At 29.5% G+C, this 71685-nt stretch overlaps 6 protein-coding genes across 6 annotated transcripts; 4 read left to right on the forward strand and 2 right to left on the reverse strand.

Annotated features, from left to right (window-relative positions):
• Positions 1 to 16288: 16288 nt before the first annotated feature.
• On the reverse strand, positions 16289 to 16746 carry LOC135956216 (uncharacterized). Its single transcript, XM_065506624.1, has 2 exons — positions 16680 to 16746; positions 16289 to 16599 (listed from the first exon to the last, which is right to left on the reverse strand). Exons 1-2 carry the CDS (start codon positions 16687 to 16689, stop codon positions 16331 to 16333), a joined length of 279 nt encoding a protein of 92 aa, XP_065362696.1. The 5' UTR covers positions 16690 to 16746; the 3' UTR covers positions 16289 to 16330.
• Positions 16747 to 18715: 1969 nt separating this feature from the next.
• On the forward strand, positions 18716 to 19160 carry LOC135956221 (uncharacterized). Its single transcript, XM_065506637.1, has 2 exons — positions 18716 to 18764; positions 18827 to 19160. Exons 1-2 carry the CDS (start codon positions 18755 to 18757, stop codon positions 19108 to 19110), a joined length of 294 nt encoding a protein of 97 aa, XP_065362709.1. The 5' UTR covers positions 18716 to 18754; the 3' UTR covers positions 19111 to 19160.
• Positions 19161 to 27448: 8288 nt separating this feature from the next.
• Positions 27449 to 27955, forward strand: LOC135956231 (uncharacterized). The gene is made up of 2 exons (XM_065506648.1): positions 27449 to 27541; positions 27625 to 27955. Exons 1-2 carry the CDS (start codon positions 27532 to 27534, stop codon positions 27906 to 27908), a joined length of 294 nt encoding a protein of 97 aa, XP_065362720.1. The 5' UTR covers positions 27449 to 27531; the 3' UTR covers positions 27909 to 27955.
• A 6194-nt stretch (positions 27956 to 34149) lies between these two features.
• Positions 34150 to 34662, forward strand: LOC135956242 (uncharacterized). Its single transcript, XM_065506658.1, has 2 exons — positions 34150 to 34260; positions 34337 to 34662. The coding sequence occupies exons 1-2, from the start codon at positions 34251 to 34253 to the stop codon at positions 34603 to 34605; spliced, it is 279 nt and encodes a 92-aa protein (XP_065362730.1). The 5' UTR covers positions 34150 to 34250; the 3' UTR covers positions 34606 to 34662.
• Positions 34663 to 37210: 2548 nt separating this feature from the next.
• On the reverse strand, positions 37211 to 39070 carry Ir62a (Ionotropic receptor 62a). The gene has a single exon (XM_065502365.1). The coding sequence runs from the start codon at positions 39068 to 39070 to the stop codon at positions 37211 to 37213; it is 1860 nt and encodes a 619-aa protein (XP_065358437.1).
• Positions 39071 to 55483: 16413 nt separating this feature from the next.
• Positions 55484 to 58253, forward strand: Muc91C (Mucin 91C). Its single transcript, XM_065502379.1, has 2 exons — positions 55484 to 55510; positions 55614 to 58253. Exons 1-2 carry the CDS (start codon positions 55484 to 55486, stop codon positions 58251 to 58253), a joined length of 2667 nt encoding a protein of 888 aa, XP_065358451.1.
• The last annotated feature ends 13432 nt before the right edge of the window (positions 58254 to 71685 follow it).

The raw sequence follows: 71685 nt of genomic DNA on the forward strand, positions 1-71685 counted from the left end.
GGATCATAAATGGATTTTTGGCGATTTTTTTAAAAAATTTGAAACCCGAGGGACAACTTTTTTTAAGTACATACAAAAATTACAAAACTCAATTCGTACATATGTATATGTAATCAGACTAAAGATGCCAAACGGGGAATCCCGTTTGGCACGGAAAAAACGGGATTTTCCAAATCCCGTTTTTCATAAATAAATAGGGGAAATTGTCATTTTTGTGTGCCTTTTTCATTAATTTTGACATTCTACATGCCCGAATATCGCAAAGTGATGTTCAACAAAGTTGTTAAGCTCAACTCATGCTACAATATAGTTAATAAAGGAAAACGGTGTTTTCGGTTTTCCTTGAGCGGTGCTCTAGAAAATCAATTCTTCACTTTTTTATAAGTTATCTAAAAAAACTCAATTTAAATCCTCTTCAAATGAAATTGATTTTATCTCAGATGAGGAGCTCGAACAAAATGAAAATATTTCGATTGCTAAAAGGCTAAAAGATATTATTAATAAATGTAAAAAAACCCAAATAACAATAACGAATCCAAATTATAATGTAGATTTGCAACTTGCAAAAGAAATACATAATTTTATTTCTGAAGGAACAAGAGGAAAATACGTGCAGATTTGTTTTAAGTATTTGCAAACGGTTTTGCCAATGTGAAAGATGGAATGTCGGAATTTTTTACTAAGGTACTGTTTTTTACCAGTATGTGTACGGATAGATTTTTTTCACGAAAAATCGTATAGCAGAAACGCATTCTAAGGAAAATTATAAGAAATTTTCCCCAAGAAACCATAAGTCTAAAATCAAATCCTATCTTGCGCATTTCGTCTTTTATCAAATGATATTTCAATACATATTTTTTTAATAGTTTTTTTATTGGATAAAAGACGAAATGCGCAAGATAGGATTTGATTTTAGACCTATGGTTTCTTGAGATTTCCCGAAAATCCAAATCCCGAACCCCGGGATTTTTAAAAATCAGTCCCGATTAGCATCTCTAAATCAGACTGAGGTAATTTATGTGAATTTAGTTCTGAAGACACTTTAAATATTTTCAAATCAATATCCCCATTTAGTAAATGAATTTGTTGACTATCATTTTGAAATTAACGGTTCAACTTATGGATATCATAAATTTACAAATTTTCTAAAAACTTTTTTTTTTAAAAAATAAAGCTTTTTGCATCTCAAAAACCTTGCAAAAAAGGTAAAAATTTACATATGGTAACACTGGTTATATAGATAGATATTTGCCCAACATTATATTACATTACTAATTTCCTCATTTCTACTTCACATTGCCCATTAATGAGCCATGCTATCATAATTTAAAGAAAAAAATTTAGTAAAATCACCATGATACAGATTTTATTCTGAATGCTATTTAATATCAAAAATTTTATTTTTTATCTATTATACTACATATATAATTTGCTAAAATAAGACAAAATCTTGAAAGAAATGGAAACATAACATAAAAATCATATTTTGCATCTCATTTATATCACATACACATACTTTTAGAAAATATTGGAAAGTATTCTGAATATTGTAAATCAGCTCATAAACAAGTACTTATGTATCTGATTGTATATCAGTCATTACTAAATCTCTGTAATGCAGGTGGTATGAAGTAGTCAGTGAAAAGTAAGCTGTTAAGTAATTGCAAGTTATTACCAAGTTTTTGCTGGGCAGTGCTGTTAGTTTTTTTGGGAAAAAATCGTCAAATTCGTCACAAAAATTTTACAAAATTGTCATAAAATCATCACGGCTTAAAATCATGTTGTATTCATTCAATTCAATTTGTTATTTATAGAAATATTATTTATTTAAAGGGAAAGAAAATAACAATTAAATAAAACATTTAAAACATCGAATTTAATAAAGATAAATTAACAGTATTCATGTAAGAATTTTAATATAATTCCGTACAGTTTTTTTCGTTACTAATTATTTAATAATATTCACATTAAAGCAATCTGATACCCCATAGTGGGGAGGGTATATTGGACTGATGTTTGAAACGCGCACAAATATTGTTAAATACAGATTGCAATTTAAGAACTAATACGACAAAATTTGGCACAAACTTTTATATTGCCCCATGTTGTATTCTATTTAATTTGGTTAGAATCAGTTCATTATTTCTCCTAACTCCTATACGACTGCCATATCTTTTTTGCATCAGGATTACCCCATATCATCATGTTTGTGACTTGTCAAACACAAATCCAGTACATTTGTATGGGGGCTAGATTAAATCATTGACATATATTAAAGTATTTGTGGATAATTTCAGACAGCTAGCTCATTTCGTTTGGGCCCTATCGTGTTTTCAACAGACGGAAGCAGACGCTTGGACATAATCTAGCTGTCCGTCCGTTTTAGAATTTAGAAATATATACTTTTGTGGGTCTGCGATCATGTTTTGTGTTACAAAAGGAATAACAAAATCAATACGTCATTCCGTTTGTAACATCTTCTTAATGATGATTTTTAGTAATACCCTGCCCTTGTCCAATTGTGGCGAAATGTTAAATGTGCACAACCAATAATAACAACCAAAAATAACAAAAATGTAGGGTATTAAGAGATTAAAGTTAATTTTAGTTCAACATGTTCAATGTTCAAAATTTTCCACTTGTAAAAATATTTCGTTTAACTTTTTTTCTAAGAAAACCTCAAAGTTATACTCACACATAAATAAATTAATGAATTACTTTCCATATCAGGCAGTATAAGTGATACATAAAAATAATTTGATTTTTTTTTTTGGTGATTTTCCATACTTTAAGAAACTTTTTCCATCTAACTAAAAGAAAATTCGTTAAGGTTTATAAACCCAAATTTATTAAATCAAGCTAAGATTTTAAAACTGTATGAAAATTCCAAGATGTTATAACACCAAATTTAGTTTCAGTAATTTTTTAACGATTATTTATTTTTTTTATTTTTGTTTTCATTTTCTTACCCTTACCACCTCACGGTCGTAAAAACGTTGAACTTTTAGAAATGTCTAAATTTTGCAGAATTTTACCATTCATTTTCGTGTTGTTGTATTAGTTTGTCGGTTATTTTTATTGGCCAAATTTATATAATTTGTGTTTTGGTTACCTTTTAAGCAAAAGTGTTTTTTAACGTCGTTTCAATCGCCTCGCTTGGGAAAACTTACTTGAGCGGAAATATGCAAATATTTGCCAAAAACCTAAATAAACAATATACCTACATATGTATAATTATAGACTGACGATTATTTATGAACTTTATTATGGTTTATACGTAGTTATTTTCATTATTATTTAATGAATTTCAATGGAATAGAAATGAATCCATTATAATTGTTTATTTATAGTTTTTATATCCTGATAAGTAGTAGTTTGTAAATAAAGGCAAATTCCGTTATAACGAACGATATATTGTCAGGACAATTCATTATATAGAGATTTCGTTTTTTAAATAAGTTTTAAGCGGTCTGTCATTATCGTCCAAATTTGTCCATATTTTGTAGTTTTTACTTATTGTTCTTCGGCAGGGTGATTTGGAGTGGAATTTTGGGATCTAAGAATTATTCAACTTTCTGGTAGCAGTTTCCAGTTTCGTCCGCATTGAAATTAACATCATGTGCTAGGTTGGGCTCAACTATAATGTGTTGCATTTCTTTTTTTAGTGGCTCAACTAATTCAGCTCGCGATGATAACTTCTCTGCTAATTCTTAAAGAGGTCTTACATGTTATCTTTTTTTGAATATATATAACCAACCATAACTTGAATGGAATCTACAATTATAAAATCTTATTTTTATTTCTATGACTTTGGTTTTTAAAGCAGTTTCATTAACTGAAATGTGTTTTTTTCCTCTGGCCGAAAAACCTACAATAAAGATATCGAAATTTTTGTTTGATTCATTCTTGAAAACGTTCGTTATTTTGAAAAAAGTATACATTACATCTACGAAACGTCGGGAATATTGTAATAAAAATATGATTTTTTATTTACATTGAGGAAGTTCAGGCCCTACTAGCTTAAGAAACTCAACAACTTTAAAATAATTAAAATTTGGCCATATATAAACACTAAATAAGGTAGATAATGTTAAAAATTTGGATGTTTATTATAATGCTTAAAATGAGATTCGTTATACCGGGTTTTTACTGTATTATTATTAAAGAAAAATTAAAATTATTATTATTTCCCAGCAAACACTTGGTAATAAGTTGGAATTATGTTCAATAACCTGCTGATCAATGACTAACGTACAATACATAACGTATGCATTACTTAGAAGTAGTCGAATAATGACTGACTATGATTTAATATACGTCGTCCCGAAGTTATCTTCACGTATATCACAAAATCAAAAAAAAATGAGTTAAGACCATTTTCTGGGGTAAAATTCTTATATCTATCGATCTGTTCAATGGACAGGTTTACATCTCTTACAATTTCAGAGATATTGTGGATCAACTTTGTTGTATATCCATTTTTGCTAAAAATTTAATGTGTGATTGGAGATGCTAATCGGGACTGATTTTTGAAAATCCCGAAACCCCGGGTCGGGGTTCTATCTATAATCCCGATAATTATAAGAAAGAAATATACATAATTATGTCTTTACAATTGAAAGTAAATTTTTTATTTAGCAATTAATTTTTATTAGACACTAAAAAGCATACTATTGCATCTATGGTTTCTCTGCCATTCTGGAACGAATTTTGTTTCCGACATATGCTGCTGCCGAAAAACATATTTCATATTGGAAAAACCGTTTAAAAATACTTATAACAAATCTGCAAGCATTTTCCTCTTGTTCCTTCAGAAATAAAGTGATCTATTTCTTTTGCAAGTTGCAAATCTACATTATAACTTGGTTTCATTATTGTTATTTGGGTTTTTTTTACATTTATTAATAATATCTTTTAGCCTTTAACCAATCAAAATATTTTCATTTTGTTCGAGCTCCTCATCTGAGATAAAATCAATTTAGTTTGAAGAGGATTTAAATTGAGTTTTGTTAGATAACTTACAAACAAATGTGAAGAATTGATTTTCCAGAGCCCCACTCTAGGAAAACCAAAAATACCGCTTTCCTTTATTAACTATGTTGTAGCAGGAGTTGCGTTAACAACTTTGCTGAACATCACTTTACGATATTCGGGCATGTAGAATGTCAAAATGCATTAAAAAGGCACACAAAAATGACAATTTCCCCTATTTTTTTATAAAAAACGGGATTTGGAAAAATCCCGGGATTTAAAATTAAAAAATACCTCCGGGATTTTCGGGAACGGGATTCCCCGTTTGGCATCTCTAGTTATGATACCGTATGTGACATTTTTGTGGATATACAATAAAATTTGTATGAAATTTTATAAATATAAAAATCTTGTGTTATCTTCACGTATGTGATACAAATATTTAACAAGTTTTTAAAAAAGAAAAAATATTTTATTTTAATTATAATAGGCATTTCGAATTCGGTCTATTGCACTATGTACAATGTAAATCTCTTGAATTTGAGAAAGTCCCGGCTATGAACATTTTTTAACAATTGTTTTCAAGTTACTTCTTTTATACAAAATGTCAAGGAAAGTAGACAATACTATTTTTTCTGTTTTGTGGCACACTGGAGTCGCTCCAAAGAATCATATGTTCAATATTATAAAATCTTGCAATAAATTTTCCAAAATTTTAACAATAAAAGGTGGTTTTTGGCAAATCATTATAAATATATTGATACTTGAACAACGCTACCAAATTATCCAAATATACTTTGAAAATCAGTTATTGTTTCACGCAACTTATTGTCGACTGTTTTATCGCAAAATTACATTTAGCGATGAGGCTCAATTTTGGCTAACGGGTTTGTTAATAAACAAAATTGACGCATATGGAGTAAAACCAATCAACAACAAACTCTACAAACTTCATCACATCCAGAAAAATTCACCGTTTGGTGCGGTTTACATGCTGGTGGCATCATCGGATCTTATTTCTTCAGAAATGAAACCGGAGCTCGCGTTGCGGTCAATGGAGATCGTTACAGAACCGTGGTCAATGAGTTTTTTTTGGAAAATATGGATTACATGTAGCCGGGCGATATGTGATTTCAACAGGAGGTGCTACGTGCCATATGGATACCGCAACCATCGATTTATTGAAATGGACCTGTCTATTGCCTCTAGGTCCACATGAAGTCACTGGTTTATTCTGATAAACCAGCAACAATTGACGCCTTGCAGGCCAACATTGTTCGTGTTATTTGTGACATACCATCGATTCAATTCCAAAATGTTCAAAAAATGGACGTCCATAATGCGCTTCATTAAAAATAGCCATAGTGGCATATTACACTATTCGATGTATAATTTCAAGCACTACATTACAGAAATATCGAACCACTTTTTTGACTCATTTTTTTATATAAATCGCTAAAACTTTAAATTCAATTTCCCAAAAAAAAATTTTGGACTTAGAGTAACTTCGGGTAATGTGGACTACCGTTTTGTTTTTTCTAAATTTTGGCCACAATATATATGGACATTAAAAAAGTTGTGAAGCAATAAATTAGCTAATGTATTCTCTAATTGTTTTTGCAGTTGAAAATTTGTTCCGTTAAAGGATAATAAATGTATGTGAAAATATTGTAAGGAACCCAAAAACCAGCATTAAAAAAATTGGAGGGTAATATGGACCACTATATGAGGGTAATGTGGACTAGTATTTAATACATAAAATTCATGAACCAGCTAATCACGAATGATTAAAAAATTTAATTTCAATATATTTTTATTAATACAAACTAAAAAGTCGAGTTCTTGGCTTAGATAGATTGCTTACAAAGTACATAGTTATTGTCGGGTAATATGGACCACTAGTACATAATCAAGTAATTTAAGTGGTCCACATTACACGAACTTGGGTTACAGTGGTAAAAAATTATTTTTACCTAATAATCTAAATGTGCTTAAATTCTTACCAAATATATGCAAAACTACGTGTCCACTTTAACTATATAAAACCACCAAACATTAAATTCTACCAAGTAACTGTACCAAATTTTGTTTCTTACTTGGCCCGAAAAAAATGTTGAGCACCCGCATTTATTTCAATACAAGAATAAAAAGCCAACATATCAATTACTCATGAAAGCAAATCTGCAATTGTTCTTTCAAACAAATTGTAAAATGTACGACAAATCAGTTTTATCATACCTTCAATAGTTTCTGAAAAAAGACACTGGTCCACATTAGACGCATAGTTCACAATACCCGAAGTTACTCTACGTGAATATAACTTCGGGAAAACGATATACCAGCTTATTTACCATTTATTTGCATTAGAACATATTAAGTCCCACGAAATAAAAAATTACTTTTAATTGAAGAAAAAATTGGGATTGGGAAAGACCTACACAGAGAAAACAGATTCGTGATAGCAACCGAATTTGTTGCCAATCGAATGATTCTACCTTAGTGACCGAATTTTACAGTTGTGGCTACAAAAATTTAGAAGTGGTAACAAAATTTTGGTTGCTTTAACCGAAATTCTTCTTTAACAACTGTCTTTCTGTTGACAGAACCGAAAAATTCTATGTGTGCAACCGAACCATTCGATTGGCAACAAATTCGGTTGCTACTATGAATCTGTATTATCTGTGTAGAATTTAACCTAATGCACAGTAAAGCATATCCGATTAGTATGAAATTTCACATAACCGAAGCAGATGGACGCCAAGCCTAGGAGCGACCCTGTAGGGTTTCGAAATGGGGCACAACAAACGCACAAAAATTATAAATGCTTGCGAAATTTGTTTGGTTTCGTTCAAAATTAAAGAATTTTATATACTCAATTAGGGCTATAAAAACATGCCTTATAGTTAGCATTTGAAAATTAAAATTTCACCACAATTTGTTATAAGTATAAACAACTTATGGAAACAAGTTTCAAAGTCATATCCCAGCAAAAACTTTACTTACTTAGTAAGCCAGCAAGTAATATTGGAGCAACTGAAAACTACACGCAGAGAAAAAATATAGTTGTGCATGTTTACTGTAACCATTTAAATAGTGTTACAAGTTTTTTAACAATATTATAGTCACAGTAACTATTTACATGATTTTGGTAACCATAATATGTTTCATTTACGATTCACATGATTGTATCAACAGTAACAATAACAGTAAACAAATATATGTTTGTGACAACCATATTTATGATGAATAATTTTATCATAATATGTTGTTCTCAGATTATGATACCCATAAGCCGAGAGCAACATAATATGGTAAGTTCTTCATCATATAAATGGTTATCACAAACATATACTTGTTTACTGTAACCATATATACTGTTGATACAATCATTGCAATGTACAATAAACAAATATCAATAAACTAATTTATATAAAAAACAATTTAAAATTCACTTATCTTAGTTTTGGTTAATCAGAAATGCTTATTAATCGATTGATTGATTAATCAGAATGTTTGATTATTCGATTAATCGCACATACCTAGTTTTAACATTTATCAAAAGGTTTAAAGAAAAAACAAGTAAAATAAGATATTTATCACCCAAAATGTATTTAATGTTATTAATTTAATAGTCGAAAAAACATTTCGCAATATATTTTAAATATTTAAGTACATATGGGAAATGGGTAAAATTCATAAACAAGATTATATAAAAACGTATACGACAACAACTTGTTAAACTTATTACAACAGTTATAAGTTCAATGTCAATATATTTATTTTATGGGATTATTTTTTATCCAAAAAGAGAATAATTGCTGGTCATGTGCAAGTGAATCAGATTAAAATGCTTTTTGGGGAAAAACATTTCTCTAGAATTACGTATTTTGTAAAACAATAACTATTATTGCTGTCTTAAATAAATAAAATTGGTATCATTATTTTGATGTTGATACGGTCTATAATGTTTTCGATTACATGTCGAATTACCAAACAACATACAGGCGGACGACAAAACAACCTCAACATCACGATGTGTGTAATTTTACAGACTTTTTAAACTCATCAGAAATGCATGGCAACACCTTCAAAACATAAACATCAATTTATTTGGCATATATTTTTCAGAAATGTCTTGTAATAAAATCTTACAAGCATATGTGGAGCAAATATTCGAATACTCAATGTATCTCATATTAACGTTTGTTACATAAGTACGAGTATGTTGTATTTTTGATTTTGTTGTTGAATTTTTTTAATGATATTCAGTTTTTTTTACTTTATTTATTTAGTGCAATTTAATGTTATTTAAAAGTTTGCTGAATTCTATCTCATTTTTTAATTATTTTCATTTTAATATTTGTAACGCTTGCACAAACATTTTGCGGTCTAAAGTAGGTTTTGTAACAGCAGGAGCAAGTTGATAGTTGTATAGAAATTTATGTGTCTGGAAAAGTTTTCACTAAGTTGACCACAATGAATTACTTATATATTATTGATTTTGGAATTTGTAGTTTATTTTGTTACAAAACTTTTCTAATGATCATAGGATTGGTAAACACAAAGCACTTTATTCACATAATGGTGCATAATGACCCACGATTGAAGCCAAAAATCGAATGACTGGAACCCTAACTGAATTACTTTATAAATATAAAAATTCTCAAGTATACGTAAATTTATTCAAATATTGTACAGATTCATTAGACAAATATTGGCATATTACTCGGTGTTTATAAATCTATCCCCTTTTTTAGGAAATCCTCACTTTAAAGCTTTTTTAAATGCTTCTTTTACCTTTTTGGACGAGGTGGTCCACTTCCGCTTAAAATAGATCAAGTCCTGGGATACCTTTCATGTGTTCTTTAATTCTTTTTTTTACAAGAGCCTTACAATACCACTCCACAGGCCGAAGTTCTGGCCAGTTGGGCGGATTTGCCTCCCGCGGTACAAAATTGACATAATTGTTTGAATACCATTCAAAGACCTTTTTTCATAGTGACATGATGCCAAATCGGGCCAGAAATATAAAGGCACTCGTACTGTTTTAAGAAAGGTACTAAGAAAATGAGACAAAAATGTTTCTTTTAAATATCAATAATTTATATTCGTGAGTGATTTTCGAAAGTGGAGGTTATATGGGAACTACGACCAATACTGGACCGATCACCATGAAATATATGAAAGTTATTTATTTTAAGATCATGGCCTTCATCTATTTCAATGTAATCATTATAAATGTCATCCTCAATATCACTTTCGACGACCGTTTCAAAATCACATTCTCCATCACATTCAGCTCCACTTTAATCTAAGTTAAAATTTTGATTATTAATTTCGATTATTCTAATATTTCGCCAGCTAAATAACAAATATTTTATTCCGTACCTTTTATTTTCATTGGTTCAAGCCCTAAGTTAAAAATTTTGAAAGATTTGATTTTAGAATTGTAACTTCTTGCAGTAATATTTATATATTTATAGAAGGAGCTATCGGAACACTAATCTACAGTGATCGAAAGTCCCTTTGTCTTTAGTTATTTGTCGAATTTCAGAAACAATACAATTTTTGTGAGTCATTATTACTTATTTAAATTTGAAATTATGAAAAATTTTAAGCAATTTAATAAATTTAAATATATTTGAACATTTATTCGTTTTATTCGATTATTCTACATAAAATTGTTCGAATTATTCGTTATTCGAAAATGGACATTTTGAAATTGTTCGAATAATTATTCGATTAATCGAACGATCATTAGTCGAATGAATACCCTAGTATTTATCAAAATACATAGGAGGGAATATCCATGTGAAAGCGGACAGCTGTCGGATTTACCATCTCCGATTTTAATGATATTTACAACACACATAATATATTCAATATATTTCTCATATCGTGACTATTTCAATGAAAACTCATTCCGATATAAAAATATCGCGATTTGAAAATTGGAAATTTTTTTTAAATTTGTCCATAAATTGGTGTGAATAAAATTGTTTAATTCCAAAATTTTAAAGGTCAATAGTCGGAGTATATATTTCAATGTAAAAAATATCAATGATCGCGGTGTTAAAAATTCAAAATTTTTCTTTATAACTCCTGAACTAATCGTGTCTCCATCGAAATTATTGTGAACGAATATAGTAGAGAGTTTAGGTGTCCTCATACCATGTTCAATTTAATGCACACCTTTGCCTTTAAAATGGAATCAAAAATTATCTTGGACTTTGAGTAGTTTCAATGTTATGGGTAATTATGTGTATACAATTTTTGAGAATTTTAAAAAAATTTTCAATTTTCAAATCGCGATATTTTTGAAATAGAAAGGGCTTCCGATGAAAATGTTTTTGATTTAAGGAACTCTTTGGAACCGTAATATGTGTGGTAAATTTCATTAAAATCGAAGATGTCAAATCAGAAAATATCAGTTTTCTATCCGTTTTGATATGCATTCTCCCAGGATTGAAGTTAAAATTGAGTTTAAAAAAGACCCTGATTAAAACCAAAATTGTTTAAGTATGTATATTAATTAATAAAACAAATTACGTTTACTATACATATATGTTTACTATATGTTTATAATAAAATAATTACTATATATCCGGTATTTAATAAATTTACACAATATTTAAAACATGCTTTTTTAATTCTATATTTTAGCTACATCCACAACGTTTAAATTTTAATGTTTTAAAATTACAATTATTTGCTTTAAAATCTCAAAATAAATTCAAAAATATGTTCAAATGGCCTCTAACTTTCAGCTGAAAAACAAACTGGAAAAAATTAAAAACTTAAAAAGGCGCCATTTAAAAAATCAATGCAAGTTAGATACTTGAACTTGAAATAGACAATTATATTGCAAATTTGTTGATTTAGATTTGTTTTTTTTTTGCTTCTGTTGTTATTTCAAAAGTGCATCATCTTCAAAACATTATGATTGCATTGACATTATTACAGATTTCTACTCATACTGGCATAATTATATCAAAAACAATATTAAACACATTAATACATACCACAAAAGTTTACAGTGTAGAAATGTTACAAAATTATGATGCTTTCAATTATACACGCTTCAATATCAATAGATGTTGCACCGCAAAATCCATTGAATGCAGTGTCAAGCTTATTTCGTTCTTTTATGAGTATTTTGTAGTGCAGTCTTTGCAGTATCCATTAACTTTGAATGGTTGCTGTGACTTGGAGCCCACCATTCACTTCACAATTTTATTATTTTTATGTGAAACCAGAACAGCAATAGCAATAACATCTACGTTAATTTGGTAGATTTTTATAATGGCAGATTGTTGTTTCTCTTTATTTTAGTTGAAAGGTTTGTGAAACTATAAAAATACAACAATAATTGTTAAAAATAATCAATATTGATGTACTAACTAAATAGGAATTAAATATTTTATTCTTAATGATAATTGCTTAAGAAAATGATGGAATTTGAATGTATTATTAAATATTAAGTATTGCTTGAATTATATACTCATAATAAATATTAATTAATATACATAAGTACTTGTTTTATAGCATTTTAAGTACTATTTTACAAATAAATATCAGAAATTGTATGTTGATGTGCCAGAATTAGGGATGTCAATCCTGGAAAGCCCCGGATTTTATGGGGATTAACTAATCTCGAAATTTTTTTATAAATCACGGATAATTCTAGTATTTTTGATAGTTTGATATACCTAGAAAGCTAAAATTCGGTATACTTATAATAGAATTAGTGAAAAAGGGTTGCATTGCACATAGGACAATACTAAAATGATCAACTGTGTGCAGTAAAGTTGGCTGCAATTCGTATGTCATTGACATCATGGTGCATAAAAATATGGCGAATATCCTCATTTTTGCCTTTGATCGAGCTGACGAAAAAGTGATCCGCAAAAATCGGGATTAAAATAATAGGAAAACAATATAAAGAATTTGAAATTTTACCAGTTTTTTTCTTTGTTCCTAAAGTGTCTGAAGCGAAATTATTGACATACATATATGCGAATGAGACGGCAGACACACTTTTAGTAGACACAAAATATCATGCCCTTCATACACCCGAACCCTTCTATAATCCCATCTGCGATCCCGGAGAATATCTATGTCAAAACACCACCTACATTTCATAAATCATCATCATCAATATTTTACACCGACCTCAATACCTCAATATAATCGACAATAGTTAACATCAATTTCATCGATATCAACAACAATCTTTTACGTCAATATCATCAACAATTTTACATCAGCACAATAATCATCCAATCATCATTAAATCCATATTCAAATAGTCATCAATAGATCAGCAACTAAATCGAAATAGTGGAGGCACAGATAAGTACCCTGTATACTTTTATATTGTTTTTTAAAATTTTTTTTTGACTAAGAAACAAAAAAAACCAAGCATATTCGATTTTACCAAGAACGTTTTGGGCATTCACTGCTGATGGTGAGTCTGCTGTGGACCCACACCAACGGTTGTTTCTGAAAGGATCGGAAACAAACGTTTGGGTATTGAAGCAGCCTTGGCATTATAAGCGAAAGCTCGCTCGTTTTGGAGCAATAATTTACCCGGACTTACTTTTCAAGCAAATTTATACCTTGTGATTTAAAATATAAATTTTTCGGAAACCAATTTCATTCCAAATTCTGAATTAAATTTTCCGCTATAAGATTTATTAAACAATAAAAATTTTTGATATACACATTGAATATACATTTTAATAAAGATAACTACTTAATTCTAACAAGGAAAAGTTTTTGTAATTTTGATATAATATTCCAAATAATTAAACCTAGAATTCCTTTTTCTAGTTAGACAGCAATATCTATTCCAAATTTTACAGTGATTGACACCAAAACAAATACCAGTGTTTTACCAATGAATTTTTTTAACACCATTTGTATTCACTTTAAATTCTAAGCAATTTTGAAAAAAATTGTTTATGAACATTTTTATGGAAATCTAATATTTTTCCCAAGTATATTTGGATTATTAAGATAAGTTGCTTTGGCGAATACAAGAGCTTACAATTGTGTAATCTAAAACATTTGTTTTTCTTTGGTGACAATTATATTAAGTCAATTTTTAATTAATTATGTCAAATTGAACAATAACAAAGAATATTTTTCCTATTTTATAATATCTTGAAATGAATTACGAATATAACATAAGAAATATGTAAAGAAACATTAGGAGAATATTGTAACTGTTCGAACATAGGGAATTTATTCTAGCCATTGGCATAAGCTCTTGAATGTTATCCAAAATGCTAAATACAAAGTTTTTATTAAATTGTGAAAATAAAATTTTAATGCGTAACTAAAGTTTTAAGACAATATGATCTGAGAGGTGAGTAAAAGTGGTGATGAGAATAGGGGTGGCCTTAAGATACAAACCAAGGTTACCAAGATTAAGGGGAGGGCAAAAATTTAGTTTAGGCAAAAAAAGGCTTAACAGCTCTTGAAGTTAAATTAAATTTTATAAACAAAAATTCACCTGTTGTTTGATAAATGCTGAAACTTATGTACTGGCAGGCTTATCGCAACTTCCTGGTGCAGATTTTTATGTAGCTGAAAAACAAACAAAATTCCCTCCCTAAGAAGTTTCTTGTGTGGAAAGCCATTTGCAGTTGTGGCAAAAGAAGCCAATCATTTGTGACACCAGGTACACAGAAATGTATATTACGGAGTATCTACAAAAACGGCTTTTACCTTTCTTAAAACAATGCCTTCATATTTCTGACCCGATCATGCCACTTTGGAAAAAAGACCCTTGAGTGGTATTCAAACAATAATGTCAATTTTGTACCACGGGATGCAAATCCACTCAGCTGTCCAGAACTTAGGCCTGTGGAAAGATATTGTGCTCTTGTAAAAAAGAATTAAAGACCACATGACAGGTATCCCAGGACATGTCCGATTTTAAGTGTAAGTGGGCCACCTTGTCCAAAAAGGTAACGGAAGCAACTATAAAATCTTTAATGGGGGGATTTCCGGAAAAAGTGGATAACATTTTTAAATACCAAGCAATGTGCCAATTTGTACAATATTTGAATAAATTTACGTATTTTTGAGAATTTTTTGAATGGTTTAAGTATTACTTAACTTAATACAAGTATAAGTTTTTTTTGGCTCAATCTTTACTTTCATTTATTCATTAACCAAATACAAAACCTATTTAGTGTAGGGTTCAACCCAATACCATTCTCCCCACACAACGCATTTTTGTAAATGTTCCACATAAGTATTTTTCCATTTATTTACCTTTTTGCATTTTTGAAAACTAACCTTTAAAATATGGACCGATATTGATATGGTGGTTACAAATTTGGCCAGATTTCATATTAATTTTATTTGTGCAAAATCAAACAAAACATAATTAAACAATTAGAAGTCATAGATCATAGAAACTCAAGTTTCATTTAGAGGTTATTAAAACCGATTACATGTCGGGTTAAATCCATTGGGACAAAGATATTGCCACAAACATATCACTTAAGTATTACTGGGAATCCTTTAACCAAAATACTGAAGGTATTCGGTTATTTTAGGTTGGTCACTGGTAGTGAACTATATTCCATAAAAAATATATTTTGTAACAGAGATTATTTTACTTTTTTTGTTTACTATTGTACAATATATTAGTTGTATTTTTACTAACGTTTTATTAACTTTATTTTGTCAATTAGCTGTTTGCGTGGCATATAAAAACACATTTGTGTTTTGTTTTGAAAGAAAAAAACATATACATAATATATATATATAGTAATATATAGTGTATATATGTATAAACATATATTTTAAAGACCACTTTAATCACCAACCAAGTCATTGCCACATGACAAGTAGACTTGATTTGAAGATCCTCGATAGTTGAGGGACAATTATGTCGCCTCATTTTTGTAGAAAGCATTGAAAAATTCCATCATTTAATGGGCCAAATTTAGATAGCGCCCACATTACCCGCTCTAAACCAAACCGGCTTTTGGATATTGAGGGAACTCACATTTCGGTGATTTAGCCGAATAGCATCCGGGAGATTATCAATATTCTCGCAATAGCTACGTCACGTTGATATTTTTGATCTCCTGATTTAACTATTATATTCGGCAAGAGCCGTTTTGTATGTGATCCAGTCACCTGTATGTTTAGGTCTGTTGAATAATCTTCTTGCCTCCGCCCTTGATTTCTCATTTCCATTGTACCACAACCAGGGTACATTCCTCTTCTGCCATATATTAAATTCCTATTAAAATCCAAGGAGTGTTACACATATAAATGTAAACTAATTACACCATTTTTAAATATATTTTTTTACTTTTTATTCATGATATTAAAATTAAGCAACAGTAGGGGGATTCTCAGGTTTCTTCCAGACATAATTTGGCCAAGGGATACACGCCTTCAACAAATGCATATAGGCCTCACCCTTAGGACAGTCCAGCTCCAAAGCAACTTCATTTAATTTTTCACAATACCAGTATTTGGAGGGATCCCAATGATGGGGATAGGTGTGACCAACCTCAGAGGGATCACGGCAAGCAGATTGACCAGCAATAGCCAAAACACTGGTAACAGCCAAGGAGGCCAAGAATCCCAAGCAAATTACTAAAAAGTGATAACAAAAATATAAACAAATAATTAAAAAAAATCTTGAAATGTGTATACTTAGGTATATGAAAACTTACAGTATTTCATATTATATTTTACTAGTATTGAAAGATGCCAAGAAAGCTCTGTGCTGAAATAACAGCAAAGGCATGTTTTTATAGACGATTTTATTTAGGAAATTGAAAATACCTTTTTTATATAACATTGTTTTATAGCCATATCTGTAATAACAAAATGAAGTTTCGAGAAATACTTTTTTATTACCCAACCCAAAATGTATATGATTAGATAAGAGCCAATAAATAATTTCAGAGTGCCGAAACAAGCCTGCATTGCGCTTGAAATATATATGCGGTTACTAAATCAAAATATGTACATATGAACAATCCAAAATGAAATGTCTAAGAACAAAATAAAAAATTTCTAGTTTTAATGCACCAAATATTTCGAAAACAATATATAAAATTCAAGTGCTAAATCATTAGTTTGACGTTAAAAGGGTAAATATTAAAAATTCTCCATAATGTTTCCTACCAACTTATATATTATTGCACCATGTAGTACAATAAGTAAAATAAGAGAAAAATAATAAAGATTCTCAAAAATATAAACGAAATCCAAGCAAATTTTGTTTTATTGACAATATGGAATTCCATATGTATCGAATACATGTCCCAAAACATATTAAATTCATACCGTGTGACCACCATTTTACAAACTACCCAAAATCAACACTTTTGTTTGCATACTATTTTTACTATTTTCCAATATTTTGTTTACTTTTTGTATTGAAATTTTCAAAACATAGTAAACTAAGTAGTAAAATCTAGCAAGCAAATCAACAGGCCAAATGATTCGTCCTCTGATATATTGAAATTCCATATAATTCAAGATGTTTAGGTTAAATCTTACTAATAATTCACTTAAATCTTAGTAATGATTTTACCAAACATTTGAAATAAATTTTATGTATGAATTTTACTTACAAAATAAGCTGAACAATTATGAGAACTTGACGAAAAGAGTACTTATTACTCTACTAGAAAAAGTACTTAATATAACCCCCATATTTTTGATGATAGTGGGTATTCACCAGTGAGTTGATCTACAAAATAATGTATTTCTTAATACATTATTATACCCTTCACCTTCGTGAGAAGGGTATAAATAAGTATGTCATTCCGTTTGTAATTTCCACAATATAATTTTCTTATTGATAGCGGAGTCGATTAAGCCATGTCCGTCCGTGGATATCTTCGGGATTCAAATCTTCAATAATACTGTCAGACATGCGAGAAGTTTCCTATTTAAAATCAGCAAAATCGGTTCACAAATGGCTGAGATATGAGGAAAAAACCAGGACAACCTTGATTTTTGACCTATATCTGGATTACTAAGTCATTAATATAGACAATATGGATATCCAATGATAGATATTTCAAAGACCTTTGCAACGACGTATATAAGACCATAGTAAGTTGGACCTACAATGGTTCAAAATCTGAAAAAATATATTTTAAGCCGAATTTTTTAAAAAAAAATTTTAAAATTTAAAAAAATTAAAATAACAATTCGAAAAACAAAAAATTTCCAAAAAAAATGAAAAAAAACAACTTTGGAAAAATAAATATTTTTACCTAAAAATATTTAAAATTTGTCTTTTGAAGTATAATTTGGTGAAGGGTATATAAGATTCGGCACAGCCGAATATAGCTCTATTACTAGTTTTTTAATTACATTTATTTGTTGTAAGTGTAGTTTCTGCTGGGATGTTTAATCATTCCTGACTACTACAAAACGACAAATTATAAAGCTACGTAGTATACTTTTTGGGTATTTAATGTTTTCTACATATGAAATTTCCGGATTTATCGAACTAGGTTAACTGAAAAAACGGGTTTCGAAAAAAGGAAAATATTCGGTTAACCAATAAACCAGTTTTTGAAAAAGTCGTATTTTTATAAACACTACTAGTTAATCTTATCAATATTTTGTTGTACTCTTTTAATTGTTAAATTATGTTTTGTCTGAATTTGAAAAAATAAAAAAAAGTAATGCAATTGTTTTCATGTCTGGGAATTACTATAAAACATAGTCAAATTTGTCACACCATATCAATATCACTTCATATTTTAAAAGTTATTTTTCAAAAATGCAAAAAGGTAAATAAATGGAAATATACTTACATACATAAAATTTACAAAATGGTTTTATGACTTTACAGTATCATTGGTTGTCCTGTTGGCTGTAGTCGCCTTCGCTTCGGCTACATACATTCAGCCCCACTTTGAACCCCAAGATATTTATGCTGAGCCCAACTGCGCCGTTGTCAATGATCATAGCCGCATGTTCCGTGATATTTCCGATCCCACTCACTACTGGGTATGCCCAGAGGCTCAAGCCAAAGCTGATTACATTCAATGTCCTCCCAATGAGGCCTTCATGGAACATTTACAAAAATGTGTTGTATGGGAAGAATGGAAGTGGGTTGAACCTTACACTAAATAAGTTCTGTGTTTATCTGATGAATAAATAAATGATTATTTTTGTATAGTAAATGTATTGTGTTTGAATCGCTGTGAAAATTTAAGATAGCTTTAAGTCATTATAAACCTCTCTAATCAAATGTTTAAGGTAAGTTTTTTCATTTCTAAAATCATAACTTTTGAACTAAATGAGATAATCAAAAAATTTAGAAGGCAAATGATAGATCAACCTATGAAATGAGTGTTTGAAAAGGGTAGGTGGTTACTTATGGGTTAGCAATGTTGAAATTTTTGGAAAAAACTATTTTATGGGAAGTAAAATAAAATATTTTTTTAAAATTTTTGATTTTTTATGTTTCTTAAAATTTAAAATATTTCCAGAAAAGATTTAAAAAAATTGCATTAGGTAAAGGAATAATCAGAGAACTTACTTTGAAAATATGGCAAATATAGAAATTTATATTTTTTTATTTTCCACCATCAAATATGAGAAATATTGTAAAAATGGACAAACACAAAGCACCACTGTGCGACGGCCATTTCAAAAAATCAAAGCGTATATCGAAAACGCATATCAAACAAATTGAAAAATAATATTTAATTTTACAAAACATTAAAACCTACTTCTACAAAGGGTAAAATAGCAATTGCAAATTTTTCAAAAATTAAATAAACTTAAGGTGATCTTGACAAGTACTTAAATGTACCCACATATGAATGGATATTTATTTAATAAAAAACACCACAAACATATTTAATACATTTAAGTGTAACAACAAATCATCTTACAACAATGAAAAATGACGATGAAATATTATTCAATATCATTTCATTTAATTTAGCAACTTTAAATCACTTCATCATGCACAATACTACTCGTAATATTAAATAATATTTAATTTCTTCTTCAAACTACATACATATTTATGTTCGTTAAAATCGTTTATTGTATTCAAACTTAAAGGCAACAAATATTATATTGATTTCTTCACAAATCATTAGCAAGCGGACAGATACATATACATACTTCAAAATTTCACTTTCAATATTTCGAAGTGGCTTCTTATAACAGTTTTTTGAAAAAAAACAACCTTTATTTTGTTAAAATGTTTTCATTTATTTAAGTCTATAAATTTTTATCATTTAACTGTATTTAAGTTTTTTACTTTATTTTCTTTAATTTCATAAATAAAAGATGCTGAGTAATTTTATTTTAAGCGGGCACCTGAGCTAGGTTATAGATTCATTGTTAATCATAGTTACCTACAAATTATTGTGCCTCATTTAGTGAACATTAATTTGTTGTTTTTGTTTTTTTTATTGTGTTTTCTATATTTTCAAAAGTTCAAGTGCACCATTTTTACAATCAATAAATATGATTGTAGACACGTTTTACAAGTATGTACTTGTGTATGTGGCGTGTGTGTAAATTACATTTGTAAGAGTATCTATCCGATTTATTACATAAATTTCATTGCACGGTTACGAATACGTTTTGGTGTTATTGCGACACATTGATAAAACACTTGTAAATATTGGTACTTTGAGAAAATTATGTAATATTTCTTAGTGTGGTTAAATATCTAAGACATATTTTGAGGCAATGCTTGAAGAGATACAAATGACATCAAAATCAAAAATAACTATGTATAAGTAAAAATACAGTGGTATTCAGATGTTTAGGCAGCAATATTAAAATCGATGTCTTCCGATCGGGATGAAATTTGCACCGAGGTTAGACCTATTGGATAGTAATTCAGACACAATTTTTCAACAAAATCGGTTAAGAACTCTCGGAGTTAGTTTGATTTTTCTCATCCATGTAACTAATTACCTATAGCTCTTTAAACAAATTTAAAAAAAAAATTTTAATATTTTTTTTCCGAAATCCAAAAACTTTTTTGACTTTTTTTTCCAAAATGGGCCCTCTTTTTTTTCTTAAAAAATAAATTAGATATTTTCCTTGAGGACCTATTTGGTCGCGTAGTGGGATGCAACTTCGATATCTATCAAAAAAAATTTGTTGTAATTCTTTTTGAATTTTGACTTTTTTTGCAAAATCAAAAACTTTGTTGACTTTTTTTCAAAATGGTCCCTCTTTTTAATTTTTTGCTCAACAGAAAGCTCAGATATTTTCCTTGAAGACCTATTTAGTAGCTTAGTGGGATGCAAGTGGGATATCTATCAAAATAAATGTTTTGCAACTCAAAATATGGAATTTTTGACTTTTTTTGCAAAATCTATTTTTTTTAAAATGGGCCCTTTTATTAATTTTTTTTCGCACAAAAGAAAGCTTGGGTCTATTCCTTGTAAGTGGCCAAAAAACCGGTTTCCGGTTTAACCGAAAAGGTGTGTTTTTGAAAAAACCGGTTTTGATTTTTATCTTTTAAAAAAAACCGATTATCCGGTTTCGGTTTTTGTCTTCAAAAAACCGGTTAACCGGTTTATATTAAATTTTTATTCTATATAAAAAATACGCAAATTTAAAATTTTTGAATTCTTTAGGCAATTATTTTATATATTTTACGAATTATTGTCAAATGCTATAATTTTCTATAAAATTAAAATATGCTTAAATGAGCTTTTGAAAATATATTTCATTAAAACCGATTAACCGTCTTACAAAAACCGGCTTTTCAAAAAATCGAAATGTTAAAGAAAACCGAAACCGGTCGAGTTTATAAAGATGAAAAAACCGGTTGACCGGTTTTCGATTTCGGTTTTGAATACTCTAATGCCCACATTTTAAAAATAACTTAGGGCCTAATTTTGTAAATCACGTCAATGCGCAATATGATATTTTTGTTGGTACTATTTCAAGTTGCATCAAAAAGGCACCATGTATCGAATCTTCTTAGTCTTGTTTAGCCAGGGTAAATTAATGGAAATAGTTTGGTAATATTCCTACAAAATGGTTATTTGAATGTAGTTAAAGATCCATTTTCAACATGTTTGAAAAACTGCATCTTGATTTACATACATATAAAGACTGATTGAATTTTTTAATATATTGTACATAGAGATGCCAAACGGGGAATCCCGTTCCCGAAAATCCCGGGATTTTCGGAATTTCCTCAATCTCGAAGCCCGGCAGTTTTTAATTTTAAATCCCGGCAGTTTAAATTTAAAATAGGGGAAATTGGCATTTTTGTGTGCCTTTTTCATTCATTTTGACATTCTACATGCCCGAATATCGCAAAGTGATGTTCAGCAAAGTTGTTAAGCTCAACTTCTGCTACAATATAGTTAATAAAGGAAAACGGTATTTTTGGTTTTCCTTGAGTGGAGCTCTAGAAAATCAATTCTTCACCTTTTTTTGTAAGTTATCTAACAAAACTCAATTTAAATCCTCTTCAAATGAAATTGATTTGATCTCAGATGGGGAGCTCGAACAAAATGAAAATATTGCGATTGCTAAAAGGCTTAATATCTTAAATGTAAAAAACCCAAATAACAATAACGAAACCAAATTATAATGTAGATTTGCAACTTGCAAAAGAAATAGATAATTTTATTTCTGAAGGAACAAGAGGAAAATACTTGCAAATTTGTTATAAGTATAAGTTTTTATAGTATAAGTTTTTTTTACTAAGGTACTGTTTTTTACCAGTATGTACATTAGGCTAGGTCGATTTTTTTCATAAAAATCGTATAGCAGAAACGCATTCTACGGAAAATTCTAAGAAATTTTCCCCAAGAAACCATAGGTCTAAAATCAAATCCTATCTTGCGCATTTCGACTTTTATTTTCGGGATTCTTTACCAAATTCCGAACCCCGGGATTTTTAAAAATCAGTCCCGATTAGCATCTCTAATTGTACATGATGAGTTTCTATGATTTTTATTTAAAAATGTTAACTTCAAATATATGCATATAAAATAAACCACATTTTACCAATATTACACACAAGCCTATCTGCATTTTGTAAAAAATATAGTTCAAGATCAAATTTTCTTTAATGATCCCATTTCAAAAAAAAACTTCCACTTATATAGTTTATCTGTTAACCATAAACTTAACGAATTTTGTGGTCAAAACATAATTTAGTTTGTGATGTATTTATGATTTATCATCTAATTTAATAATTTATTTATATGTTTTTTCTTCTCTTATCTCTTTTTAGGTAAGTCATTATTGATTCATACCATCGTGTTACAAAATTACAAATACTTGTTAATGCTTTGCGCCATAACCATTAATCAGTAATACTTGTAAGTACTTTAATGGATTTTTTTAATGTACTTATTCATATCATAATCATAGAAAAACTTATTGTAAATAAAAGAATTTGTTGTAAAAGAAAAAAGTAAAAATCAAATGTCATGCATTAAAAATTAGAGCTTACTTTTTTTGTTTCTTTTAATGATGCATTTATATATATATAGAAAAAAACACCTTGGGTCATCCGATATTGACCATATTCAGTAAATACATAACCTTTGGAGTTCTTTGGATATTTTAATTTTTATTGTTTGAAATTTTTAAAAAAAAATCCAAAAATTTTTTTTGGGCTTTAACTTTAAATATCCTAATCTTATGTAGCTCATATTGGATTTTATTGATTTAAGATAAATTTAAAAGATAATTATAGACTACATAACAAAATAATGTCGCGATACATTCCTGATGCTGGACTATATAATAAATAGTTTTATTTAAATTACAAAAAGATGGCTGAAAATAATCTCTGTTTAAGGTTTGTTTGGTATTGAAAATGGGCAATATCAGTCCACGATTTCATCTAGACCGCAAACAAATGTCCCCCCGGAATACTTTTTGACCGGTCATAAATATGTTGATTATGCTGCAATTCCGACAAAATTTTCCATAAATTAGTTCTAAGCAATTAGCTCTGCAATTATACTGTAAATGTAAAGTTTGTCGAAAATCGGGCAACAATTGTTCCTAGTCCCCACACAAGATAATTTTATAAAATTAAAAGGTAACACTCGCTTTCTAAAGACTGAGACAGCTATACGATTGCAGTAATATGCCAAGACTGGCACTTAACGTTTCTTTAAAATAAATACAAATATTAATATTATGTATTAACATTAAAGTTACACTATCTCTATATAAAACATATTAATTATACGTTTGATATTTGATCCATAGTGTTGTAACTTTAACAAAACTCTTACAATAATTATGACAAGTCCGGCGGCGCTTGTTGAACAATTTAAAACACATTTAATGATGTTTGATTTGTTAAAATAACGGAGTTTGACTTTAAAATATTTAAGAGAAATATAAATAAATTTAAATATTTATAATTACTCTTATATGATTAGTTGAATAATTAATATGACCGCAAATGGGAAGTTTTGAATAAAACTACTAAGAGTGCTATATACCTTAAAATTTTTTTAGTTTTTATACCCTACACCACCATAGTGGGGAGGGTATAATGCGTTTGTGCAGATGTTTGTAACGCCCAAAAATATTAGTCTAACACCCACCTTAAAGTATACCGATCGACTTAGAATCACTTTCTGAGTCGATTAAACAATAGCCTCCATAAATGTTTAATTTATATATGTATCTACACAAATTTCGCTCCAAATAAGTTGTATATGTACAAAATTCATGTCACCAAATTTTGTTACGATCGGTCCATAATTAGTCATAGCTCCCATATAGACCCGCTTCCGAAAATCACTTTAACGTGCTTAAATCACTTAAAAATGTTGGTATACACACAAAATTCAACATAAATAACTTTCATATAGATATAAATCACACGACCTAATTTCATGGTGATCGGTTCATAATTGGTCATAGCTCCCATATAAGGCCCACTTCCGAAAATCACTCACGAATATATATTATTGATATTTTAAAAGACAAATATTTTTACACATTTTTTTGGGAAAAAGCTATCTTTTTGGGACGCACAGTAGGGAAGAACAAACCTTTTTGAAATAAATCTGGCATTTCTAAACGGCTGCACATAGGCCTGGCGAGCCACTTTTTTTGGCCAAAACTAAAATATTCACTAATATACATGAATTCAAACCAAAGATACAATTAATAACGAAAAAAACATAAATTTTATTAAGTTTTTAATAATTTTTTTTTCTTGTTTTATTAGTATAATAAATTTAACTTTCCTAACAATTAATTTCAATGAATATATCAATAATGTTTTAATTAGGAATTTAGTATCTTAAATTTAAAACCTATTAAAATAAAATTTTGTATTTCCAAAAATTAATTTAAATAATAATATGATTTCATTGGATCATAATATGATTTAATTGGGTCATAATTATGATTACTTTGGGTCATATTATGATTGATTTATATCATAATATGATTATTTCAGAACATATTATGATTTATTTGTATCATATGATTAAATCCAATTTCGGGAAAACATTTGTATGGGGCTATGTGAAATAATGGACCGATTTCAGACACTTTAAACAGTCTTCGTCATTTGGCTGAAAAAATTGTATATACCCAATTTTATCGAAATATCTTCAAAATTTCGACCAGGACTTTGAGCACAAAGACGGTAGGACGGACGTGGTTTAATCGACTCAAAAAGTGATTCTTAGTCGATCGGTATATTTTAAGGTGGATGTTGGCCTAATATTTTTGGACTTTACAAACATCAGCACGAACGCATTTTACCCTCCCCGCTATTTTGGTGTAGGGTATAAAAATGTAAAAATATTCCACATTTTTCGAAAAATTACCGACAAAGAAACTAGGATACATACATAGAACTAATGCTAGACATCAAACAAAAAAAAATATTGTTTAAACTTTACAATATACCTGTACCCTTTACATTGGAATACGGGAAACGAGTTTTTTGGTGGATGAGAATATATTTTATATTTGGTCAAGGACAGGAGTTTGCACGTCTTACCAATTCATAGAAATAAGGTTTGGTGATGTTTCTGCTTTGGTGTTAATCCGCTGGAACAAATCAATGGTATTAAGACCTCCTGACTTAAAATATGGGCAATTCCACGAGAAGGACTACCACGTGTGAAAAAAAAACCATTCAAACTTTTTTCAAGACGATTTGAATAGGAGAAAACACTAAAATGTTTTTATGTGAAAGTATTTAGAGCTTATTACAACATTTTAAGGGCAAACATTATAGATTAAACTGACTATATTTAATTTTTTAATGTTTTAGGTATGTTTTAGTCTAAAATAGCGACGAAAACTAAGCTCCCAACAAATACTTATTTAATCAATGCACAAGGTCTCCTATCATGTCATATTGTCAAAATGTCCTAATATTTCACAATGGTTTCAAAATGTTGTTATTGCCTTTCAAGCAAAAAAAATATACTCTTTATGCTATGTTTATTGTGTTATCGTGAATTATTAGGATATTATGACAATATGACATGATAGGAGACCTTGTGAATTGACCATTTATATTATAAAATAACAAATTGTTAAGGAATATTTCTTCATTCAGTTATGAATATTTTGTATTGTACCCCTTTAATTCTCTGATCTGTATCTCAGTTACTATTACTTGTTTCAAAACATAAAAATATGTCTTTATAAAATTTTATTTTCTCTGTTAATTAAATGCTATAGTACAGTTAAAGGAAAGGTCTAAAATCGTCATATTCAGAGTAAAATCTGTTTTTCCTATCCGAATAGGTGGAAATTAACATGTAATATATAATACATAGTTTGTTTTCCACTTCACCATTTTGAATTTTTCTGCTAAAAATAGTTTAAAAAAATCAAGTCAGACTCTTATATTCGTCTGTGCATAATATTGTATACCCACCATCAAGTGGTTATTTATTTTTATTTATTATCAAAAAAAATAATTTTCTGATATAGGGGTTATATTGGACCGATCCTCACATAAGGTATTAGAAAGATTAATTTTTCTCATAAATATATCTGATATATACATATATTGGCACAATATTGGGTCTGTAGAATACAGACGGTCATCACAAAGTATATTCTTTATGTAATCAAACAATAATATAATTGCAATTACAATTACTTAGAATTCCCCTTTATTGGTTTACTGTTTAATTCCAATTAAAAATTATATACTTATAAGTATATAATAGATTGATCTATAAGGTTTTGTGTTTGCGACCTGATATAATCTAAATAAACATAATACATTTTATTTATCATGTTTTCAATGCTACTAATTCTAATATGATTATTTTTCCATTCAATGATTGTATAATTGCAAACAAATGTTAGTTAAGTAAGAATTTAACTTGTTTATTATTTGTTTACCATTAAAAACAAAATATGGGTTGGGATTGGCACTCTTTACTCTTATCAATATGTTTTCATATGTTGTCCTCTAATTGTTTGAAGATGTTAGAAAGCAATACAATTTGCGATAAGAAATTATTCGCCAACTATAAAATCAAGACAAATTTGTCACTTCATATCAATATCTAAAGGTCTTTCAGAAGTTGTTTTTCAAAAATGCAAAAAGGTAAAATAAGAAAATAATATTTTTCTTGCATATAAATTCTAACATTCCTTCCCCTATTAACATAATATTGTTGTGATTTATAGTTTGTTTTGTTGTCCTTTTGGCTGTAGTGGCCTTTGCTTCGGCTGACTACGTTCAGCCTCACTTTGAGCCCCAAGAGATTTATGCCGAACCCAACTGTGCCGTTGTCAATGATCATAGCCGCATGTTCCGTGATATTTCCGATCCCACTCACTACTGGGTATGCCCTGAGGGTCAAGCCAAAGCTGATTACATTCAATGTCCTGCCAACGAAGCCTTCATGGAACATTTACAAAAATGTGTTGTATGGGAAGAGTGGAAGTGGGTTGAACCTTACACTAAATAAGTTTTCTGTTTATTTAGTAAATAAATGATTGATATGTAAACTTGAAATATGACATTTGCTGTTCTATTTATAAATAAGATAGAAAATTATTCGAAATCTCAATTTTTGTTTTCGTTTTTCATGTTAATAGACAGGAGACATACATTCATACATACTTGCTCTGACATGGACATCATTCCAATGTGGGTTTTGCACAGAATAATAATAGTCAAAAAGAATATAAATTTTGTGGAAAATTTTAATATTCGTTAGAATTAAAGTCCATGATAGGTAGGTGTAAGCATTAGGGTGATACTAAAATGGCATTTTTTACAATTTCTTAGAAAGCATGCTGAGAAAGATTACCTTCATTATTATCTAATAACATACAACAGTCACACTACCCCGCAGCTTAACAAGCAGTCAGTGTATCTCTTATAGACAGTAATTGTCTCTAATGTCTGATCACATGGCTGAAGTTTTTGCTTTTTGTAGTGCAGAGAGAAGTCAATTGGTTACTTTATATATCACAGGTAATCTAGCTTGATGTCAATTGTCACTTTAGTGTCTCTAAGTAAACTGATGTGTAATAACTTTAAACATTTAGTTTGTACTGCATTTTAGAATTATTCTATTGGAGACTTGTGGGAGGAAAGTTTGTTTACAAGAAATCGGTTATTGGACTCTCTATAAGATAATTTTAACTGACTATTTAAAATCAATTAGTAGCCGTATATTTCAAAATAACTAGTTAACTAACTCTATATAAACGGTATGTGAATCCAAAGCGTTGACTACTTTGGAGCAGCTATCAGCAGCTATCTCATTGTAATCAAAAAAGGACCAATTAGGGCATGCAAGTAGTCACGTAACTAGTTGCTAAGTGATAGATAAAAACACTAGTTCAGACCAGTCACCAAGAACTGTGTATCTAAAGTTATCAAGCTGCAACAAATTAATAACCTATTTAAACTGATATGCGGTTTCTTAACCAAAGTATGCAAAGTTTTAACTTATATGCACAATATTATTACGGAAACAGAACTAGTCATATAACATACAACAAGCTTATTTAAAAAATTATTTCTCAATTAGTCTTTAGAAGTTGTGAAAAGTACTCGTACTTTCCAAATGACGACAAAACATGCACTTGCTTTTGCTTCAAATGGGATTCGCTTGGAATTACTTAAATTGTTTTGAGGGTAGCGTTTTTAATTAAGTGTTTACATGAAAAAGAATTGCTGCTTTTTCTAGTTTTGTAATTCATTTTGGTTGTAATTTGGAGTGACCCTATTAAAAAATATTCTTATTTATTATATGTACCCACTTGTTTCCAATCAAATACTTTTCATATGATTGATAGCCAATTAATACTCTTTATAAAAAAAAATTAACTCGAATAATAAAAATATTGTGAACTTTTATGCGATTAAAATTAAACTCGAATAATTGACAAACCTAGCTACAGAGGATATACTTCTTCGACAATTAAACGGGCTAATCTGAACAAAGCAACAATCATCGGAAAACTGACTTCGAACTATGGAAGAGCAAAACGATATTATGATTCGTGTACCTAGGCAGGAGGGAAATAACACAAGAGATGTGGCGAAAAAAGTTAATTACTCGAAACTTTGAGCACAATTCAGCAATTGTGAAGACAATTTGAACCAAATTTTATGAATTCGACCAAAGTCGAATGAATGCATTCTTACGGTGACACGAAATAACACTCAATGAAATTGAAAAATGGAAAAATTCTAAATTGGGTTTTATTTAATTTTTATGTGGGGTTACATATTTCATTTTAAATTGTGAATTCTTTCATTATGAAATAAATGAAGTAAAATTAAAAAAGAAAAAATAATTGGAGTTTATTTCATATAAAATATTTTTGGGCCTTATTTCATTTTCATAAAAATGATTTGTTGACAAATTTTAAGAGTTTTGAAGATTTTGTTACAACTAAAAACCATTAGGATCGACTTAAAATATTGTTGATGTAACTTAATAGCGTTAGAATTGGACTACAATTACACTGTGCTATATAAAAAACTGTCAACTGAATCTAGTAGAGCTAACCGTTTTTTTAGGTTAGCTCTTGTTTTCGAGATATACCGTTCTTTCGAAAATGGAGGAAGTTGCACAACATATAATCGCGGAACTCAAAAACGGTTTAGCTTATTGAATAACCCAAAATAACCGACATTCTTATCTTTAAATAAGACTGAAACTTTTTTATAATCTTATGAAAGTCATTTCTCAAATTTTAGTGAAAATGTTTTCATAAATTTCAGTTTGCATTTGGTTTAATCAACAAAAAATCCTGCAAAATTTACATCCACCTATTTAAATTCACAGATGAGCATTAGGGCTATAACCAAATTTTGGCCCTAACACCACGTGATGGCAAATGTTGGATTATTTACGATAACATTTTTTCGGGTCATTTTGGAATAAAAGCTCACCCACAAAAACGATTTTTTAAAGTCAAAATTTTCTCAAAATTTTATTACTATTTTTGTTTTTCTAGTAAACCAGCGGATTTTTCCAGTTACCTCAAATTTTAAATATAGATTCGAGCCAGGATGATATATTTATAAAAAAAACTATCTGGGTTTTTTGGATAAAAAAATCATAAAAAATTATCTCATATAATTATTTGTGGGTGAACTTTTTTGACAACAGCGAAAAAGTAAAACCATTTTTTTAATAACTTTCAATGGCCTATTTGACTATGCAAGGGCCATTTTGATAAAGCCAAAGTTGCGCGATTCTTTCTACATAATAAACGGTTGTCAATTTTGAAGTGTCACATAACAGGGGCCGATAAATATAATATTGCAATTACTTATCCGACAGCATTCCGAATTGAAGTACTAATTCCACACTGATCGTGTAAACGGCCAAAACTCAAAACTTTTTTTCCTATATTTGTTGTTGGAATATTGTAGCAAACTCTTCAGATAAACAAGAAAAAAAAATATTTTGTTTTTGCAAACTTCAATTAACCGTTATTCTATGAAGTGAGAAAGTTCAATGTTTTAAGTGCAGTGGTAAACGGAAACACGTGGTATAATTTGTTTTTTTTGAGTCACATGTTACACGAAAATAAAAAAAACTTTTTAAATCAGTTAATTATGGATATTAATGACGATGGTAAGTATTTAAATTTGTAATAGTGAAATATTCAATAAAAAACATTCATAAATTAAAAATCAGTGATTTTAACTTTTTATAAAAAAAATAGTATATGCTTACATAATTTCAACCGATTCAACGAACCAAAAACACACAAAATTACAGTGATATTTTGTTCTTACGAATCATCAATAACTTTCTGCTAGTTTTTGCTATGTTATGTTTTTTTGTTATTAATTGTATCTTTTGTTTGAATTCGTGTATAAAAGTGAATATTTTATTTTTGGCCACAAAAAATGGTTCGCCAGACCTATGTGCATTGGATGTACTCATAAAGTTGACCAATGAATACGAACTTATTCGTAGGCAAGAGTCTAATCGAGTAAGCCCGCAACAAAAATGTGACATCGGACTACTTTTCTCGTTACTAATGAAGCGTACACTTCAATTGTATCAAATGGAAGATACTCTATTCTTCTTCCAAAAAAATCACTTGCGTAGGAAATAATATGATTTTAGAACTTTGAATGAACTAATGATGTTAACGAGGACATCCACAACCTAGCTATTGGACAGCTTTTCTCTTTAATAAATGAGCTATCTTTATTTAGGAACATTGCAAACACGAAGCTACTCGCTACATTTTTCCATTTAGATGAGTCAAAAAAAATATCCGGGACTTCCCGACTTTAGAAATTCAAGCGATATTTTTATCAGCAAATTGCGGGAATTTCTGTATATATTTGTTTAATATGTAACGGTATTATTTCTGCACAGATAATACAGATTTGTTCTCAATTGAATGAATCGATATTTTCAATACCATCAACAGAAGAATTACGATTTATATAACCGAATTTCTGCGACCTCAACAAATTTGTCAGGAAAAAAAGAAAAATTTTGTCATTTTGACAGTAGGTCGACATAATACAAACTGTTTATATTCTTAATGGAATTATTAAGATGCTTAACATTGAAACTTCTGAGAATTTAGAGAAAATAATGACAATAAAACTTGTATAAATTTATTTAAATGTATACATTTATTATAATTTATTTAACTCAGTCGGATTCTTAAATCTTTTAATTGATAAAGCCAAAGTTGCGCGATTCTGCCCACCCCAGATAAAAATTTGGAAAGTCGCAGAAAGATTTTTTTGGATTTGTAGATTGTTCCGTTAAGAGATTCCTGTGCCCTAGAACATTAATCATGGGGTTTTGGAACCCAAAAAGTTAAAAAATATTCCAGTGCCAATCGTACAACGTAGCACATGTAATGTTTGGTTTTTACAAGCTAAAAGAAAGGAGTAAAATCCGCAAGCCATTTTGGTTCATTGTTTATCCGACAGGCTAAACTTAGTTATTGTGGATTCGTGTTCACACATATCATTAGCGCAAACATTCTTATCATAGAGGCATTATGCATTACTATTAGTTCTGCTAGTTGCGAAAGAAGTTTCTCAGCTATGAGTAGAATAAAACAATGGTTACGTAGTGCAATGCTTCAGGAACGATTTTCAAATTTAGCAGTTTTTTTTTCAATTCAATTCTTTATTTATAAAATTATTTGTACAAAGGCGTATATATATATATTAGAGTTACTTTCAAAAATTTGATTTGCGGGTATCATAATTTTTCTGAAGGTTTTTGCGTAAATAAAAATAATGGCGACCTTCTTTTTGGAAAGTTTTCACTCCTTGTGGTGGTTCAACTCACCTAAACACGCGCATTTTGTGCACATTTTTCTGTAGAGCAAAAACGGTTGAATATACTGCAAATATGATTTCACCAATGGATTCTGCATTAAAAATTAATACAATTGATGTTTTTTGAATTCCTAAAAATAGTTCCACTAACTCACAACAGGGGGCGCAAATTAAAACCTATTTTGCGCATTTCGACGTTTATCCAATAAAAAACTATTAAAAAAAAACATATACTGAAATATCATTGGATAAAAGTCGAAATGCGCAACATAAGATTTCATTTTAAACCTATGGTTTCTTGAGGAAACTTTCTTAGAATTTTCCGTAGATTGCGTTTCTGATATACGATTTTTTACTTTTTTATCGTCCATACAATTCGACCCGGCCTAATGTATACAATATTCCATTTTTAAATATAGAGAGTTTAGATATAAATAAATCTTTTCAACTCAAAAATAGTATTTTGTCTAACTAATATAATAAGGAACAAATAACAGTTTATTAGATCAAGAGGTAAATTAAAAAAACCCCATTTAAATATAAAAAAATAAAATTATAAAAATATTTTATAAAATAAATAGCAGTTTTAAATATTGAAAAAGAAGTATTTATGTTAGCAAATTTAATTTTTGTGATATTTTAGTTTTATTTTAATACAAAATTAATTTTTTTTTATAAAAGAAAATTGTTTATTTTTACTATTTGGGAAGAGCACTTGCCCACCCCAGAATAATAGTCTAGCTACGCTTATGAGAAGTATACATACGTTATCGAATTTAAGTATTACAATTTAGTATTACAAAGTCCCGGGAATGAACAGATTTGTTTATGAAATGAAAAAAGTTCGGGAAATTATGAGCCCGATATCAAACTAAAAAAGAAATACTGTCAGACATTCCCAACCGATCCTATTAGTGGAGACATCAAGTCAGCCAATTTAGGGGGAAATTTTAGTCGCACATTTATAGGAATTGCATGATGTACAGCCTCTACTATTAAAAAGTTAAGAAATTTGTTAGATCGCAAAATCATGATTAAAAAAATAAATATAATACTATAAAAACTTTTTTTCCCTTTTTATTAAAAAGTGAAAATTTAAAACTACAGTTGTCAAATTACAATCGTCAAAATCAGAGGAAAATTTCGCTTTCACATTATCATTAAAAAAAACTTAAGATGATTCATTAAATATTGACACACTATTTAACAGATGATTCATATACAAATATATAAATTAAAATGTACATATATTTAATTGCAATTTTTTGTTCCAATATCAATTAAATTAAATTTTATCATAAAACATTGTGTTTATAATAAATAAGATGTATCGTTCAGAATATTTTCCAATTAAACTCATTAGAAAACAACATATATTTGTCGTTTTGATAATTGTCGGCATGTGTCCAATGAAGGTGTGTTCAGAATTCGCACAAAAGACATGTCTATAAAAAGTTGAATTTTCACTTGTTTTAGCACAGACCATTCTTGACTTCTCTCAACACTAGAAATAAATATGAAATACTGTAAGTTTTGAAACCTTCATCTTTCAACATTTTTATTATTTTGAGTTTTAATATTTGTATCTGTAATTGTTTATAGTAATTTGCTTGGCATTCTTGGCCTCCATGGCTGTTACCAGTGTTTTGGCTATTGCTGGTCAATCTGCTTGCCGTGATCCCTCTGAGGTTGGTCATACCTATCCTCATCATTGGGATCCCACTAAATATTGGTATTGTGAAAAATTCAATGAAGATGCTTTGGAGGTGGACTGTCCTAAGGGTGAGGCCTATATGCATTTGTTGAAGGCTTGTATCCCTTGGCCAAATTGGGTGTGGAAGAAACCAGAAAATCCCCCTACTCTTGCTTGATTTGTTTTGATAGATGATGATTAATTTAAATAAAAACTGATTACACAATTTTAAGAACTATGTGTTTTTATGGGTGTTTTACTAGTTTCGTGGATTTAAAGTATTTTAAATTGGAAAAGGTTCTAGTTCTAACAGACTATATAAAACAGATCCGTACATTCAAAATCGCCATAGGTGGATTCAAAATCACTCTCTAAATTTTAATTTAACGATGATCGAACGTCCGTCTTTTTGTCTATCTGTTGTTGTGTTCAAAGTACAGGTCGCAATTTGAATTTTTAACTTTTGCCTATTGAAATTGATAATAATCGTTTCATGATCAGTCTATAATTTAACTCATACAATTTTTTTCTCCAATTGTATTAATTAAGATTTTAGTGAATTAAGCTCAAAATGTACAAATTAATTAATTCGAAGCTCTGATATATAATAATTATAACACTAAGTTTTTATACGAAATTTGGCTATAATATTCCTAATTTACAGTATCATTATATATTTCGGGAATAGCCGGGCACCCGGGAATGTAGAAGAAAAATTCCCGATTCCGGGGAATCAAAAAAGGTCGAGAAATTAAAAACCCTATTGGTGTAGCATAGTGTTATTACACCTAAGTATCGGCATATACAACCTAAAAATGGCGTTCTTGCCATAAGAAAAAAATTTTGATTTTCCTCATATATAGTAGTGGTCTTAAAAAGAAAAAAAATATAAATTCTTCAAAAATGTGTCCATTTTTTAATTTATTTAATCCATTTTTGCCATTCTCTTTAATTTTCGTATGTCAGGGAAAGAGTACGTTTTGAGCATTTATCACAAAGTTCCCGCAGGTGTTTTATATATTTTAAATCCAAGTAGGAATATCTGATTATTACATTTCTCTCAAGTCCTCAAACATGAACCTGATTGCATTTGCAACACTACAAAACAAAAATTTTAAGCCTGTACAGAGAAAACAGATTCGTAGTAGCAACCGAATTTGTTGACAATCGAATGATTCGGTTGCATACATCGATTTTTTTCATTTTATAAACAGAAAGTCAGTTGTTAAAGAAGAATTTCGGTTGAAGCAACCAAACTTTGGTTACCCCTTCTAAAATTTTGTAGGCACAACTGTAAAATTCGTTCACTAAGGCAGAACTTTCGATTGGCTACAAATTCGGTTGCTACTACGAATCTTTTTTCTCTGTATGCAAATTGAAATAAATCTGAAGCTATTTATATTGGTACAATATAAATTTATGGCGGATTTCATGTCAAGTGAACAACTTTAGAAATCGATGTCTTCCGTTCGGGATGAAATTTGCACCAAGGTTCTATTGGGAAGTAATTCAGACATAATTTTTCAACAAGGTCGGTCAAGAACTCTCAGAGTTAGAGGGGGTCAAAATTTTACATTTTAGCCAAACAGGAGTTTTTTCTAATTTTTTCTCAAAAGAATGCTTAGATCTTTTCCTTTCAGAGCTTTTTTGTCGCTGAGTGGGATGCGAGTGGGATATCTTCAGTTGGATATATAAAATTTATCACTTTTTTTGCAAAATCTAAATGGACCCATTTTTTACTTTTTTTTGCTCAAAAGAAAGCTTGGGACGCTTAGTGGGAAGCGTGTGGGATATATATCAAAATAAGTGGTTTGTAACTCAAGATATACAATTTTTGATTTTTTTTTTTGCAAAACCAAAACTTTTTTTATTATATTTTTCAAAATGGGCCATTTTTATTTTTTTTTGCTCAAAAGAAAGCATATGTCTGTTACTTTAAGAGCCGTTTGATCGCTTAGTAGGATGCGAGTGGGATATATATCAAAATAAGTGTTTTATATCTCAAGATATACATTTCTTTGATTTTTTTGGCAAAATCAAAAACTCTTTTTTTTATAAAAAAATGGACCCTTTTTTTTGTTTTTATAAGAAGAAAGCATAGATTTATTCTTTCGTAAGATTGAATAAATAGCTATCTAAACTATTTGGGATACATTTTACAAGTTATATGGATGAGAAAAAACACCTGTTTGGCTAAAATGTCGGAGTGTTCTGAATTACTATTCAATAGAACTAACTTGGTGCAAATTTCATACCGATGAAATCCCCCTTATTCATATATTATATTGTTAGCTATGACCACCTTTCTGGCAACAAATGGATTCCGCGACAAAAGAACTGCTCAACTTTTGAGGGCAAGGACGAATCAAGCCAATTTCGGATACTCTGTTCTGAAGTGAAGCGTATCCCAGTGAGAGCGTTCTGCATCCATCGAAACAAATAGTAGTCGGGCGGGGCACGGTCTAGACTGTAAAGCGGGTGAGGCAAAACTTCCCAACCACTTCATGCTACATACTTTTTACACTATAATATTCAATAACAAAGTGAGAATAAATGACAGATATGTACCCTTCAAAATGATATATAAGTTATTAAAAACAAAAACCGTGTTCAAAAGATATGCCATCTATTGTAAATTCTGCAATAGCAATTATAATTATTTTGTAAATTATTCTTTTTCTTTTCTTAAAATAATATTCCATTTATTGTGCTTACAATATACATAAATGACTTTATTTAAAATTTTGTTTAAATCCCATAAACTCAGCTGTCCTCTGGTCAGTCTATTGGCGAATTTTCACCTTTTCCAATTTCGGCAATTTCCGGTACACTATCTCCAGCAAGAATGTCACCAAACTTAAAAGCATACCACATATATATAGATAAAATGTTAAAGAGCTTAAAGAGAATGCAATAGCTTTACGCGTATCATAATACTTTAAACTCTGGCGGTCAGTGAAAGATTGCATATAACCAAATTGTTTGGCACGACGAAAAATATTCGACTTCCAATGAGCATGAAGACCTGTTTCTCTTACATACATAATGAATTTTCTCAAATAAGGTTTGAAGGGCGAATCCGAACGCATTTGAAATTGAAGAGGAAAATTGCCCACACAAACATCCGATAACCAAAAACGTTTCTTTGACAAAAATTTCTGTTGTTCTTCCAAAATGGTCCAGCGATCCTCACTGATGGGATAAACATAAGAAGTGTTCATTTGCATACGATTGATGTGGAATTCTTCGGGCGAGGCGAAAACAATTTTGCTTAGAGCTTGATAGCCAAATCTGGGATCATATCGAAATAATTTTCGAGCTTCATTAGTGGCCATGATGGGTTGTATCATGTTCAAGATTTTCTCAACAGAAGTTTTTGGTTTGACCGAAATTGAAACCGTAAGACGTGATGTTAAAGATGAGGAGTACATTTGCGAAAAACAAAATCCACTGAATGCAAAGATCATGTAACAAAACAGTGTACGAATGTATTGCCTCAAAGAAATCCGGCGAATGTTGAAAATTTTTGTATCAGGCATGGGAGTATTTATAAGTATACAAATCATATTGGAGGCCACCGTACCAGGTAATATATATCGATGATACAGTTTGGTATGCAGATTATCCGAATGATACCGCAAGACCAATTGACACACAACTTCACTCACCACTATGAAAAGTAAAATCAACGACCAAATTGTCCAGTGGTAGGGCAGTACATGAGACACTTCAAATTGTTGCATGTCATTTACGGGTAACATCATACATCGGCTGGTGGTTATGTACGAGTAACTATAATCTATGGATTTGCGCTGCAGAATCGTATACAATTGCGGACTTATTTCTATACTGTCATTGATCAACATTTCCTGTATGTAGGCAATATTCAAATAGTTGGAGCCATTCACATATAAAGGGTAAATATCCATTGAGACATTCATTAACTTCATAAAGGCCTCAAATACAATGCCCCCAACACCATCCATCCGTATACGTTTCACGGTGTTATCATAATACCAAAACATATTGGGCACATCAATTTGTACTGGTATCCTTATAATATGGCCCTCTAGATTCCACTGAATACGGGGAGGAAAATACTCTTGTACAGTTTTTTCGGTAACATTCAGTGCCTTTACCAAGGGATATGCTTTCATAGTGTACAAATGCTTGTTGACAGTCACGACCAATACACGGCGAAATTGTCGCTGAAATAAATATTCAAATAACATTTGAAATTCCCTCTCATCATAGTTAACCTTTAGGAATATCAAAATGCAAATATTTTTTTTGCCTCTTGTGATTTGATTGGCCTTTATCAACACTGGATCATATATATGAGCTGCCATTATAATCATCAATGGATTGGAGGAAAATCCACCCATCTCATGCAGATTCCTGTAGGATGATTTAGTGTCTGCCACGATATATGGTTTATTGTAAAAGTAACCTTGTTTTTCGCCGAATATAGCCTCAATATGTTCAAATAAAATTCGCTTACTTATAGTGTTCTTGTTGTAGAGCATATATAACGATTCAAATTTCCAAGTTAAACCAATTGCCGTAAAATTTAGTGGCATGAAGAGATGATGTTGTTGTTGCAATAACATTAACAGCGGAGTGATGGCAAAATCCGCCAACATTTTGTATTGTTGTTGATGGCTTCGAAAAAGTTTTCCAAATGTACAAGTACGAGTCTATTAAAAATATGAAATAGTGATGGACAGTTTATTTTTGTTTGCACTTTTTGAATAGTTAGTCTCGAAGGAAATTGTGTAAACAAATTTAGGTAAAATACAAACTATACTATTGGTAGTATAGGGTGATTCATTTAGAGGTGTTTTTCATTTGTTTTTTTTTCACAGATTACAGATCATACTGTAAATTAAGATTTATTGAGTATTGTTTGTAACAACTTCTCCAAATTATTCAGCTATATTACGAAAATCAACGTTCCGTGAGAAATCAGAAATTATTTTTAATAAATTTTAAATTTAAACACGGATTTTTAAGTTAATAATTAATATTTTAGTGCATATTAGATTCTTTGTATAGTGACTGATATTTGTAGAAAAAATTTCAGTTATACTAATAGCCAATCGTGTTAATTAATTTTAAAATTCGTTTATTTTTAGGTAAATTTTTAATTTAAATATTCAAACTTTCTTTTTATGTATTTTTTTCCTTTCTGTACGAAAAAGTGCAAACAAACCGCATAATTTTAACAAGATTAAGTTATATATGTACTAGGATTGACTAATACTCTAGTTCATAGCAATTACATTTGCAATTGTATTTATTCCGATACAATAAATACAATTACCCACCAAACATTTTGTACATATATTCTGGATACTTATCATAATGTTAATAGGCAATTCGATTTTTTGGGTCCCCTTTTTCGATCACATTATACATACAATTTGTGCAAAATATAGACCATTTTAAAGGTATTTATTCACAGATGTGCACTAGGGAAATAACTAATTTTGTCGAAATTTTTGGCATACCACCACGTGATGGCCAATGTTGTATAAGTAATGAAAATCATTTTTTTAGGTCATTTGGAATCAAAAACATCACGCACCAACACCAATTCCTAAAATAAACCATTTTTTTTTCTCTGAAAAATTACATAAATAGTTTAATTTTCGAGGGATACTTCCCTTATTTAAAAATTATCTTTTGAAGTATGTCCGCAGTTATTATTAAAATAAAATATATTAAGGGTCCTCATGTAAACGCTTAAAAGCTTCGCAAACTGTGCAATCTGTGCATTTTTACACTCTCGCAAATGAACTGTCAAAAAATTTATGGAAATTCGTTTGCACAACTCCGATAAGTTTGCGCGACAATTTAGACTCGCAAACTTGAATTTATTTTGCAATTGATGAATCAGCTGCTTTTGTTTACATTTATTTATGAGAATTAAAAATCAAATAAAATATGTACAGTGGTGGCCAGGAATTTAAGACAAAAATTGTTTGCTAAATTCCACGGGATTGTCAATTATTTTTTCAAATATTTCTACAAATATGTATGCATGAGGACTGTTTTAACACACAAGTGTGTTTTATTCAACTGTGTCAATTCATACATATTCACCACGAACACATAAGATTTTTCTACAACTTGACCAAAAAAATTTTTTTTTAAATAAACATATTTTCTCACATTTATATCATTATAATTTTATTATTATAAAATATTCGGACCAAATTTCGTATTTTTAGTTCCATTAGTTTCGGTCATATCATGTTATTAACAGCGGATGTTCGCTGAGGTGGGTCAACGTATTTCCACATATCTTTGTCCATATATGTTTTACCGATTTTTCCAAACATTTTTCAGAAACTAGAAACATTAATAATAAATTTCATACCCTTAGAGGTCCTTTTATTTTGGCTCTATCGCACTTAAAATTCAGTTGATGAAAAAAATGCAAGTATTTGTCTTAAATTGGTGGCCACCACTGTATATGTACATAAATATTTTGTGCATGTGAAAATTGTGTAACTTTGGAACAAAATTATTGGATTGAATGGCATTGTGTATGGAAACATTAACCAACAGCTAGAACATAAACAAATTCTTCCAAACTATGTATACCATCATTTGTTCCAAAGATTTAACTTTCATTCAACATTTCTAGAATTTAAATTTTTACAATTTGAAAAACTTTTTTTAAAGCTTTTGTTGAATTTATTTTTTATCAAATAGAGAGAAATTTAATGTATAAACTTGCACTAAATTCAAAAGGTGGGTGGCGAAAAAATAATACCGTGGTTTTTCATATTTTTTAATGCTGTATTCGACTATGCTATGCCAATTTGCAAAAAATGTCAATAGTTATATCCCTAATGTGCACAATATATATTTTATTGATTCGGTTCAGTTTTTAGGAGTTATAAGCATGAAAAGTTGTTGCTTGTTGTTGTTCAAAGTATTTAAACTTTGAATGAATCAGTTTACTATCACTGTACGGAGTATAGCTAGAAAATAGCTAGACCGGACCAATGGGAGTGGGACCGCCATTACAAAGAAAATTGTAATTTCGAGGGTCTTTATGAAGGAAATAGTTATAATTAAAGATATATAGCAGTTAAAGTAAAGCTTGACATGAGTACATAAAATATATAAAAATGGGTGGTAAAAGTACAGTGGAGTGGTATCTCCCATACCAAATTAGTTAGTTATTTTCGAATATCAAGTGAACTATAATTGAGAGATTCTCAATATTGTACATGTGTTATTTTCATACCATTGTACGTTTTTGTATCAGAAATCCATTCATATTTTTTTTAATACATTTGGAGTAGCACAGAGCACCGGGTTATGCTAGTAGATTGAAAAAACAATATAATGATGTGCGTCTTCTAACTTACAAATATTACACTAGTTTGCATAATCTTTGTTCCTGATGTGAAATATACAGTGGTGGCCAGGTAATTAAGACAAAAATTGTTTGCTAAATTCCATGTGATTCTCAATTATTTTTTCAAATATTTCCACAAATATCTATGCATGAGGACTGTTTTAACACACAAGTGTATTTTATATAACTGTGTCAATTCATACATATTCACCACGAACACATACGATATTTCTACAACTTGACGAAACATTTTTTTTTTAAATAAACATATTTTCCAACATTTAAATCATTATATTTTTATTATTATAAAATATTCGGACCAAATTTCGTATTTTTAGTTACATTATTTTCGGTCATATCATGTTATTAACAGTGGATGTTCGCTGAGGTGGGTCAACATATTTCCTCATATCTTTGTCCATATATGTTGTACCGATTTTTCCAAACATTTTTGAGAAACTAGAAACATTAATTATAAATTTCATACCCTTATGTTCTTTTGTTTTGGCTCTATCGCACTTAAAATTCAGTTGATGAAAAAAATTTAAGTACTTGTCTTAAATAGCTGGCCACCACTGTAAATGCGGTTGTTATTTTAGGCCGTCCAACTTCGGGAAAAATATTGAAAAAAAATCTTGTACGCTAAACTTTTGAGATAAAAATATATAAAAAACAATTTTTTTTTTCTCTCAAAAATTTATTTTGTTTTGTCAACATTTATTTACCAATTATTATTATTATTATTTTCAACAAAAAAAATTGTTTTAAATCTTTATCTTAAAGTACACATTGGTGAAGATTGTATAGTAATCGGCACATCTGTAGATAGCACTCTTACTATAGACAATTTAATGGTTATGGTTTTAAAAATACTTTGTATTTTGGAAAATCCATATGTTACAAAAATCAATAATTTGTTGGGTTATCGAATACATACACTTGCACATATAAATATATATGTATTTGCACTCAGTAGTGCTGATGACTCTCTCCGAACTTTTTATCTTTTTTGGTCATCACTGATTAAATAAAAAGCTATATTCTAGAGTACTAGGGATGTGAAAAGTAGTCAGTCTGGTGACTGTCTGCATTATAAGGGACACATAAGTGACAAATGAAATGAAAAAGTTATTATATAATTTATATTTAAATTACTGTTTTTCAAATAACCACTTTTTTTGTAAATAGCAGAAAAAGTTTTACATTATCACCATCAAAACTGAAGGGTATTTATTAGGGTGGGTAAATTTTTTTGGTCAACATGCGTATAGCAAAAACGTAATCTACGAAAAATTCTAAGAAAATTTCCCCAAGAAACTATGGGTCTAGAATCAAAACCTAGCTCCCGCTGAGAGTCTTCAAAATACACAGTTAAGAAATTTTGATTTTAATCGCTTTTCATTGCTTACTTTGATATGATAGTTTATAAAAATGTATACCAATGTATAAAGGAAATTTAGTTCTTAACAAAACATAGTTCTAATTATTTAAATCGAATGAAAATTGTAAAAGTTATTCAAGTTATTCATTAACACTTTTTTAGTATTTTCTACCCAAGCGCATATGAATATAAACAAAATTATTAGTACAATTTTTAATTTACAAGGTAAATTTTTTCCAATTTTTTCGGTTTTATAAATATAAACCGATTTAAGTAATGTCTCATTTTTGTCTACATAAAATTGTATTTAAAACACGGTGCAAAAAGAAATAGGTTTTCATATAAAAAGTGTTATTTTGTAGCAGAGTTAAATCTTAAATCTTTATGTCTCTCGGCGGGAGCTATGTTTTAATTTTAGACACATATTTTCTTTTGGAAATTTTCTTAAAATTTTGTGTATATTCCAATTTTGCTATACGCCTGTCACGTTTTTTCTCACCCGAACAAATTGACCCACCCTAGTATTTATACTTATAGCAATGCCATGATTTTAATTTGATTTCATTGACATACATATTTTAATATGTCTTAATTAAAAAAAAATAATAATATATATCTATAATTGTAAATAGAAATAGTAAATGATAACAAATACAAAGAATTATACAAAATATGTGCAATAATATAAATCAATAACAAAAATCAAATTTTTAAAATCACGTCATTTAATTATTTCTCGCTAAAGTTAAATGACTATTTGAAATGTGTACATTTTTAAAGCACTAGAAATAATATCACAGCTACAAAAAATAGTTAAATAAAATAAACTGCAACAATGTAATAAATATTAATCTCGTTAAAGTTTATTGAGTCAATTTACGCATTTCCGTTAAATGTGTGCACGAGATAAACTAAATAAAATGAAACATATAGCAAATTAATTTAAATTACAAAAAATTTTAACGGTCCACATCGAATCGAAATTTTTTGGAAATAAATCTGGCATTTCTAAACGGCTGGTCCGATCGGGATAAAATTTTACGTGGGCGTAGCCAAGGAGCATTCGAGTTTAAAGTAGGGTACCTTCGTTTACATGTTTTTTTTAATACCAAATTGTTCTCCGTAAAGATACCTTACAGAAAAACATAAAATTGTTATATGTTCTTAAAGAAAGTTTTTTTTTAATTAAAAAAGAGTTAAGTCACCTTTTCGCCCAAAAAAACAGCAATAATTTAACTATTTTTCGAATATTTAAATTGAAAATGGTTTATTTTTGGATATTGCTCTGAAATCTTTTGTAAGTTATTCGTAATTTAGTTTTTATGTAATTTAATTTAATGTAAAAAATATATGATTGCTATATTTGTTGATGAGAACTATTTATAATTAAAAATTAAAATATAAATTTTTTTCGACTTTTTTGGGAAAAAGTCGATTTTGACTTTTCGAAATTTTTCAGCAAAAATATAGAATCCTAGATTACACCCATTCTAGAATTGAAAACTGCAGAATTTCAATAAAAAATGTTCACATTGTTGGAATATTTGATGAAAATGTGTTCTTTGGAAAAATATTTATTTAATTAAACAAGATTTAATTGAGATAACATCACATGTCAATTTCAATTTTCCAAAAATAGTGGTTATGTTTTTTTCGTCAAATATTTGACCAATGTGAAATGCATCTTTAGTGTAAACTTATCCATTTCTTAACTTCAAAGGGTTTAGAGAAGTAGAATGGATCCATTCAATAATTTTTATAGACATATAGCACGGCCCAGTTTTAATATTGAGAAAAAAATAATTGAAATTGAGAAATAGAAATTAATATTGTATTAAGAAAATGCAAATTGAAATATATATGTATGTAAATTTGGATTTTATTTATTTTTATTTATTCATTTGTAATATATGTATGTAGTAGAGTATTCATTCGAATAATGATCGTTCGATTAATCGAATAATTTCTTACGAATAATTATTTTTAACAACTTAAAAATTACTATTTTCGAATAACGAATAATCCGAATAATTTTATGTAGAATAATCGAATATTAAAATTTTTCAAAATTCCAAATTTAAATATGTAATAATCACTTTCTGAAATTCGACAAATAATTAAAAATAAAGGGAGTATTACGATCACTAGAGAATTACAATTCGAAAAACAAGCCTTTCAAAATGTTTAATTTAGGACAAGAACTAATTAAAATAAAAGGTACGGAATAAAATATTTGTTATTTAGTAAAAAAAAAGGCTGAATGATTTTGGAATTGATTTCGATACAGAAATTTTAGGATCTAAACATGACGGGGTGGCCGTGGTGTGAACATATACTGGTGAAAAATTTGAGGAATCGCAATTAATAATAAAAATATTATCTTAGATTAAAGTGGTGTTGAAAGTGATGGCGAATGTGATTTTCAAACGGTCGTCGAAAGTGATATTGAGGATGACATTTATAATGATTACGTTGAATGTTACGAATGTTAAACATCGTTGGACATCTTTGTCTAACGTGGTAATAAACTTTTTGCGTGTTTATAAATGTGTCAATCATGCACTGTCAAACTTCATATTAGCCAAGATGCGGCAACGTAAATAGAGCTAAGGGTATAATATAATTTGTTATTAATAATTCATACTTGAATTCAGGATCATGTCCAACTAGCTCAATTCTTGTGTAGATTGTTCGGGAGGGAATCTAATAAAAATATTTCTGATGAAAATTAATTCATGGACTTAGTTTTCAAATGTTTTTTAACATTATCAATACTTGAACTGTTAACTTCAACGTTATGTTTTGTTTTTCTTTAACAATAAAATATTAAAAAACCTACATCAAAACTCCATTCTTTACTTTAAAAAAAAAATTCGAATAATTCGATTAATTTTAAACGTGTGGTCGAATTATTCGAAGAAGTTAAAATCTCTTATTCGAATTATTCGTTTTATTCGAACAATAGAAAAATAGAATAATTTGAATGCCCTAGTATGTAGGCATTTGGCCAATAACAAATTATATTACAAGTATTATTATTATCTATGAGAACATCCGTATATCCTGACGACTCCTACAAATATATGTTCAATTAAAAAATGAAATATGATTTGAATAACGCTAATTTATTTATTTAATTAATTCAATTAGTCTATGGATACAAAAAATCCTTATATAGACTTAAAACTAAATTTAACATTTATAATAAACTATTGAATTGGGATTTAAAAATTGTATTATATTGACTTATATATAAATATTGACAAAATGTATTACTAATTTTGGCTAAAAATGGTAGTGAAAAAATAAAATCCAATCCGCTTGTAAAATTGTTTTTTGAAAAATTTAAAAATTATTATGTTGAAGCTGTAAAAACACAATTTAATATGATACTGTCTCATGTATCGTAAAATGTGATCGTGTTAATATCACATTATATGTAATAATAAACTTCAAATGATCTAACTTTGTAAAAATGTTAAATAATATTTAAGCACTTAAGATATGAATCATCGTAAACAAATAAGTGAGTAAATTATAGGAGAATAACTTATTTTTCAACGATTTTAAAAATAACTTAATACATATGTTTGTAACCTTTGGTATATTTATACACTGGTGATATTACAAGCCATGATAGAAAGCAGTTGTTATATACATATGTATTTCCAGTAGAGATGAGCGATCCCGTGATTTTTGAAGAACGTCGGTCTCAGTGAACGTGATTTATAAATCACTGTTTAAAAGTGATCACGTTTTGTATATTTTAAGCAAAATAACAATTATAAATCTGCTCGTATGTTAACCAAAAACTAAAATTTTCTAATTTAAAAACGTTTTTTTTTTAATATGAAAATAACAGAATTAAGCAAATGCAACAAAATTTTAAGAGAATTAACTGATATGGCTTAACATTTTATTTTATACACTGTGTTGGAGATAAATAAAATTATGCGCCTATTTTTAGGCATATAAAAGAACGACATTTAACGGTACATATGTTGAAAAATGTGAAAGAACGATATTAAAAGTACCTGTTACTACAGTTGCTCCAGTGATTTTTCTAAAACATTACCAGTAAATGTTGAAAAATATAAAATAACATAATTTAACAGTTTGTTAAAAAATATAAAAAACGACTTAAATGTACCTGTTACTTGCAATATTCAGTAACTGTATGGAACACAGGTATGGAAATATCGCTCATCTCTAATTTCCAGTAATCATCAACAACCGATTACGAATGGAAAAGGTCTAACAATCATCCAGTTCTGTGAAATAATATCACCTAGATCCAACAATACACTAAATTAACAGACTACATATTTACATTTGAGCGCATGCGCAGCACCCCAAACATTTAATTATGACAAACCACTGCTGCTGAATCAGTGCTGGTGAATGAATGAATGAATAATGAATGGATCGTACAACTGAAAATCAAAAAAAACAACGAATGCTCTTCGGTTTGTTTACATTGCGATTATTTTTATTTTTAAACATGCAATGGTAGTTGTAATCGCATGTATGTATGTTATTATTGTATTACATAAAAATCGTAACAACATCGAATGATCAAAAAAAAAACATTAGAAATAAATTGTAATAGATTGCTGCTGTTTCAAACAACTTCTTCAGTCAATGAAGATGAGCATGAGCATGAAACCGAAACACCAACCAAAATGAAAACAAAATTAAGAAAATTAAACACAAAAAGAAACTTGTAGACACAAAGTTTGCGATGTTTTCGTTTTTTTTTATTGCTTCTTTTTCAAATTTGTAACTGACGTTGTTTCGCTTTAAATTTTGAATTGCATTTTTTCCACAGCATGTTTATTGTTGTATTTGCCTTTATGTGAAAAAATCGTTACATTTTAGTATAAAAACCAATGTAGAGGCTCAATAGAAATCATAGTTTACATTCAGCTATCGGAATAAACACATTTAAAACATCAACACATTTTGGAATAATAATATAAAGTATTGAGGACTCCTTTTTCTTAAATAATAAAACTAAGAAGAATTGGGTTAGTGTTATTTTTTTTTTCATAATAGAGAGTAAAAATAAAATACAAAAAAAAACAATAAAAAACTAAATCATGCAATACAAAATTAAAACAAAATAATGACTCTAATAAAATAAAGTTGAAAATCATTAATGGTCCTGGTGACCAACGAATAAAAATAAAGTGATATATATGTAGATAAATATTTTTTTATTAAAACAAGTTTAAAAACAAAATTTTGGAACTGTAATCTATAAAACTAATTTTACGGATATTGAATAACACAAATAAAACTTCAACCATATATTTGTAAAATGTAGTGAAAAGTAATAATTTCAAAATAAAAATATCAAAAAAAAATAAATAAAATAATTCAGTTGAGTTATTTACATTTTCAAAAGTTCTAATAAAAAATTTTATTTTAAAAATATCGACTGCCGGTTTAATAACTTAAAGGATTTGAAATTTAAAAAGAGTCTCGTTAATAAACAATTATCCAAAGTTTATTTAAAAAAATCTATAAGTAAAAGAAATAAAACTTTATTGTAAAAATTTAAATATTTTTCTTTAAATAAATAAAAAAAAAATTATGAAATTACATTGTTAAATCTGCATATCGTCACATAAATTGCAAAAAGGAGTAACCAACATTTCAATATTTTTACGAAAAACGAAGAAGAACTGTTTAAATAAATGTATATGATTAATGTTAAAAATTTTATCTAAGATTTAACAGTTCTTTGTTCTTACTTTAATATTATTGAAATATTAATAAATAAAGTTTGCCATGTTATAGTATGATATCCAAAATATTTTGGCGGAATATTCCAGGTTTTGGCATCATATAAAAGGAGCACGACTTTAACAAAAATTGTAAAATTAAGAATTGTCAAATAGCTTGAGTTCAGTTGTAATAATTATAGAAGAATACAATGAAAAGTGTATTTTTGCAGACACATGTATTGAGTGAAATGTATTTTATGGACCGCTAAATCCTTCTTCAGGTCTGCATGTGTACCTACATGTAATTTCAAGTAAAAATCATTCGTCATAGAACAGGTTTCAGAACCGTTCCAAGAATGTGGCACTGCTCCGTAACCCTTACATAGAACTAGTTCACAAGGTGATAATTTCAAACAAAAATCATTGGTCCCTAACACAGTTAGTTTGGCCTTACGTCCAATGATTTTTATTTGAAATTATCAAACAAATACTTGTAATCGAACCTAATTTTGCAAATTTCAAGATAATTTAATGAAATTTACAACATTTGCCTTAATCGGTTCACTCTCTAATTACTTAACACTCATAAATCTTTTTTAAATGTGGGTATCAGTATAAAATTCGATAAAAACTAGTTTTATAAAATTAGAAGCAAATCTGTTCCCAATTGACCCTAGTATACAAGGATACTCCATCTTTTTAATACTCATACATTTGCTTTAAATGTTAGTATTTGAATAAAATTCAATATACATCAGTTTAACTCTCATATGTCTCATATAAATGACGATATTCAGATGGAATTCGACATAAATAAGATTTATTAAAACATAAATCACTCAATCAAATTCTATGAGAATTGGTATTTAATTGATACTAGCCTCCATGTTTAACGTAAATTGAAACCATTCTACTGCTTTTCTTAAAGAAACGTTCTTATTAAATTGGTATATTTCTTATGGCCTAAGTAGTCTCCGTCAACTAATAACCAAATGTTGAAAATTAGAGCAAATTCGTTTACAGATTCCAAATATTATTTTAACTTAGAGTTTTTTTTAATTTTATTGTTTTGCAACCGATTTGAAATTAGTGAATTTCCATTTTTTTTTTAATAAATTTGTTAAATTTATTTCATTAAAAAATATTTCGTTTAAAAGGAAACATTTTATTATTTTTTCAAATTTCCACACTCTTTGCTTAAAAACGTTATTTAATTTTGCAAACTAAATAAATTCGTTTCGCCATATTAACGAAAAGGAATAAAAACAAAATATCATAAAACAAAGACTTGCATCAGCCTCGCTAACATGAAATCAGAAAATTTAGCGAAAAACTTTTTTGGTGGAAAATAAAATGTTGGGGATGCTGTTGGTGATGACGATGAGAAGATGATGCTCAACATCAGCACAGCCAATATGATTAACTCATGCTTATTACATGACTCAAAATAGATAAAGAAAGAAAAAAAGTGTAAAATAAATCTGACAGACAAATAGTCAGTTTGTCTATCTGTCTTGGTCTTATTACAAATCCTAACAAGTGTATGTTTCTATCAATTGTATCGATGTAGATTCATACGTATGAACGTACAAATCATATTAAATCATATCATATCATTTTGCATCACAACATCCATAGGTTATGGTCTGTGTTCGAAATAACATTGAAAAAAAAAATATTAAAAATGTTGAAATACAAACTTACAACTCAAAACAAATATGAGTATCTATGTAAAAATATAATTAAATTCCGCAAATAAAAAAAAGAAAAATATACATGCACATAAACCTATGTATGCATATGGGCAATTCCATATCATCGTACGTGACATTTGTACGCCTATAGAGTGGAATAGATTTTGCAAAAATAAGAGTATCTGAAAAATAATTTGGTATTTATGTTCCATTCAGAGAGTACTTTATTTGAAATTAATAAAAACGTTCTTTCGAAACATTTTTGTCCAAAATATCGAGCGAAATATGGTTATATTGTACGTGATATAAAACGGAAGTCATTTTGAAGTATGTACATGTAGAACTATGCCAAAATTTTCGAATCTTTTAATATCTTATACTAAACGAAATATTTTTCCTTTACAATCCGTCATATTTAAATAAAAACAATCTTTGGATGATTTTATAATAAATAAAATTTAATATCGTACGTGACAGATTTTTCTCTTATAATAAAACAATATATATTCTGTAAATATGTATGTATATGTATACAAAAACTAAAAAAATTAATGGAAAATACATATATGTACATTCGGTTTCAATAAACACTTTTATAATAGCAAATAAACAGAGTCAAATTCCTTTCATACTATGTATATGCTAATTCGCAACTTAGTTTTAACCGCAATTTTGGCCTAAAACATGCCAATTAAATTAATAAATTAAATATAGTCAGTTTAAACTATGTTATGCCAATAAAATGTTGCAATAAGATCTTAATAATTACACATAGTAATATTTTAGTGTTTTCTCCTATTGAAATCATCTTGAAAAAAATTTCAAGAGTTTTTGGGTTTTCGGTCGTGGTAGTCATTCTCGTGGAATTGCCCATATGTATCTGAAGATGTAATGGAAAATATAAAAAAAGAATTAAGATAAAAATATAAAATATAAAAAAAAATTTAATAACTTACTATAAAATCCAATTTTGCATAAGGAAACTTGCAACCAACACATAGTTGGATGCAGTTACAAATACAAAGGCTGGTGCAGGCAGATACATATGTATTTACAAAGTTACTTACAGAAAATCTCATTCCTATAATACGAATGTGATTTCAATGCGCTCTCAGTTTGCTATGAATACTCGCAATTTACTCTTGTATACACATCCATATAAAGATACTTTAAGCAGTTTTTGTTTAAAATTTACTACAATATACTAGACATAGTTAAGTGTAAATGTTGTTGGTACATGTGAGTATATAAGCCTATATATCTGTATATAAAGATTTAATTGTGTAGGCTTCTCAGGCAATATATCGTTACCTTAATATAGAAAGACCCTAACTCGGTTTTTCCCAAAATTTAGCTTTTTACATACTTCGATAGATAATCCCCTAATACATTGATTATGTAAAATAAAATGTAATAACATTAAATTGGTTAAAGACCTTCATAAAAATCTGTGTTAAAAAAAACACAACTACACAGCTTTAAGTTTTATTAAGTTGTTGCCTTCACCTGTCAAATAAGGAAAATGTTAGTTAGGGGCTTTCTATATTAATATTTATTTTTGTTCAATATATCATCAATTATTCTAAAATAGAACACAATTATTCTAGAAAGCACATATCGAGTATCTGCTTGAGAATGTCATGAAAGAAAAAAAATATTTTTTTGCGTTATTTTGTATAAAGAATTCATATCAATATCGTGTATACTCTCCAACTGAGATGAGAATAACTTCTTTTTTAGGCAAGATGAGGAGAGTAAAAGCAATTTTTGCAAACTCAATGACAATAAATATATTAAAATCGATAAAAAAACGATTTTTGATAAACGATTTTATATTTAAAACTAAATTTTTTTATTAGAAAAACAAATTCATTTCCTTTGATACACATATTGTCTATGTGCAGAACATAAAAGAGATATAGCCAAACACATTTTAATAAATTGAGGTAGTCGTGGTTTTTCGCTCATAAGAAAAACCGATTTTAGTGCTTTTTATTCTCAAACTTCTCGAACAAATGTCTGATATATTGATTTCTTAGTTATATGCGGACTTCGAAATGTTGATACCGTTATATCAACTTCCCTATCTATATGGATCGATTTTAGTTTTATATTAAAAACTATTTTTTTTATACAAAAACCAATACCTTTCAAAGCCTCAAATATTTTCAAAAGTACATGGTTTTTTCTCATACTCAGCCATTTATAGACCGATTTTAGTGATTTTTATTACCAAACTTCTCGAACATATATCTAATATATCGATTTCTTATATTTTGTTCCGTTAGATTTTAACCGACAATATTTTACCAGATTCTAAATAGATGAGGAATATAAATACTTCATAGAGTCTCCATTTAAACTTAAAATCAAGAAAATTATAATAACAGACTCCCTAAATTCATCGCATGAATTCCTGGACACGCGAACATATTTATTCAATTTCGAATGTGTAAAAAAAATCTTATTAATTTCTGTGTAATATTTAATCTTTAGCATCGTTTAATATTGTTCCTGAACTCCTCAAAAGTTTTTTTCCAAAGACTTAGTTACATGAACAAATTTAACGGCGTTAAATTGACAATTAGGAGTAAATTGGATTCCTCCTCGGACACGTGCATACTTAACTAGCCGTGGAGCTTGTAAGTAATCAGTATTTGACTTGGCAATATATAAATTCTTCGTAGGTTAAGCACATGTTAAAGGGCCAGTAACGGTAGTTAAAATAATTTCTTCGAGTATAGTCACCAGAACTGTTGGGAAACGATTCATAATAGGTATGTGTATAATTGCGTCTGACATAACTGGTCTTTGTTTATATTTTTGTTGTATTAGCAAAACACATGCTTTGAAAATTAATTTTTTTTAATTGCAAAAAACAATTGCATATGACAATTTACTGTATGTATAAATTTCTCATGTGGAAAAATTAAATTACATTCATAAACACATATGAATGAGTCATTTGTCAAATCGATTAACTCCTGTTTCAGAATTTTATTTTTATGCATAACTTATTAAAAAGTATTGCTTAATTCACAACAGTCTGTATCGTATTTCTTGTATTAAATACACTTTTTGTTTGTGAATGTATTATGTATTTTAAACGTAAAAAATCGAATAAGAAGACGAAAAGCTGTATTCAGAAATAGGTTTTCTATAAATAAATTTAAAGAATTAGAATTGAATAACGTAAATTAATGAATTTTTTACGAAAACTGTAAATTTGGTGCTGACATTAACCCTCCGTTAGTCGCAATAATTTTCAATCGAGTCTAGTCTCAATATATCAAATTGATATCAATAAAAAAGGCGCGTTTGAAAAAAATCTCTTCACTTTTTGTTTCGAAAACATAAAAACAATATTAAATGCAATGTATTTAAAAGAGCAATACAAAAAAAAATGCAGTCAAAATATAATTTTATAAAAAAATTGCTTAAAATTTAGGGTGTTTAAAAAAATTTACAATAAAAAAAAAAACTTTTTAAAAACATAAAAAAAGTGTATAAGTGTATTTGACACTATTGTATTTTAAGGGGTTTTTAATTTTACTCAATGTATAATTCGATTTAGAGAAGTATCCACATAAACGTTATACCTCCTAGGAAAAAGACACTTTAAGAGTTCATTATAATAATTTTCTGTATGAGGAAAGTGTTTTGTATTAAAATTAATCTAATTAGGAAAACTTATTAATAAATGAAGTCAGTAGTACATTTCCACACATAAGCAAACACATTATATCCAGTGAATTAGAAATAAAATATGTACTCATTTTTAATTACAAGCGTTTTACAACTTGTTGCAAATTAATCTCTTAGAAATTGAAAATAAAATAAAATAAAAAAACAAAACAAGAAACATCTAATTACTCTTGAATTTCTTTAATGGGGAAGTTTTAAATCATTTAAACGTCAATTAAAAATCCATAACATTTTATTTACTTACAACATAAATGTTACTTTTTTTTGTTTAACTCATTTGCATTGTTTTCCCAAGATACGCAATATGTCATTCGCAAAACAATGTTTGAAAAAGTGTTGGTTGGTTCGATGATGGTTCGCAGCAAGTCTTTGTACACAATCTTACCAAGATGACCTCGCTTTATGCTTAAACATAATCTTGTAATAATCTATTTTGCTGCTTCTTCAGCTTTTGGTTTTTTGTTTTCTTTGCGTCTACGTGTTACAGATGGAAAATCTATTTTGGATTTGAACGTACTTGTAAATGAAACTTTAAAGTTGATGATTTGTTAAGATTGGATGGTAAACATAGCGTAAAACTATAATAAATTAAGTAAAATGTGTTGTGTTGTGTTTTGAGCATACAACTACATACGCTTTTAATACACTGGGAGAAAGCCAGCATTAAATATGAGTCAAATAATGTTTAGTAACAAAAATTTTCTCATCTCATTTATAATATAAATATGTCTAGAATAGATTGGCACATAAGATAGATTGTAGACACTACTTATATTATAGTCTCGAAGGAGTATCTACAATCTACTACTCATCTGTTTAATCTCAGTGTACTAAATACATACATATTTGGTTTTCGTTGTTCTTCACTTTAGTTTTTCTCTTGCGATATCATCTCACCGTCTTATTTGCGTATATGCCACATTTTGCTGTTAATTATCTATTTTGTTTTGTTGTTTTTATACTTCATTTAAATTTATAATTAAATTTTATTTTAAACACATATCTACACATAAGTAAGTTTGTAAATACAAACCTTATACATTTCAACACTTTATGGATTTTTAACTAATAATTCGTTTGCATTTCATACATATTTTATGTCTAATTGCAGTTCAGAGTAGAAGAAATTGTGGCTCTAATTTTGGTTGTAGTCTAATCTAATTGAAATCATTATGAAATTATTTACCACCACAGCTACGGTAAGTGTTATGAATCTTGGTTGTGCATTGTTGAAAAGAAAAACACACAACCATGTATTTTTTTGGTGGAATTTTAACTAATTTTTCTTAATTTTAATTACAGCTTTTATGCGTTGCTTTGTTTTCACTAAGCGGTGAAGCCGCAAAACGTGAAGCACCTATAGTCAATGGTTATTTACCACCATCCTCAGGTCACAAGGGTGGTGGTAATGGAGGCGGTAATGGTGGCGGTTCGTATAGTTCATCTTCAAATTCATATCTGCCTCCCGCTTCAGGCCCCGCTTCTAATAGTTATGCTCCTAGTGCTCCATCGGGAGGCCCTTATGCAAGTGCACCAGCCGCTCCTTCAAAATCCTATGGTCATCCTCCAAGAAGCCCATCTTCTAGTTACGGCCCCCCTAGTCGACCCAGCTCAAACTATGGCCCCCCAAAAAAGAATGGTTCTCGTCGCCCTTCTAACGGCTATGGTGGTCGTCCATCTAATGGATATGGTCCACCAAAACAATCAGGTTACGGACGTGGCCCATCTTCTAGTTATGGTCCTCCAAAATCATCCAAAACTCCATCTTCAAGCTATGGTGCTCCATCTAGACCTTCTTCCAGCTATGGTGCACCTTCAAAATCTCCATCTTCGAGTTACGGAGCACCATCTAAAACTCCACCTTCAAGTTATGGCGCTCCTGCTAAGGCTCCCTCTTCTAGCTATGGTGCACCTTCAGCGCCATCTAACAGCTATGGTGCTCCCGCCAAGGCTCCCTCTTCCAGCTATGGTGCACCTGCACCGCCATCTAACGGATATGGTGCTCCCGCAAAGGCTCCCTCTTCTAGTTATGGTGCTCCTTCTGCTCCTGCATCCAGTTATGGTGCCCCTGCTCCATCTTCTAGTTACGGTGCCCCATCTGATGAAGCTCCACCTTCTAGCAGCTACGGTGCTCCTGCAAAGGCTCCCTCTTCAAGTTACGGTGCTCCTGCGAAGACACCCTCTTCTAGTTACGGAGCTCCTGCCAAAGCTCCATCCAACGGTTATGGTGCTCCAGCTAAGGCTCCTTCTTCAAGCTATGGCGCTCCTTCTCAAGGATCATCCAACGGTTTCCATCCTATTCAACCACCATCTACTAGCTATGGAACTCCAGCCAAAGCACCATCATCAAGCTATGGAGCACCATCAGCTCCTTCATCTAGTTACGGAGCTCCATCAGCTCAAGAACCCTCATCTAGCTACGGTGCTCCTGCTGCACAAGCTCCTTCATCTAGTTATGGAGCTCCTTCAGCACCATCATCAAGTTATGGTGCTCCTGCTGCTCAAGCGCCTTCTTCCAGCTACGGAGCTCCAGCTGCACAAGCACCATCATCTAGTTACGGAGCACCTGCTGCTGAAGCCCCATCATCTAGTTATGGTGCCCCCGCTCAAGCTCCAGCATCAAGTTACGGTGCTCCTGCGGCTCAGGCACCATCATCCGGTTATGGTGCTCCTGCTGCACAAGCCCCGTCTTCTAGTTATGGGGCTCCTGCTGCTCAAGCCCCGTCATCTAGTTATGGTGCTCCTGCTGCTCAAGCCCCGTCATCTAGTTACGGTGCACCTGCTGCTCAAGCACCGTCGTCTAGTTACGGTGCCCCTGCAGCTCAAGCCCCGTCATCCAGTTACGGTGCTCCTGCAGCTCAAGCTCCATCATCTGGTTATGGTGCTCCTGCTGCTCAAGCGCCGTCGTCCAGTTACGGAGCACCTGCTGCACAAGCCCCATCATCTAGTTATGGAGCACCTGCTGCTCAAGCCCCATCATCCAGTTACGGTGCTCCAGCAGCTCAAGCTCCATCATCCAGTTACGGTGCTCCTGCATCGAGTTACGGTGCCCCTGCTGCTCAAGCTCCTTCATCAAGTTACGGTGCTCCTGCCGCCCAAGCTCCATCATCCAGCTACGGTGCACCTGCTCCATCATCCAGTTACGGAGCACCTGCTGCTCAAGCTCCTTCTTCCAGTTACGGTGCCCCTGCTCCCTCATCCTCGTACGGTGCCCCTGCTGCTCAAGCTCCATCTTCCAGTTATGGTGCCCCTGCTCCATCATCCAGTTACGGTGCCCCAGCTGCTCAAACTCCATCCTCCAGTTATGGTGCCCCTGCTCCATCATCCAGTTACGGTGCTCCAGCAGCTCAAGCGCCATCATCCAGTTACGGTGCTCCAGCAGCTCAAGCACCTTCATCAAGTTACGGCGCCCCCGCATCTTCTAGTTACGATGCTCCCGCTCCTCAAGCTCCAGCATCTAGTTATGGAGCTCCCAGTGGTCCATCTTCTAGTTATGATACCCCAGCTCAACAATCTGCTCCCGGTTACTCATCAGGTCCTTCGTCCAGTTACGATGCCCCAGCTCAACAGCCGTCATCGAGTTATGGTGCCCCCACTGCTCCCGCATCAAGTTACAACGGCCCATCAGCTCCTAGCTCATCATACGGTGCACCTTCCCAACAAGGAGGTTCATCAAATGGATACAGTGCACCGTCCTCTAGTTATGGTGCCCCTTCAGGACCAGCTTCATCGTACCACGCTCCCTCAGCTCCTTCTTCGTCTTACGGTGCTCCTGCAACTGGTAATGGCGGCAATGGTGGCAATGGCGGCAATGGTGGCTATGGTGGCAATGGTGGTAATGGTGGCAATGGTGGCAGCGATGGTTACGCATACTCTGCTCCCAGTAAAATACCTGAAACCATACCCCAAGGTTATTCATCCGGTGGTGGTTACACTTATTAGAAATAGTAACAATAAATCAGGACTACATATACAATGCTTGTACCTGATTTAACAACGTGCCTTAATTTCATGTTCATTCTTTTAGAGAAACACATTTCACTCACTACCATGAATTTCGAAATCATTAGGGGGAATTTTGTGAAATTTGCTGAATTGTCAAAGATGAAACATTCTCTCATGTCTTATTAATGTTTATTCCATTTGAAATTGAATGTAAATTATTTCTATTCTATTATAATTCGATTAATTAAAATTAAGTATTATATAAAATGAAACGAAAACTATTTTTGTTTAATATGAAAATAAAAAAATGAATTTTAAAAACGAGCTGTTTGTTACTTGAAATATGGGACGAAATTTATATTTTTCTCCGAAAATCTATTTTCCGTTTATTTGCGAACAAAAACCTCATCAATCAAATCAATTCTGTAAAATATTCCAACATTTCTTTTTAATAGATAAGTATATTGTTTATGTTTAAAGCACATAATGTGAAATTGTAAAGTAAAAACTTTTTGTTTTTACTTCATTATATTTTAAAGACCTAAGACTTAAGCCTAGTACTCTGCTCATATTTGCGAAAAATTATGGTTTTTTCATGCGAAAAATTGTATATGCTGTTTGACAGCTAGCTGTTAGTTTTAATTTCGTGCGAAAGAAGTGCTGCATATGTTATTTCGTGTGGAAACATAATGTTGCCTGATGTATTTCACATGTTTTCCACAATTAAAGCAGAGTACTGCTTTTGCGAAATTATTTCGCATATATTTCATTCCAAATATTTTATATGTAGTTTGACAGCATTTCGCACGAAATTACATACAATGGATCAAAAAATATTTTTTACCCCGAATTTAGTTTTTTGCAAGAAAAAAATTTATAAAATTTAGTTTGCAAATTTTTTTTAAATTAAAAAATAAAATTTAAAAATAGCGCCGTCGCTGGAGCATTTGTAGGGTCCATTTTAATAACATAAACTCGAATACTTGGGTACGCCCATGTCAAATTTCATCCTGATCGGATAAGCCGTTTAGAAATGCCAGAATTATTTCCAAAAGATTTCGATACACAAAAAATTGTGTATTTCTAACTTCGTTACGATTTATGCGGGAACTTTTTTAACAACCGCGAAAAATAACACCATGTTTCTTTATAGTTCCATTTTGATATTTGCCAAAAAAAATTATTGAAACTTAAACTTTTTTTCAAATTTTCAAAACGTCATATTTTTGGACCGGAAAGGATGTCGAGTCAAAAGGTCGAGTCGATAAACACTTGCAATACGTAATAACTGTGGTAAATTTTTTTATAATCGGAGATGACAATTCGGCAAAGTTTTTTTGTTTTCTTATGTTAAGTCTTCTATTATATAATGACAGTTGTGATCATTCTTTACAGAATTTAATAGAGGGATTTATATTTACAAAAACTTATTTGATTTTTACTCTTTAATAATTATAGAACAGCATGTACATCCAACAATAATTAAATCGCGATAGGTACTAAGCGAGGAATCTAGAAAGGTACAATTATGTTGCCAAAAATCGTTGAACCGGTAAAAAGTTTTGGATCAAAATTCGTTAAAACCGTTGACCGCATATTCGAGGGTAGTCATTTTATATACCATAACTTATCATAGTACTGACAAAATAGTTTTATGCTAAATATAATCTAATTTAAGTTTGTAACGAAAGTGTATCATATTTTCATTTTTCTGGATGATAACTTAATACATTTTTTGTTATTGGACTAGCGCCTAGTTTTTATGTTTTAGATAGAATCAAAAAATTAAAACCTTTACAAAACAGTCCACAATCTGTTCTGAATTATTTATCAAAACAAATTGTTCGCAGCTCTTCGATTATGGTAAATATTGCAAAAAATATTGTATAAAAAACATTCTTGGGGTTTTCAATAAATTTCGAAAATTGAAAAATTTCATTTTGAACTGAAAATTCTTTATAACTGTAAAATCAAAACCATTTATAAATCACTATTTTATCGGAAAATATATGGAAATTCCAATAGATTTGTTCTTGAAGGAAATCAAGTCTGTTAGAAAATTTAATTGAATTATTTTCAAAATTGCAAGCTGAAAGCTAAATCATAATTCAATATTTAAATAAAGTTTGATCTATGACAAATTACATATATTTAACCCTCCGTTACTCGCAACTGATCTAGTTGATACAGGCAAAAATTTTTTTTTTGTAATTTTTTTTAAACACCCTAAGTTTTATTCTATTTTTTGATAAAATTATATTTTTACTGCAATTTTATTTGTATTATTCTTTTAATTTGAATTTAATTTTATTTTTATGTTTTCGAAATAAAAAGTGAAGAGATTATTTTCAAACGCGCCTTTCTTTTACTGATATAAATTTGATACATTGCGACTAGTCTCGATTGAAAATGATTGCGACTAACGGAGGGTTAATATAGTGTACTTTATTGTTTGGGTATTCTATTCATCTCGGTTTATAAATTCATCTGTCTTTGGATGTAATAATGTACAAGAAGATGTTTTAAATTAACCTACTACCTTAGTAACATCAAAATAAATAACATTTTAAGCAGAAAAAACAAATTAAAGTCAAATACATTTGTGGGCATATTTCCGCTTTGTTTTTTGGATTTTGATGGAAGAAAAGTCAGTCTAAGTTAGATACAATTGTTATTTCTAACTACTTACTTACGTAAATATGTATGTATATGGGGCATTTCATGTCAAGTGAACCAACTTTTGAAATCGATGTCTTCCGATCGGGATGAAATTGCACCAAGGTTAGTTCTATTTGATAGTAACTTAGACACAATTTTTCAACAAGATCGGTCAAGAACTCTCTCAGTTAGAGGGAGTCAAAATTTGACATTTTGACCAAGAAGGGTTTTTTTTCTTATCCATGTTACTTATTACCAATTGTTCTTAGCAAAATGTGTCCCAAATAGTTTAAATAGCTCTTTCTTCAATCTTTCGAAAAAAAATATTTAAAAAAAAAATTAAAAAAATGTATATATTTTCGAAAGAAAGCTTAGGTCCATTCCTTTAAGATATTTTTGGTCCCTTAGTGGGATGCGATTTTTATAGATATTTTCCTTGAAGACCCTTTTGGTCGCTTAGTGGGATGCGAGTGGGATATCTTTTTTTTTCAAAATGGTCCCTTTTTTAAATTTTTTTTTTGCTCAAAAGAAAGCAGAGGCCCATTCCTTTAAGATATTTTTGGTCCCTTAGTGGGATATCTATCAAAATAAATATTTTGTAACTCAAGACTTACAACTAACCTTGGTGCAAATTTCATCCCGATCGGAAGACATCGATTTCAAAAGTTGGTTCACTTGACACGAAATGCCCCATATATAAAGCAATCATTTGGTTTAATTCCAAATTGTTGTCACTCAACGTGTGTCTGTCAGCCTGACTGACTGTCAGACACAGTATGTATGTTTGTTTCTATCTATTGTTTAATTTTGATAATGTAACGGTTACCTTAGTACTCATACTCGTACCTGTGCGATTTTTTATTGGTTTAACAGCGATGTGTAAACACATAAATATAATAATACAACATCCATTAGATTGCCTCCCTGTATGTCTGTTATATGTCTGACTGATTGTCGCTCTATCTGTACAATTGAATCTGCACAAAATTTGTTGTAGGACGTACTTCCATTATTTTATGGTGTAATATTACACAATTTTCTTTATGGTTTATTTAATTGTCACAATATAAATGTGAAGGAAATGTCTTTCTTTATGTCACATGTTTGACGCGTGAGATTTATTACAATAATAGTATGTATTTATTTTTTAACAAATATTCTTCAGTTGTGTTAGACACTATTTAACACCAGTATCTAGTTACTGGGATGATCTATCCCAAAGCGTGCAGCAGTCTGATTATAAAAAATTAAAAATTTCATATAACTGCACATAACTTTTAAACCAATCAATGTACAACAATAAATTTAATTTTATTTGAAATATATGTAAATATGTTTTTGAAAATATCTTCCACTTTGCTTTACACATAATGTTGTGTAAAAACATACCTAATAACACACTTCGTACAAAAGACTTTGCTTATTATCATATAATTTTATGAACATTATTATACCAGTGGTTTTTTTCAGATATATGACTATATAAAGTCACATATCTCAAAAACCACTGCTTTAAACATTTTAATAAAATTATACTTATTTAGCAGACACTATTTTAGCTTAATTGCATAAATATAGAAGGCGATTTAGTCAACAACATGAAATTTTTTATAAATTTAAAAGTGTAGTTTTTGAGATATAGGCCTTTGAATGAGTGTCTATCAGGAAAAAAATAATAAAAATGCACGTAACTTTTAAACCACAAAATAATAAATCATATTTATTTTAAAAGTTCAAAGTTCAATTCTTGAGTTATTTTATAACTTATTATATTTTAACTTGTTAGAATATTTCGATCACACAATTAAAATTAATCGAATTATTCTAATATATTAGAATAGTAATATAATATATATTTTTGAAATAATTTAAGATATTCCTAGCAAAAACTCTACTAACTTAGTAAGCCAGGAAGTAATATTGAAGCTTAGTGATCAACTTATTGTTTAACTGAAACACTAGTCATTTTAAGAAATGCATGACTCTCGCTTTCAAATATACTTACATTCACCTTAAGAATATATCGATGTATACGTACTTGGACGTAACGAGTCTAAAGTAGCAATCTTACTATCGTCAACATTTTCAAAATCATATTTATCATCACTTTCTTCTGTTACAACATTTATTATTAGTATTATTTGTTTAAAGTTTATACATGAAGGGTATCAATAACAATCAAACATATAGCGAATTTAATACATAATTTCGATTCAGCCAATATTTCACCACCATATTTTTTGCATGCGTGAACCCTACAACTTCTGTTTTGAAATTGATTCCAAAATCAGTCATTCTTTTTCTACTAAATAATTAAGATTTATTTCTGAATTATAAATTCTTACGGCAACATTTATACAGTAGCGAGCATAGCGTCCATGTAAACCTTGTGCGCAGAGTACAGGTCGCAATTTTGAAGATATTTCGATTTGTGTAGATACATTTATATATGTATCTACACAAATTTCGCTCCAAATAAGTTTTATATATACAAAATTCATGTCACCAAATTTTGTTACGATCGGTCCATAATTAGTCATAGCTCCCATATAGACCCGCTTCCGAAAATCACTTTAACATGCATAAATCTCTTAAAAATGTTGGTATATACACAAAATTCAACATAAATTACTTTCATATAGACATAAATCACACGATCTAATTTCATGGTGATCGGTCCACAATTGGTCATAGCTACCATATAAGGCCCACTTCCGAAAATCACACACGAATATATATTAAAGAAAAATATTTTTATTCATTTACTTGGTGTAAAGTGTACCATACTTTCTTACTTGTTTTATATTCTTATTGATCATTGGCAATTATTGTATGACATTTTATCCAATATTTTTTTACGTAAGGATAATTATAATATTTTTAGTATAAACTGTGGTAAAATTGTGCGAGCAAATAAAATGCAACTCTACGGAAATTTACTTAATTTTTAAAATTTTTAAAAAAATTATTATAAAAAATAATTACCATCATTTACTATTAATATAAAACAAATTTGAGGGCATTAAAATTCAAAAGGATAAACATTTTATCCAAAAAACGCCATACTCCTATTCCGTTATAAAAATTTAGATATAATTAAGAATTGTGTTATGATTAGAGTGCCGAAATAATTTTGATGGCTACTTTTGAAATAAATTTTATTGAAATAAAACTAAAATGTTAGACATTGAAGTAATCAAAGCTGTGTTACCTGATCCATGGAAGGTGACATCATATACTTGATGCTACCCAAACGAACACATGTGGACATTTATGACTATTGCAACCACCAAAATATAATTTAATAATACATATATAGTAAGGAGAAACCAATTCATTATTTACAAAAATAAATTAAGCGCCTATGCTTTTCGAAGCAGGTCCTTTATGCTTAAAATAGTGCAGTCGTATGATATGGAAGGTCAATTAACGTAATTTTAATTTATTCGTGTCTGATAGTTCTGATCTATTACTCAAATATTAAAATAGTAAAAATTTGCTATAGCTTAGTAATCACGTAAGCTAAATATAGGATTCTATGAAATAGGAACAGTGTCAAATTTAATATTATTTACAGTTGTCTTCCGCTGTTTTGTAATTATGCTTTCAAAAATAGGGTGAATGGTGAAAGTGAGAACAGTAATAGCCATGATTTTTTTTAATTTAAACAAATTCTGGTTGTGCTGCAAACAAAAAAAGTGTTATTTTATGACAAACCAATAAACATAGTTCAAAAAGTCTCATTAGTTTATAACTTTTTTGTTTGAAACCCAACAAAAATATATTTAAACAAAAAAAATATTTTACGACATTATGACAATACGACCTAATAGGAGACCGTTTGAATCCCCCAATTAATTTTATTAGTTTTATTCGATTATGCTACATCAGTTTTAATATAAACAAGTAAGAAAGTATGGCCATATAATACCCTACACTAAGTAAATGTGCAAAAAATGTTCCTTTTAAATTATCAATAATTTATATTCGTGACTGATTTTCGTGGGCCTTATATGGGTGCTATGTTCAATTATGGAACGATCACCATGAAATTAGGTCGTGTGATTTATGTCTATATGGAAGTTATTTTGTGTATATACTACTGTATTCAATTAATCGGGTTTCTGGATTAATCGGTTAATCGAGCAAATAATTAATTGGGGTTTAGGTTCGATTAACCGAATAATTTCTATTTTAGTTTTAAATTAAAAAGAAAAACAGGAATTTTGTATACTTATATAAGCATTTTGTTACTAAAAAGAACAAAAACATAAAAAACAAACAAAACATAATAATTCAACAAAACAATAAATAAAAATATACACATATGAGTTCTTTTTTTAGATTTTAAGGAGATCATCTAAAATAATCTTTTAAAAAAAGAATGTAATTTAAATACTTCAATTTTAAACGATTTTTTTTAGTTTTAATTAAACTTGACTTGAAAAAACTATCTCACTGATTGTTGATTTGGAAAAATAGAAAATAAGACACGATAAAAAGTATCCAATTTCTCAGTTCTTTTTTTAGTTTTTTCTAAGCATATTTTTTTAGATTTTGAATACTTTAATAGTATCGTTAAGTTCTGATTAAAGACTCGTTTCAGTTCATTTCACAAAGTTCATCATAGAATATTCTAGAAAAAATTTCATTTCCAAATTCCTTAGTTTCAGTTTCCGTACTATACTTCAAATAACTATTGCTAGAAGGGAATGTTCACGAGTTAAGAAATTAAATTTTAAAAAATAATTCTGTATAATGTGCAAAAAAGAGACATTTCGTTTAATCGGTTAATCGACACAAATTAATCGGTTTATTCGTTATTTGAAAATCGTAAATTTTAAATTATTCGAACAGTTAACCGACAAAAATTAATCGGTTAACCGATTAACAGTTAATCGATTGAATACCCTAGTTTATACCAACATTTTTAAGAGAGTTATGCTCGTTAAAGTGATTTTCGGAAGCATGTCTATATGGGAGCTATGACTAATTATGGACCGATCGTAACAAAATTTGGTGACATGAATTTCGTATATATAAAACTTATTTGGAGCGAAAATTGTATAGATACATATATAAATTAAACATTTATGACCGAAAAATTCCAATTTCGGGAGTACATTTGTATGGTGAAATATAGACAGATTTCAGCCACTTTCAATAGGATTGATCCTTGGGCCGAAAAAGTTATATGTACCAAATTTGATCGAAATATCTTCAAAATTGCGACCTGTACTTTGCGCACAAGGTTTACATGGACAGCTAACCAGCCAGCCAGACGGACGAACATCGTTTAATCGACTCAGAAAGTGATTATAAGTCGATCGGTGGGTGTTAGACCAAAATTTTTCGGCGTTACAAACATCTGCACAAACCCATTATACCCTCCCCACTATGGTGGTGTAGGATATAAAAAGGAAAAAACTAAAATGTAAAATAAATTTTAATTTATTTCCCCCCAAATAGTTGACCATGATTCGTAAAATGGTCATATTTAAATTATTCGTAAGAAATTGTTCGATTTTCTGATCGATCATTATTCGAATGGATACCCAACTAGTTACTTAGCTGATTATAATTTATAAATTTGTTTCTAACATTGCTTGACCATAAAGACTTCAACAAATATAAAATAAGAAAACTATTTATTAATTATACAACAATTATTAAATGATTTGTCTACTCGTAACAGCATAAAAGTATTTAGGTCATTACCAAACAAAACTAATTTTCTTTTTCCCGAGGCAATAATGTTTTTCTGTTTGTTATTTAATTGCAACATTTAATTTCTGTTATTTCATCAGCATCAATTAATTACTCTATTAAAGAGTTTAAGACGATTATTTATGTGACCCAATACAAAATATGGATACTACTAACTACTCGTAACATTTGCATAATCTAATGACATTTTTAATTGTTCATAATAACGATGTCTCGCTTGAATTATGTGATGTTTTTACACTTTTTGCTTGTTTATTGGTTATATACTACATATATGGAGGGTACAAGTTGAGTTTTCATTCTGATTAGCAGTTTTCTATTCCCTTTGTAGTCAATCGTTATATGTATATAACAGATTGCTTTGACTTATGTGAAGCTTAAATATAATGATGATGATAATTAGCATTTTATTAATCTATTAATACGCTTATGAAAACAAATTCGGACAAAAACTAAAGATTCAATTGAATTATTTATTTCTTTTAAATAAACTTAGCATATGGGATGATCCATCCCAAAACGGACAGCAGTCTGATTTGTCATCTCCAATTGTAAAGAAATTTAACACAGTTATTATATTTTTTGACCCTTTCTGGTCCAAGACATCCTCAAAATTGAAAATTTTCACATTTCCACGAGAATGACAACCTCGACTGAGAAAACAAAAACCCTTGAAACTTTTTTTCAAGATGATTTGAATAGGAGAAAACACTAAACTGTTACTATGTGAAAGTATTTATAGCTTATTACTAAAACTTTTGAAGGGAAAAAATAACCCGATTTTCGCGGGATTGTCCCGCTTTTAGTCATGAAATCCCTCGTCCCGCTCGGGATTCGTAATTCCTTTTTTTTGGATTTTCTAAATCTAAAAATACTTATTTCATATCTAGTTTTAAAGAACATCATTATATTAAAAATATATAAAAAAAAAATTTAAACAATTAAGTGGAACTGATATATGTATATGTATTTCCCGTGAGCAAATATTTATTTAGGAAAGAGTTCATATACTTAACCAGTTATTTATTAATGATCAATCGACTCTGGCTGGTTGTCCGTGACTGAAATACCCAAGAATTGGATGCGTTACTCAATAAAGATAGTTGTCAAACTCAACAAGAGCTTGCGAAATCATTTGGAACTACAGAGTCAGCAATTTCAAAACATTTGCAGGAAGCAGGATTCATCCAAAAGCAGGGAAATACGAAGTGAAGCTGAGACACGTTGAAAGACGATTTTTTATATCTGAAATGCTGCAGTACCTGTTAAAAACCACTTAAAACAAAGTGTCCAAACGTTGCCCCGTCCGACTTCTATTTATTTCGATTGAAGAACGTTCTCTCTGCAATACGCTTCACTTTGGAACAGAGTATCCGATATTGGCTTGATTCGATCTTGGCCTCAAAAGATGTGCAGTTCTTTTGGCTCCCAATATTTTCCAATATGCATATTTTTTATTTTTTGTATGGAAAATTTCCAAATGAAGGTAAAGTAGCAAACGTACGTATTTTTTATACTGGACGAAATTATTTTTAATTTAACTCCATTATAAGATTTACACATTTATTGCGTAAATTTACAATTTGGGAAAAATACAGTAGCGGAGTTCACTATTAACTGGGAATGGTCTAGCATCATTGCAAATGCAAAATTTTACCGTAATCCTATAACAAAATACACAAAAAACCTTTACAATTTTGCATTTGCAATAATGCAAGACTATTCGCACTTAATAGTGAAATCCGCTTGTGTAAAGATTGTTGAGGTATAATTTATTATCTTTTGTCCCGCGAATGTTTTGAAAATCCCGCCTTTTTTCACATATTTTTAAAATTGTCCCGCTTTTTGCAAAAATAAAACTACAAAACCCTACAGACTATATTTAATTTTTTAACTTAATTGGTATGTTTTAGGCTAAAATTGCGGCGGATTCTAAGCACCCAATTAGCATGTGGTATGAAATGAATTTGACTCTGATTGCTTTTTTGCTATTACCAACTTGTTTATTGAAACCGAATATATAGTATTTTCTATTTTTTTTTTAGTTTTTGTATACATATAATTACAGAATATATATTGTTTTACTCTAAGAAAAAAATCTGTCACGTACTATATTAAATTGTTATACAAATAATCGCTCATTTGCTGCAACTACGTCATAACTCAAAATCCGTGTTTTTTGAACTGAGTAATACAAAACATGGGCCGTTCTATAGTTTTTCATATAGTTTTATCAGTTTTCAAAAAAGTCAATTATTTTTTAACATCAAAATTAAACATCCATGATTTGGTATGGATTCTCCCATATACATACATATGTAGCAATTAGTTAGGAATTAATTGATTTATTGAATTAATGTTTACGATTAAATATTCTATGAATAAAAAAATAGATTTATTTATTACTAATTTAATAAATTTATTAATGTTTTTTCCTAAATAAATCAAATACTTTGAAATGCTGTTTCTGTTTGACATTTCAAGCTTTATTTATATATCGGATCATCAGTTTAAATAATTTCTTTGCTAAGCTGGTCGAAAATGTTGTTGTAAAAATAGAAAACTCAACGAACAGTTTTCTAAATGAAAGTCAAAAAGTTTCAAAGGATTGTATACAAAACTACACTATTTCAAGTTGAAATTGAGAAATAACAATTTGAAACCATGAACATCAAATTAATATTGATAAAAAAACAAATTAAAAATGAGTAATCAACAATAATATTGAGAAAATAGTTTGTTAATATTTTGAGCAAGGAAAACTTTAAATTCAAATTAATATGGAGAAAATACAAATTCAAATTCAGAATAGCAAATTAATATTGAGAAAAAAAACTATAAAAATTGAGAAATATAAATTAATATTTAACAAGTTAGAATATTGCATATCAATACCACAATCAATACGTATTTTTGGTCTTCTTCACGATTTTAAATATTATAAGAGGATTATGAATGTTGAAGTCATTTTCTGAGAGGGACCTTGTATGGGGACTAAACCAAAGACCAAATTTTGTATTTTTAGTTCCATTTGTTTCGACCATATCATGGTATTAACAACGGATGTTCGCTAAGGCGGGTCAACATATTTTCACATACCTGTGTCCATTAGAGTGAGAGCCGATTTTTTTTATATTTCAAAGAGTGCCAGGTGGAATATTGTGACACTAGGCCTAAGAGTTAAGTGCTGAAAATGTGAGCCAAATCGGACAACGATTTCTGGACGCGCATCGAGGTCAAAGTTCAGATATATGCAAAATTTTAATATTTATATGGAATAATTAGGTGATACTCGTAAACTTTCTGCATTGTTTTCTAGAAATATGTAGATTTATAGTAATGAATATTACATTAAAAAACATTTTTTTCAAATTAACCCTATATCTCCTTTGGGTCAAAATGACCTAAAAACTGTATTATCGCCAAAATTCGGAAAAAATGCAAATTTTTCAGTTTTTGTAAAAATGTTGCTACTAAATAAATACTTTTGCAATTTAATGCAAAAGAATCGAATTGTGTACGTAATTATCGTTGTAACGAGATATAAATGACAAAATTTGGTTAAACAATTTTAAAGTTATTACATATTCGCCAGATCATGTGTCTCAGGCCACTTGAACAAGAAATTTAGGAAAAAAAATTAACATAATTCGAGAAAAATTAAAATAAAGCAAATTTTTATTTAAAATATATCTGTATTTACTTGTGTATGAGTTTTTGTCTTCGTAGGATACCGTTATTTTTTGATCACATTGAGATTTATTGAGATCATAATGGCGTTGATGGTCTGGCGAATTTGTAATAACTTTAACATTTTTTAACCAAATTTTGTCTTTTATATTTCATTACAACGATAATTACGTGATTCTTTTGCATTCAATTGCAAAAGTATTTATTTAGTAGCAAAATTTTTACAAAAACTGAAAAATTTTTTCTGAATTTTTTTTTCCGATAATACAGTTTTTGGGTAATTTCCAAAAAAATATTTTTTAATGTAATATTCATGAATATAAATAAAACTACATATTTCTAGAAAACAATGCAGAAAGTTAACGAGTATCACCTAATTATTCCATATAAATAGTAAAATTTTGCATATATCTGATCTTTGACCTCAATGCGCGTCCAGTAATCGTTATCCGATTTGGCTCAAATTTTCAGCACTTAACATTTAGGCCTAGAGTCACAATATTCCACCCGGCACTCTTCAAAATTTTAACAACAATTTTTTTCCATACATATGTATGTTGTACCGATTTTTCCAAAACATGTCTGAGCAACTAATCATATTAGTACTATTAAAAATATTAATATAAAATTCAGTCGATAAAAAAATTCAAATATTTGTCCCTAAATAGCTGACCGCCACTGTAAATAATTCTTTATTTTACGACCAATATTTTGATATGTTACAAACGGAATGACAAAATATATTGAAGTGCTGCAGCATGCTTTTCCATACTTCAACATATTTTTCAGCATGACAATGCACCAATCGACACAGTCCGGGTTGTAAAATCATGTTTCCAGAATCAAAATGCTAGTTTGCAGGATTGGCCTCTCTACTCGCCTGACCTTAACATTATTTAACTAAAATGAACTTATTGAAGCGTTCAAATACATTAAGTCATTGTATGATTCAATTCCCAATAGAATATTCGAAACTGTGTGGGCGCTCTACACATTCTTGAAAAAGTATAAAATTTTATCAATGTAAATAAAATTCAATATTGTAACAGTACAGAAACTATCTTTTTTGGAGGGGGTCCTATTCATTTGGCGCACAATTTGAAGAAGTATTTTTAACTTAATTTATTTATTTATTTTTTCATATTTTTTTCAGAACAAAGTAATCTTTCTTTCAAAATAACAAAATAACTAAAGTCAACGATATTGTTTTTTTTTATCATATCTCAGCGATTTATGGACTTATTTGGCTGATTAGAGTTACCGAACGTATATACATATATTTGATATAATGATACAGGTTTTGGGTGTCTCTTATATGTCTGGGGTAAAAAGTAAATTCTTTGTCGTGAGACGA

The sequence above is a fragment of the Calliphora vicina genome, chromosome 1 (genome assembly GCF_958450345.1).
Source record: "Calliphora vicina chromosome 1, idCalVici1.1, whole genome shotgun sequence".
Lineage (NCBI taxonomy): Eukaryota > Metazoa > Arthropoda > Insecta > Diptera > Calliphoridae > Calliphora > Calliphora vicina.

Bases quoted from the DNA above. Each gene is read 5' to 3' on its own strand.
- Muc91C (XM_065502379.1), top strand. From the start codon at position 55,484: ATGAAATTATTTACCACCACAGCTACG. The intron at 55,511-55,613 runs GTAAGTGTTATG...TTTTAATTACAG, and splicing joins TATTTACCACCACAGCTACG to CTTTTATGCGTTGCTTTGTT.
- Ir62a (XM_065502365.1), bottom strand. From the start codon at position 39,070: ATGTTGGCGGATTTTGCCATCACTCCGCTGTTAATGTTATTGCAACAA.